At 66.0% G+C, this 54,957-nt stretch overlaps 5 protein-coding genes across 12 annotated transcripts; 2 read left to right on the top strand and 3 right to left on the bottom strand.

Moving 5' to 3' along the window:
* The first annotated feature begins 1,324 nt into the window (after nucleotides 1–1,324).
* ABCA2 (ATP binding cassette subfamily A member 2) lies at nucleotides 1,325–20,848 on the top strand. Of its 3 annotated transcripts, none has more exons than XM_081593398.1 (49): nucleotides 1,340–1,484; nucleotides 4,938–5,031; nucleotides 5,278–5,343; nucleotides 6,002–6,113; nucleotides 6,184–6,347; nucleotides 6,591–6,718; nucleotides 6,914–7,000; nucleotides 7,283–7,501; nucleotides 7,817–8,184; nucleotides 8,392–8,551; nucleotides 9,361–9,489; nucleotides 9,579–9,746; nucleotides 9,814–9,910; nucleotides 10,366–10,539; nucleotides 10,629–10,731; nucleotides 10,811–10,925; nucleotides 11,095–11,285; nucleotides 11,388–11,538; nucleotides 11,614–11,818; nucleotides 11,935–12,099; nucleotides 12,190–12,370; nucleotides 12,445–12,657; nucleotides 12,740–12,936; nucleotides 13,023–13,205; nucleotides 13,359–13,543; nucleotides 13,948–14,068; nucleotides 14,328–14,564; nucleotides 14,643–14,849; nucleotides 15,069–15,171; nucleotides 15,270–15,565; nucleotides 15,637–15,850; nucleotides 15,941–16,046; nucleotides 16,143–16,254; nucleotides 16,337–16,397; nucleotides 16,483–16,657; nucleotides 16,791–16,906; nucleotides 16,992–17,139; nucleotides 17,211–17,334; nucleotides 17,458–17,590; nucleotides 17,698–17,815; nucleotides 17,897–18,075; nucleotides 18,144–18,285; nucleotides 18,361–18,495; nucleotides 18,702–18,805; nucleotides 18,894–18,986; nucleotides 19,132–19,234; nucleotides 19,341–19,478; nucleotides 19,552–19,758; nucleotides 20,124–20,848. In XM_081593398.1, the coding sequence occupies exons 1-49, from the start codon at nucleotides 1,419–1,421 to the stop codon at nucleotides 20,157–20,159; spliced, it is 7,329 nt and encodes a 2,442-aa protein (XP_081449524.1). In that variant the 5' UTR covers nucleotides 1,340–1,418; the 3' UTR covers nucleotides 20,160–20,848. The 3 variants fall into 3 exon arrangements, with proteins under 3 accessions (XP_081449525.1, XP_081449524.1, XP_081449526.1); XM_081593400.1 differs by having other exon boundaries at nucleotides 5,278–5,280; XM_081593399.1 differs by lacking the exon at nucleotides 5,278–5,343 and having other exon boundaries at nucleotides 1,325–1,484.
* A 1,704-nt stretch (nucleotides 20,849–22,552) lies between these two features.
* Nucleotides 22,553–27,723, top strand: CLIC3 (chloride intracellular channel 3). The gene is made up of 7 exons (XM_081593447.1): nucleotides 22,553–22,717; nucleotides 23,087–23,248; nucleotides 23,972–24,081; nucleotides 24,154–24,279; nucleotides 24,385–24,491; nucleotides 24,583–24,758; nucleotides 24,835–27,723. Exons 2-7 carry the CDS (start codon nucleotides 23,213–23,215, stop codon nucleotides 24,991–24,993), a joined length of 714 nt encoding a protein of 237 aa, XP_081449573.1. The 5' UTR covers nucleotides 22,553–22,717; nucleotides 23,087–23,212; the 3' UTR covers nucleotides 24,994–27,723.
* PAXX (PAXX non-homologous end joining factor) lies at nucleotides 25,640–27,287 on the bottom strand. Of its 4 annotated transcripts, none has more exons than XM_081593450.1 (7): nucleotides 27,059–27,287; nucleotides 26,918–26,978; nucleotides 26,643–26,692; nucleotides 26,373–26,563; nucleotides 26,219–26,293; nucleotides 25,961–26,045; nucleotides 25,640–25,858 (listed from the first exon to the last, which is right to left on the bottom strand). In XM_081593450.1, the coding sequence occupies exons 1-7, from the start codon at nucleotides 27,181–27,183 to the stop codon at nucleotides 25,840–25,842; spliced, it is 606 nt and encodes a 201-aa protein (XP_081449576.1). In that variant the 5' UTR covers nucleotides 27,184–27,287; the 3' UTR covers nucleotides 25,640–25,839. The 4 variants fall into 4 exon arrangements, with proteins under 4 accessions (XP_081449576.1, XP_081449574.1, XP_081449578.1 ...); XM_081593448.1 differs by having other exon boundaries at nucleotides 25,640–25,862; XM_081593452.1 differs by lacking the exon at nucleotides 26,643–26,692 and having other exon boundaries at nucleotides 25,640–25,862; nucleotides 26,373–26,523.
* Nucleotides 27,724–37,907: 10,184 nt separating the features above from the next.
* Nucleotides 37,908–40,432, bottom strand: LCNL1 (lipocalin like 1). Its single transcript, XM_081593453.1, has 6 exons — nucleotides 40,020–40,432; nucleotides 39,567–39,706; nucleotides 38,956–39,029; nucleotides 38,757–38,867; nucleotides 38,410–38,511; nucleotides 37,908–38,154 (listed from the first exon to the last, which is right to left on the bottom strand). The coding sequence occupies exons 1-6, from the start codon at nucleotides 40,383–40,385 to the stop codon at nucleotides 38,129–38,131; spliced, it is 819 nt and encodes a 272-aa protein (XP_081449579.1). The 5' UTR covers nucleotides 40,386–40,432; the 3' UTR covers nucleotides 37,908–38,128.
* An 881-nt stretch (nucleotides 40,433–41,313) lies between these two features.
* On the bottom strand, nucleotides 41,314–44,218 carry PTGDS (prostaglandin D2 synthase). Of its 3 annotated transcripts, XM_081593455.1 has the most exons (7): nucleotides 44,057–44,218; nucleotides 43,221–43,360; nucleotides 43,037–43,113; nucleotides 42,577–42,693; nucleotides 42,363–42,464; nucleotides 41,768–41,793; nucleotides 41,314–41,456 (listed from the first exon to the last, which is right to left on the bottom strand). In XM_081593455.1, the coding sequence occupies exons 1-6, from the start codon at nucleotides 44,168–44,170 to the stop codon at nucleotides 41,768–41,770; spliced, it is 576 nt and encodes a 191-aa protein (XP_081449581.1). In that variant the 5' UTR covers nucleotides 44,171–44,218; the 3' UTR covers nucleotides 41,314–41,456. The 3 variants fall into 3 exon arrangements, with proteins under 3 accessions (XP_081449581.1, XP_081449582.1, XP_081449580.1); XM_081593456.1 differs by lacking the exon at nucleotides 41,768–41,793 and having other exon boundaries at nucleotides 41,314–41,475; XM_081593454.1 differs by lacking the exon at nucleotides 41,768–41,793 and having other exon boundaries at nucleotides 42,330–42,464.
* Between the last annotated feature and the right edge of the window lie 10,739 nt (nucleotides 44,219–54,957).

Consider the following 54,957-nt stretch of genomic DNA (forward strand, 5'->3'; position numbering starts at 1 on the left):
CTGTCCTGACCTAGCCCCACGTCCTGATAGAGAAGGAAGTGTCCTCAGGCTGCGGGTGGGGGGGAGGGGGGAAGGGGGGGATGGAGCCCTATCCCTCCTCCCACTGCAGGGAAGGAGCTGGGAGGGTGTGGGGAGTGGCGGGCTCCCCAGGCCTGGCGCTCAGTTTCCAGCGCGCCTTCTCTGTGCAGCGCAGACTCTGGACACCACTTGGTTTGCCCCTCCCATTCCCAAGTTGGGAAACTGAGGTTGGGAGGAGCCCACAGAAGCGCAAGGCAGGACGCTTCTTGCAGCAGGGGCAGGCCTGCCCTCTGCTGGCCTCCCCGGGAATGGGCCTCCCCACCGGGCTCAGACCCGGCGCTGAACCAAGCCTGCGGGGGTACTGGCCCCGGACGCCCCGTGCAGGCGCCACACTCACCCGGGCCCACAGGGAGAGAAAGCGGCCCCTCACAGCGGGCGCAGCCTCAGCCTCCCCGAACGCCCGCCCACCTCGCCTGCACAGGGCGGTTTTCTGGGTCCCTTCTCCCCCTGGCTGAGCCCAGGGAGCTGCAGCCCTCGCTGAGCCCAGCCAGGGCCGCCCGGCCACTTGGTCACCAAGTGGCTCATTCGCAAGGTGCACAGGAAAGTCTTACGGGGAGGCCAGTCCACCTGCCGCCCTTCTCGCCAGCACGCTCCCCGCCTCAAGGTGCAGGGGGGGTTGCCCCCAGTCTGGCAGGAAAGCCAACTCTTTAGGCCTTTAGAGACGTGCCCGCCCCGCAGAGGTGGACCCGCACCCGAGGCTGCACACCCCCTCCCCAAGTGTGCGGGGCTGTCCCCCTCCAGCCCCCAAGTGCCCGGGCTCTTAGGTCCAGATGAAATTCCTGCCATCATCAGCTCGGCGGCGCGGAGGGCAGGCAGAGGTGGGGACCTGGTGGGGGGCGAGCAGCCCCCAGCATCCCCCCAGGGGCCATGGGCCGGGGCCAGAGTCGACCTCGGAGCGCCTCTAAGGGAGGACTATTTCAGGGGGGTGGGGTGCTGCGCCTCGGCTCGGCGCCCCTGGGAGAAAAGCGCCCTGAGACTGAGTCAGGGGTCTCGGTTTACGTCTGGGCTCTTGGGCGCATCATCTCAACGCCTAGCAGGAGGGGGGCAACCAGAGCTCCAGAAGCCGCCCAAACGCCGGTGGGCAGGCGATCAGGGAGGGGCGGCGGGCGGAGGACACCCGGCGGCCCCTTTAAGCGGGGGTGGCGCGGGCAGGGCGCGGGCGGGGGGCGGTGCGGGCCGCTGCCGCCGCGGCCGCCGGGGCGGAGCCAGCGCCGAGCCGGTCCCGGAGGCTCGAGACCCCGCCCCGCGCGGGCGATGCCGAGCGGCCCGGCGGGCGGCGGGCGGCGGGGCGCGCAGAGGAGCGGGCCGCGGCGCGGAGGCGGCCGGAGCGCGGCCCCGCCATGGGCTTCTTGCACCAGCTGCAGTTGCTGCTCTGGAAGAACGTGACGCTGAAGCGCCGGAGCCCGGTGAGCGACCTCCGGCGCCGCGGGCCTGCGGGAGCCGGAGGCTGCGCGCACCGAGGCCGGCGGCGCGCTCCCCGCGCGCACGTGCGGCGGCCCGGCCGGGCGCGCGCGGACCCCAGGCGGACGGGGCGGCGGGTGGTCGCCCCTTCCACGGCTGCCTCCGCCCCTGCCCGCGCTCTGGCCTTCGGAGAGGGGACTCGGCCGTACCCGGCCCGCCGCCCGCGTCCGCTGACATTCGTGGAGCTCGGCTGAGTCACGGGGCGGGCGCCCTCCGCAACGGGCTCTACCGGGCCAGCCTCAGGGTTGGAAGGTGGCCCCGGGCCCCTGGGGGTGCGGGAGGCCCTGCTTCCCCGGGCAGAGGACCGGCTGGGAGTCTGGGTCCAGCTCAGAGGCCCTGCTGTCTCTGGGCCCAGCCCTGGCACCCCTGCAGGGACCCTGTCCCTCCTCCGGGCGCAGCCCTCTGTCCTTGGACAGGCACCTCTCCTCGCGCACATCCACCGGCCCTCCCTTGCTCACGGGCTCACACCGCGTCCTTGCTGTGCCTGCCTCGGCCAGCCCGGGCCCTGCTGCACCCTTTTGTTCTTTGAGGCCATCTTCCTTGAAGTGGTCCACTCTCCGCTCCCCCCTCCCGGCCTCCCCCGGGGACTGGGTCCTGCAACCACCACGCTCCCCAGCTCTCTGCCCTGTGCTCGGGGGTGCAGGGCACAGCAGCTGTCAGGGGCTGAAGCTCTGGTTAGGAGCGGGGCTGGGGTGGTAGGGGTGTCATCACGCTGACCGCCACTGCTCTGGCCTTGGGAAGGGCAGGGGCATCTGCTGGCCTGCCCAGCTGGCACCAGCCACATCACAGCAAGGCCTGGGCAGCTCGGGTTCTTGACAGGACACTGGGGATTTTCCAGGATGGGGCTCAGGGCGGGTTGGGGTCTGGAGATGGAACCTGAGGTGGAGGCATCCTCCTGCCCCTCTGGAGTTTGGGGGCTCCTGTCCCACCTGGCCCTGGGGCCCCTTGAGCTGACCAGCTCCTGCCTGGGACCCTCCTTGAGAGGGGTTTCAAAGTGCACAGCGGGAAACCCAGACCTGCAGATGGGCAGGGTAGCCATCATCACCCTGGCCTGGCAGGATTCCCCTGGGCACCTGGCCCTGGCAGGGAGCCAGGCTTGTGTTCGCTCCGTGCCCGCGGCACCCGGGGCGGCGCTGGGCTCGTGGATCAGACCTTCAGCCTCTGGTGCTGCCCCCTCCGCCGCAGGTTTTGGGTCACAGGGGCCAGCGGCGGGGGGGGAGGCCCTGGGGAGGGATTGAGGCTGGACGTGGGCATACGTCAGTGTCAGCCCCCGAGTTCCTGGCAGGGAGGATGGGAGCTGGGAGCAGAGGCTCTAGTGAGGGCCCCAGCATCTCCTGGGGACCCCAAGGCTCAGGGAAGTGGGCACCTGGCAAGCAGGGGGGAGGTGCCCACTGACCTACACCCAGGAGTAGCCCCCGCATGTCAGGTTGGCCCTCCCCAGAGCCTTCCTTGCCCCGCCCCATGGCGCCCCCACGGATGGCTAGGCTTGTGGAGGTCCTTGGCCTGTGGCCATAGCGCAGCAGGAATTCTTCCTCCAAGGTGGCTGAGGCCTTGCTGGGCTCACGCCGTGGGCTGGGGCAGGCTAGACGTCGGGCACACTCCTCCACTTCTCCGCGAGGGTCTTGGGCTTCACGGTTGGATCCTGGGCTTGGTTCACAGAGGGTCTGCCCTGCTCGCTGTGTGCCTCACTGAGGGGGCGTGTGTACCCTGGGGGAGGCCTGGTCTGGGGGGCAGGAGCCAGGGATCTCTGTGCCCGGCTTGCTCCATCTGTTGATGTGGACATCGGTCTGGATACCGGTCTGTCCTGGGGCTTCTGGCTGCTCCTGGTGGGGGCACCAGGTCCCTGGGGTCGGGGGCAGCGCCTCCGTCCTCAGTCCTCACCTGTTCTCTTCTGGACGCAGCGGGAGGGGCCTGGAGGGGACCCACGGGGCACTGGCCCGTCTCCAGGGACAGGGGTCTGACCACCTTGCAGGCCGCTGGGTGGGGCACCCAGGTGGGGCTGAACCTGCCCTGCCTGCCGTAACCAGATGCCCCTCTGGCCACCCGCCCGCCAAGCAGGCCTCCCTCCTCCCAGCAGCTCCTGTGCGGCCGTTGCTATAGCAATGAGGAGGCAGCAGGCCTGTTGCTGCAGTTACTGGTGGAGGTGCCCGGTGGCTGGGCGGGGGTGGGTGGGGCCGGCTCAGCGGCCGTGACCCCAGGCGCGCTCTGTGTGCACACGGCAGGCGCCTGTCCCGCCTGTCCCGGTGCACGATGCCTCCTGGGCTGGCCCCGGGCTGGCTGCTGGCTCAGGGCGGGGGTGGAGGCTGGCCCGGGCTGGGGCGGGCGTGGGGCACAGACACACAGCAGGGTGTTCCGCACCACAGAGCCCTATTGTCAACCCAGTAAACAGCAGCATCTGGCCCTGCCCGGGGGCACCAGGGCCTGGGCCCGGGCCAGAGAGAGCGCCGCTGGGTCAGCGCTCTGAAGTCAGTTTGGGGTGGGGGGTGAGGCTGAAGGAACCTTGGTGCCTCTGCAGAAGCTCAGTAGGAGTAGGGTCAGGACGTGCCCTCGGGTGGGGAAGGGGCTCTGCAAAGAGCAGCCAGCCCAAGGTCCTCCTCCCCCTCCCCTGCGCCTTCCCTGAGCCAGGAGGGTGCAGGCGGGAACAGAGGGACGTCTGCGCCCCAGGCACTTCTTTCCCAGGGTCCCAGCAGGGCTCACCTGGGTGCTCAGCCTGCAGCCCAGTCGCCCTGGGAACCCTGATCAGAGGCCCCAGGCAGGCCGGGCTGCGCCCACCTGAGCCACCTGGGGGGCAGGGAGGCCAGGGCAGGAGGCACCTGTGTCTCAGGGACGGGGGGCTGTCAGACCCCTGACCAGGTCTTCCCGGAGGCTCAGGGCCCAGGGCTACAGCCAGGCCCTCCCTCCACCCAGGCCTCACCTTCCTAGGCCTTTTTGAGGCAGGGAGGTTGATGGCGCTCCAGCTGCAGGGAGGAGGGCTGACCCCGGGGGAGGGTGGGAGTCGCAGGCCAGTCCAGACATTCCTGGATCCTCTGAGATCTTGCCCAGGCGGCCCTGCAGGTGGGCGAGGAGCTGGGCGACGCGTGGGTCAGTGTGGACCACAAGCTGCCTGACTTGTCCCTGCCGGCCTTCAGAGAGGCACATCTGGACTGGGTGTGGAGACCCGGTTCACTTGAGCCAGAGAACACTGACCCTCTCGCTCCTCAAAGAGGTTCTGTAAGGAAGGGGCTGTGATCTCTGTGGCCTTGGGGGGCCTGGGTGGACCTGTGGCCCCTGGGGGGCATGCAGGGTCCAGCGGGGCGGGGCTGGGCCTGGGAGGGGTGGGTGTCTGTGAGGGAGAGGAGGGTTTGGGTGAGTCCTGTCCAGCCCTGGGCAGGTGGCCTCACTCTGCCCGCCCTTTCCAGTGGGTCTTGGCCTTCGAGATTTTCATCCCGCTCGTCCTGTTTTTCATCCTGCTGGGGCTTCGGCAGAAGAAGCCCACCATCTCTGTGAAGGAAGGTGAGGGGCTTCTGGGGGCCCGGCCGGGAGGGGCGAGCAGGTGGCCCTCAAGGCGTTTCGCACACCCATCCGTGTGCACACGGCTCCTCCCGGCACAGCGGTGCCTGTCCCCCGGCGCGGTCCCACGCCCTGCGCCTGGCTGGGCTGGGGTGACCGCGGCGCTGGGTCTCACTGTCTCCTCTGTTCTGTTCTGCCCCCCCTCCCCGCCCCGCATGGTCTCTGTCCTCCTCCCGGGCCTGCATGCAGTCTGTAAGTGCGCGGCCGCCTCCCGGCTGGCCCCGGGCAGCCTTGGGAGCCCTGCGGGGCCTCCTGGTGAAGCTTGCGCCCTCCCCTACCCCTCGCTTGCACTAACGGCGTCTCCTGGCACTAACGGCGTCTCCTGGCCAGCTGGGTCCTGCAGGGCCCCTGCCTGCTGTCGGGAACTGCTGGCTCAGGGTGGGGTGGGGGTGGGGGTGGGGCGGTGGGAGGTCGAGGCTGGAGCCCCCTGGACCTCAGTGGCTCCCCGGTCAGGCTCCCCCGTGTCACTCAGGGTGGGGTTGCCTGGCCCCGCCGTGCAGGGCTGCAGCACCTGGCCGCTGTCCATGCAGACCTAGTGGGCTCCTGCATTCACTCTACTAACCAGCTGGCCAGAGAGGTCAGAGGTCACTGCCCAGTAAGGGGACCGTGCGCTCCTGAGCCCTGGGGGCAGTGCCGCCTCGCGTTTTTGGGGAAGCAGTCAGAGCGCTGGCCTTGGCTGGCGGAGGGAAGGGGGATGCTCTGGCAGTTGTGGGGAAGGGATGATGAAATGCCCTTTGACCTCTGACCTGCCGGGGTCATCTGCACTAGAAAACTCAGCCGTCTGTTTCCTGTCTGCTGCCTGCAGCTGCTTTCCCTTCTTGACTTTCTCTAAATCTCTCTTCTCGGCCTCTGTCTCTTCCCACCCCCCGACCGCGCCCCTCCCCGGCCCTGGGCCCTCTCGCCTGCCCCCCAGCCTTCTACACGGCGGCGCCCCTCACCTCCGCCGGCATCCTGCCCGTCATGCAGTCCCTGTGCCCTGACGGCCAGCGGGACGAGTTTGGCTTCCTTCAGTACGCCAACTCCACGTGAGTGCCCCGCCCCGGCTGCCCCGCCCCGGGCCTGGCGGCCTGTGGGTGACGGCCAGTGGTGCTGCAGGGTCACACAGCTGCTGGAGCGCCTCAACCGCGTGGTGGAGGAGGGCAACCTGTTTGACCCGGTGAGGCCCAGCCTGGGCTCGGAGCTGGAGGCCCTGCGCCAGCACCTGGAGGCCCTCAGCGCCAGCCCGGACCCCTGGGACGGCCACGCGGCCCAACCGGCAGGTGCGCCCGGGGGCGGGGCGGTGCCCGAGCCCTGGGTCAGCGGTCAGCGGGGTTTGAAGCCAGGCACTTCCTGCCGCGGGCCCCACGCCCACACCCCTGCCTCACGTTCACCAGGCGCCCGTGCTTGGGGCCTGGCCCACTGCCCGTCACTGTGGCCCAGCTGGGAGCTCAGCTCTGAGGCCCTTTGGGGCACCCTGGCCCCAGGCGGGGCCGGCCTTCAGCCCCGTCCTTCTGCCTGTCCAGTGGCCTCCTTCTCTCTGGACTCGGTGGCCAGGGACCCGCGGGAGCTGTGGCGCTTCTTGACGCAGAACCTGTCGCTGCCCGACAGCGCGGCCCGGGCTCTGCTGGCCGCCCAGGTGGACCTGTCCGAGGTGAGGGCCGGGAGCCTCAGTGGGGCGCCTGTGTCTGCTCCTGGGAGCCCCCCCTCCCTGGCCCTCCCCTGGTTCCCGTGGGAGTGCAGGGCTCCTGTATCTGCTCCTGGGGGAGCCCCCACCTTGGCCCCTTGCCGGCTCCCTTGGGGGTGCAGGGCTGGAGCCCCAGCTGAGCCATGACCCCCTTGCGCTCAGGTCTATCGCCTGCTTTTTGGCCCTTCGCCTGGCCTGGACAGGGGGTCAGGGCCCCCCAGGAATCAGCATCCCCTGTTCCGGATGGAGGTGAGGGGCACACGCTGCCTGCTTGGGTGGGTGAGGAGAGAGCTCCCCTTGAGGGTGAGGGGGTCCCCAGGAGTTGGTGCTTGTCGCAGGGAGCCAGGAGGCAGGGTGGGAAATGCATCTCTATGCCTCCCCCCGCCCCCACCTGCTGTTGCAGGACCTGGGTGGTCTTGGAGCCGGCCCGCTGGGTGGGGCAGGGTAAGGCCCTGGGCCGTCTGGGCCAGGCCTTTGGTATCCTCTTGGCTGGGGCTCCTTTTCAGCCATTCCCCTGCACCCTGCCCCCAGGAGCTGCTGCTGGCCCCTGCCCTCCTGGAGCAGCTTACGTGCATGCCAGGCTCCAGGGAGCTGGGCCGGGTCCTCACTGTGCCCCGGGGTCAGCAGACAGCGCTGCAGGGCTACCGGGATGCGATCTGCAGAGGGCAGGCTGCAGCGCGTGCCCACCGCTTCTCGGGGCTGGCTGCTGAGCTCCGGAACCAACTGGATGCGGCCAAGATCGCCCAGCAGGTGAGGCCTGCCCGCCAGCCGGCCCGCAGATCTCCCACCGGGGCAGGGAGACATGACATGGCTCTTCGGCGTGGTCGGGAGTGCCTGGGCCGGGGCTATGCCTGGCTGTCCTCGGGTCCCCTGCCCTGGGCCTGCAGTCCAGCCTGTCTCCCCGTCCCTGGTCGGTGCTCCCTGACCCCCAGTCTGCTCCCCTGCTCGCCTCCTGTGTCTCCTCACCATTCCATGCTGACCTCAGCCACCCCCCTGCAGAGCAGCCCCCAGACCCTGTGCCCTCCCCTGGGCCTGCGTCTGCCCACTCGCCCCGTTTCCCCTCAGCTGGGCCTGGACACCCCCAATGCCTCTGCCGCCCCGCAGCAGCCACCACCCCCACCGCGGCTGCAGGCGCTCCTGGAGGACTTGCTGGACGCCCAGAAGGTCCTGCGGGACGTGGACATCCTCTCGGCCCTCGCCCTGCTGCTGCCTCAGGGCGCCTGCGCAGGCCGGGCTCCTGGGCCCGCAGCCAGTGGCCCTGGCGGAGGGGCCAACAGCACTGGGGCCGGGGCGGGCCCTGGCTCCAACAGCACGGCCGGGGAGGGGGCCCCGTCTGCTGCAGCCCTGGCCCCCTCGGACGCGCTGCAGGGCCAGTGCTCCGCCTTCGTGCAGCTCTGGGCCGGCCTGCAGCCCATCCTGTGTGGCAACAACCGGTAGGTGGGTGGCAGGGGGCGGGGGTGAGGAAGATGGGGGGCACTGGGCCTGCCCCCAGGCCTGGCTCTGATGCCCCCTCCCTGGTCCCGGTCCACGGTCCCCTACTCCATGCCAATCATTTGACACCTGCACCCACTCGGAAGCCCCACGCCCACCCCTCCCTGTCAATGCCCCGTCCCACCTTGAGTCTCACCTGCTTGCCCCAGCACCATCGAGCCCGAGGCGCTGCGAAGGGGCAACATGAGCTCCCTGGGCTTCACGAGCAAGGAGCAGCGGAACCTGGGCCTCCTCGTGCACCTCATGACCAGCAACCCCAAGATCCTGTACGCGCCCGCGGGCTCCGAGGCAGACCGTGTCATCCTCAAGGTGTGTGCCTCTGGCTGCCCGTGTCCTCTGGGGCAGGAACTGAGGGAGCTGGGCAGAGGGCTCTGCAGGCTGGGGACGCTGGTTGGGGGGGCAGCGGTTGGTAGAATTGGCACGAGAGGGGTGCAGCCCTGGCTCTTGAGAACTCCGGGGCTTGGGTGTCTGGGTAAGGGGACCTGTGAGCAAGTTCTAGGTGCAGGGGCACTTTGAAGGCTGCCTTGAGGATGCCCTGGATGGCTGGTGTGGTGCAGAGTCCTGGCTGGCTGAGCATGGCCAGGGCTGGGGAGCACTGGTGAGGATGGAGGAGGGGCCACAGGCAGAAACCGTCCAGAGCATTGTCCACTGGGTGGGATCTGGGCAGGGCAGCTGCGTGGTTTGGGACCAGCACGGTGTCGGGGGCCCTCCCAGGTGGCAGTCTGGAAGAAGTAGAAACCAGGGCTGGAGATGGCACAGGGAGGGGAGGGGCTGTGGGGGGCGTCCCTAGGGTGAGCACGGGGGAAGATGAGGGCCGCTCGAGAGATACGTGGAGGGGTCCCACAAAGGGGCGGGGAAAGACACCACTGGTGGCAGGGGGTGGGGAGGCTGTGCTTCCTGGGAGCCGGGCAGAGGGAGTTTCAGGGGAGGCACTGAGCAGAGGCCTCGGAGGGGAGGGCTTGGCGATTCCAGGGGCCATCTGGCCAGACCTAGATTGGTGGTTGGCGGGTGCTGGCCAGTGGGTGGCCTCCAGCCACAGAGGGAGGTCAGGAGTGAGAACCCCCCTTGCTGGCCGGGGTCCTTCCATGCGCCCCATGCTCTGCCCTCAACCTCTGCAGGCCAATGAGACCTTCGCCCTTGTAGGCAACGTGACTCACTACGCCCAGGTGTGGCTCAACATCTCGGCCGAGATCCGCAGCTACCTGGAGCAGGGAAGGCTGCAGCAACACCTGCGCTGGCTGCAGCAGGTGCTGGGGGACTGGGCTGGGGTGGGTGTGGCAGGGACCCACCTTGGCCAGCCCAGGCCACCCTCTGAACCGGTCTCCCCCTCCCCCAGTATGTGGCCGAGCTGCGGCTGCACCCGGAGGCACTGAGCCTGTCCCCCGAGGAGCTGCCGCCTGCCCTGCGCCAGGACAACTTCTCACTGCCCAACGGCTCCGTCCTCCTGCAGCAGCTGGACACCATCGACAATGCGGCCTGCGGCTGGATCCAGTTCATGTCCAAGGTGGGTGGGTGGGCCCCGCGGGGCCCTGTGGGTGCCCAGGTCGCCTCTCATGACGCTCTGCCCCTAGGTGAGTGTGGACATCTTCAAGGGTTTTCCAGATGAGGAGAGCATTGTCAACTACACCCTTAACCAGGCCTACCAGGACAATGTCACCGTGTTCGCCAGTGAGCCAGCCCCCTGGGCAGGTCCCCGGCCCGGGTCCTCTGCCTCTCCCCTGCCCTAGACCTTCCGGTCCCATACCCCGTTATGGTCCACCGGCCCCGCCCTCCCTCTCCCCTCCTCGGCCCCGCCCACCCTCTCCCCTCCTCGGCCCCGCCCACCCTCTCCCCTCCTCGGCCCCGCCCACCCTCTCCCCTCCTCGGCCCCGCCCACCCTCTCCCCTCCTCGGCCCCGCCCACCCTCTCCCCTCCTCGGCCCCGCCCACCCTCTCCCCTCCTCGGCCCCGCCCACCCTCTCCCCTCCTCGGCCCCGCCCTCCCTCTCCCCTCCTCGGCCCCGCCCACCCTCTCCCCTCCTCGGCCCCGCCCACCCTCTCCCCTCCTCGGCCCCGCCCACCCTCTCCCCTCCTTGGCCCCGCCCTTCATCTCCCCTTCCTCCGCCCGCCCCTCCTCCTGTCCCAGGTGTGATCTTCCAGACCCGCAAAGATGGTTCCTTGCCGCCCCACGTGCACTACAAGATCCGCCAGAATTCAAGCTTCACGGAGAAAACCAACGAGATCCGCCGGGCCTACTGGCGGCCAGGGCCCAACACCGGCGGCCGCTTCTACTTTCTGTATGGTTTCGTCTGGATCCAGGGTGAGGGCCGACCCTGCGGCCGCGGGGGGCCGCTGGGGGCGGGGCGCGGCCTCCGCTGACCACCATCCTCTTGCTCCTCCCACCCACAGACATGATGGAGCGCGCCATCATCGACACCTTCGTGGGCCACGACGTGGTGGAGCCGGGCAACTACGTGCAGATGTTCCCCTACCCCTGCTACACGCGGGACGAGTGAGTGCAGATCGAGCGCTGGGCGAGCGCCGGGCGCCGGGTCCGCCCGCCTCCGCCTCACGCCCCTCCCTCCCCCCAGCTTTCTGTTTGTCATCGAGCACATGATGCCGCTCTGCATGGTGATTTCCTGGGTCTACTCTGTGGCCATGACCATCCAGCACATTGTGGCCGAGAAGGAGCACCGGCTGAAGGAGGTGGGGGACTTGGAGTGGGGGAGATGGAGGAGGATAGAGGAGGGGAGAAGAGGGGAGGGATGGAGGTGGGGGGGATGGAGACAGGTGAGAGGTGAGGAGGAGTGCAGGTGGGGGGCACCTGTGGGCAGCCCTCCCTCCCCAGGCCTAGTTCCCTGCTGCCCTCCCACAGGTGATGAAGACCATGGGCCTGAACAACGCGGTGCACTGGGTGGCCTGGTTCATCACGGGCTTCGTGCAGCTCTCCATCTCGGTGACGGCGCTGACCGCCATCCTCAAGTATGGCCAGGTCCTCGTGCACAGCCACGTGCTCATCATCTGGCTCTTCCTGGCTGTCTACGCCGTGGCCACCATCATGTTCTGGTGAGTGCTGTGTGGCAGCAGCGGGCTGGAGGGTGGGCTTGCTTCGAGTAAGGATCTGGGACTCAGGTGTGGTTGCCGGCCCGTGGCCCTGCCTGCCCCCAGCTTCCTGGTGTCCGTGCTGTACTCCAAGGCCAAGCTGGCCTCAGCCTGCGGCGGCATCATTTACTTCCTGAGCTACGTGCCCTACATGTACGTGGCTATCCGTGAGGAGGTGGCCCACGACAAGATCACCGCCTTCGAGAAGTGCATTGCGGTGAGGGTCATGGGCGTGGCCCGGGCTTGGGGGTGTCTGGCCTCCTTTCCTGCACTGACACTGCTGTCTCCTCAGTCACTGATGTCCACGACAGCCTTTGGCCTGGGTTCCAAGTACTTCGCTCTGTACGAGGTGGCAGGCGTGGGCATCCAGTGGCACACGTTCAGTCAGTCTCCCGTGGAAGGGGATGACTTCAACCTGCTCTTGGCTGTCACCATGCTGATGGTAGATGCGGTCGTCTATGGGGTGCTCACGTGGTACATCGAGGCTGTGCACCCAGGTACCGAGCCCTCTGGAGGGGAGGGGAACAGGAGAAGGGGGCTGTCTCTAGGGGGACGCATCGCCCAGTGGAGACAGTGACCCCAGGCCCTGGGTCAGCCTCCCCTCTCCCCATAGGCATGTATGGGCTGCCCCGGCCCTGGTACTTCCCACTGCAAAAGTCCTACTGGCTGGGCAGCGGGCGGACGGAGGCATGGGAGTGGAACTGGCCATGGGCTCGTGGCCCCCGCCTCAGCGTCATGGAGGAGGATCAAGCCTGTGCCATGGAGAGCCGGCGCTTGGGTGAGTGGACACCAGGGTGGGGACTGGGGGCAGTTGCTGACTTTGGGGGGCTGGGGACAGCCTTGGTGCTGACTCTCGGCCCCGGTGCAGAGGAGACACGGGGCATGGAAGAGGAACCCACCCACCTGCCGCTGGTGGTCTGCGTGGACAAGCTCACCAAGGTCTATAAGAACGACAAGAAGCTGGCTTTGAACAAGCTGAGCCTCAACCTCTATGAGAACCAGGTTGTGTCCTTCCTGGGCCACAACGGGGCTGGCAAGACCACCACCATGTGCGTGCCGGGGGGTGGGTGGCAGGGAGGGCTGCCTGCAGGAGGGGGGGCCGTGACCCTGCCTGTCCACCCAGGTCTATCCTCACCGGCCTGTTCCCACCCACGTCGGGCTCTGCCACCATCTACGGGCACGACATCCGCACCGAGATGGACGAGATCCGCAAGAACCTGGGCATGTGTCCCCAGCACAACGTGCTCTTCGACCGGCTCACGGTGGAGGAGCACCTCTGGTTCTACTCGAGGCTCAAGAGCATGGCCCAGGAGGAGATCTGCAAGGAGATGGACAAGTGGGTGGGGCTTGGGCGGGATGTGAGGCTGTGAGCAGCAGCACCCGCCGCCTCCCGCGGCTCATCTCCCTTCCGCCCTCAGGATGATCGAGGACCTGGAGCTCTCCAACAAACGGCACTCACTGGTGCAGACACTGTCCGGCGGCATGAAGCGCAAGCTCTCGGTGGCCATCGCCTTCGTGGGCGGCTCCCGGGCCATCATCCTGGATGAGCCCACGGCCGGCGTGGACCCCTACGCACGCCGTGCCATCTGGGACCTGATCCTGAAGTACAAGCCAGGTGAGCGGGCGCCGGGGGTGGGGAGAGCAGCCCCCTGCCTGGCCCCACCTGCCCGCCCCTCTGATCACCATCTCCATGCCCCCCAGGCCGCACCATCCTCCTGTCCACCCACCACATGGACGAGGCTGACCTGCTCGGGGACCGCATTGCCATCATCTCCCACGGGAAGCTCAAGTGCTGCGGCTCACCGCTCTTTCTCAAGGGTGCCTACGGGGACGGCTACCGCCTCACGCTGGTCAAGCGGCCTGCCGAGCCCGGGGGCCCCCAAGGTCTGTGTGGGAGCCACCTGCCCCAGGCTCCTCCTCAAGACCAGTAAGGTCGAGGGGCTGGGCTCTCACCGTTGCCCAGTGGGCCCAGGGTGCTGGTTGAGCCTGGCCCACCCTCTCCCCAGCCCCTGAGTGAAGCCCTCCCTACCCTCCCAGAGCCAGGGCTGACAGCCAGCCCCCCGGGTCCGACCCAGCTGAGCAGCTGCTCCGAGTCCCAGGTTTCCCAGTTCATCCGCAAACATGTGGCCTCCTGCCTGCTGGTCTCGGACACCAGCACTGAGCTCTCCTACATCCTGCCCAGCGAGGCCGCCAAGAAGGGGGCCTTTGAGCGCCTTTTTCAGGTGTGTGAGTCCGGACTGGGCTGATGGAGGAGGTCAGGGCAAAGATCGGGGGAGGGGCGGCGCGGGGGGGGGGGGGGTTGCGGCGGAGGAGGTGTGTTCAGCAGAAAAGGCGGGCCTGGGCTTGGGGGCGGGGCCAACGGGGGTGGGACTGGTGGAGGAGGCAGGACTGGGCTTGGGGGCGGGGCCAGCGGAGGGGCGTGACTGGGTGGGGCCAGCGGAGGGGCGGGGCTGGTGGAGGATTCAGGATTGGCTCGGGAGTGGGACGGGGGCGGGACAGGGGTGGGACCAGCGGAGGGGCGGGGCGGGGGCAGGGCCAGTAGAAGAGGCGGAGCTGCCCAAGCGGTGAGCACAACCTGCCCCGTGGCCACCCCCTCTGAGGTGGGCCTCACGCAGCTCTTTCACAGCACCTGGAGCACAGTCTGGATGCCCTGCACCTGAGCAGCTTTGGGCTGATGGACACCACACTGGAGGAAGTGTTCCTTAAGGTGTCGGAGGAGGACCAGTCGCTGGAGAACAGTGAGGCAGGTGAGACTCCAGAGCTGCTGATCAGTTCTGCCCCCATCCCCTGGCTCTGCCAGCTCTGAGTGTGAGCCTGGGGCTGTCACTCTTTCCCTGTCTCTGGGGGCCAAGGGTTTTAGGTGGGAACAGGGAGCCAGGGTCCCCCAGGGTCAGGCTGGGGCTGGGGCCTGGGGTGGGTGGGTGAGTGTGGAGGCTAGAGTTCCCCACAGGTCTGCAGGTGAAGGCCGCTCTGAGCCCCCGCGTGTCTCCCCTGGCCCTTCTGCAGATGTGAAAGAGTCCAGGAAAGATGTGCTGCCGGGGCCCACGGACCCGGTGTCGGGGGAGGGTCCTGCCAGCAACCTGGCGCGGTGCGCGGAGCTGGCCCAGTCACAGGCATCGCTGCAGTCTGCGTCCTCAGTGGGCTCTGCCCGTGGTGACGAGGGGGCCGGCTACACCGATGTCTACGGCGACTACCGCCCACTCTGCGACAACTTGCAGGACCCTGACAATGTCAGCTTGCAAGGTGGGGGCTGTTGGGTATGGCTGGGAGGGTCCCTGGAGGGTGGAGCGGGCCTGTGCTCAGCTCCTGCCTCCTGTGCAGAGGCGGAGGCGGAGACCCTCACGCGGGTTGGCCAGGGTAGCCGCAAGCTGGAGGGCTGGTGGCTGAAGGTGCGCCAGTTCCACGGGCTCCTGGTGAAGCGCTTCCACTGCGCCCGGCGCAACTCCAAGGCCCTGTCCTCTCAGATCCTGCTCCCCGCCTTCTTCGTCTGCGTGGCTATGACCGTGGCGCTCTCCGTTCCAGAGATCGGTACGGCTGCCTGGCCAGGTGCCCGGACATCCACTGGCTCGGGAACCACATGGGGGCCATAGGCGCGGCAGCTGAGGCTTGTGGGCACACTCAGGGGTTCCGTTGGGGTGCAGACCCCAAGCGTGGGCCCCCTGTGGGTACTAGGAAGAGGGGACCTGGGCCAGTGAGGTGCTGGCAGGCTGTAAGAACTTGCTCAGGCTTCCCCATGTATCCCACCAGGCGACCTGCCCCCGCTGGTCCTGTCCCCCTCCCAGTACCACAACTACACGCAGCCCCGTGGCAACTTCATTCCCTACGCCAACGAGGAGCGCCGGGAATACCGGTGAGCCACCAGCGGTGCCGCCTTGGGGGGCGGGGGCTAGTGCGGAGGCTGGGGGGGCTGGCCCGACCCCCACCTGGACTCACTCTGTGCTTTCCCAGCTTGCGACTGTCCCCCGACGCTGGCCCCCAGCAGCTGGTGGGCACCTTCCGGCTGCCGTCGGGTGTGGGTGCCACCTGTGTGCTCAAATCTCCGGCCAACGGCTCGCTGGGGCCCACGCTGAACCTGAGCAGCGGTGAGTCGCGCCTGCTGGCCGCGCGGTTCTTCGACAGCATGTGTCTGGAGTCCTTCACGCAGGGGCTGCCGCTGTCCAACTTCGTGCCGCCCCCACCCTCACCCGCCCCACCTGACTCCCCCGTGACCCTGGACGAGGACCTGCCGCCCACCTCCGGCCCAGGTACTGGCTGGTGGGGCGCCTGGGGCTCGGGGAAGCGGGGGCTGGGCTGACTGCGGGTGCTGTGTCTGCAGAGAACTGGACATCAGCGCCCTCCCTTCCACACCTGGTGCGGGAGCCCGTCCGCTGTACCTGCTCTGGGCAGGGGACCGGCTTCTCGTGCCCCGGTGGTGTGGGCGGGCACCCGCCCCAGATGCGGGTGGTCACGGGCGACATCCTGACTGACATCACCGGCCACAACGTCTCCGAGTACCTGCTCTTCACCTCCGATCACTTCCGGCTCCACCGGTGAGTGGAGGGGAGGGACGCGCCGGCCATGGATGGGAAGCGGACCCCCATTGCCCACCTGGCCTCACAGGTGGTCGGCTTGCCACCCAGGTACGGGGCCATCACCTTTGGCAACGTCCAGAAGTCCATCCCAGCCTCGTTTGGGGCCCAGGCCCCAGCTATGGTGCGGAGGATTGCAGTACGCCGGGCCGCCCAGGTGAGCCCCGCTGGGCCCCGGGCCTGCCGTGTCCCGCCCTCACCCAAGGTCTGCAGGCACGACAGGCTCTCGGGGGTCTCTGTGTGCCCCCTGCAGGTGTTCTACAACAACAAGGGCTACCATAGCATGCCCACCTACCTCAACAGCCTCAACAATGCCATCCTGCGTGCCAACCTGCCCAAGAGCAAGGGCAACCCTGCGGCCTACGGTGGGTGAGCGGGGTGGGGCGGGCGGGGTGGGGCGTCCTGGTGTGCAGGGGAGCAGGTCCTGAGGCTGCCCCTGTGCCGCAGGCATCACCGTCACCAACCACCCGATGAACAAGACGAGCGCCAGCCTCTCTCTGGATTACCTGTAGGTGCAGGCGGGGGCGGGGTGGGGGCGGGGCGCCGCCTCGGGACTTCGTGCTGGGCGGGGCTGAGGGCCTCCTCGCCCCCAGGCTGCAGGGCACCGACGTGGTCATCGCCATCTTCATCATCGTGGCCATGTCCTTCGTGCCGGCCAGCTTCGTGGTCTTTCTGGTGGCCGAGAAGTCCACCAAGGCCAAGCACCTGCAGTTTGTCAGCGGCTGCAACCCCGTCATCTACTGGCTGGCCAACTACGTGTGGGACATGGTGTGCCCCCAGACCCCCAGCCGTCCCATTCCCCCACCCTTTGCTGGGCCCCCTGTCCTGCCCTCGGGACCCTCGCCCCTGCCCCCAGGCCTCTCCGCCTCTGGCCCCTCACCTGCCACCCCTGCTCTGGTAGCTCAACTACCTGGTCCCAGCCACCTGCTGTGTCCTCATCCTGTTTGTGTTTGACCTGCCGGCCTACACGTCCCCCACCAACTTCCCAGCCGTGCTCTCCCTGTTCCTGCTCTATGGGTAAGGGGGCGATGGTGGGGGCTGGGGGGGTCGGGGCGCAGGGTGGGTGGATGGCCCAGTGACGCCGCCTGGCTGCTGCTTGCAGGTGGTCCATCACCCCCATCATGTACCCGGCCTCCTTCTGGTTCGAGGTCCCCAGCTCGGCCTACGTGTTTCTCATCGTCATCAACCTCTTCATCGGCATCACCGCCACTGTGGCCACCTTCCTGCTGCAGCTCTTTGAGCATGACAAGGTGGGCCAGGGTGCCGGGGTGGGGCTGGCAGGGCTGAGGCTGTGCCCTGACACCCCCCTGTGACCCTCCAGGACCTGAAGGTTGTCAACAGTTACCTAAAGAGCTGTTTCCTCATCTTCCCCAACTACAACCTGGGCCACGGGCTCATGGAGATGGCGTACAATGAGTATATCAACGAGTACTACGCCAAGATCGGTGAGGCCGTGGGGCTGACGGCGCGGGCCCTGGGTAGGGGGCTGAGGCGAGTTCCAGGCCTGGGCGCGAGCGGACGCGAGCGGGCGCTCCCGAGGCCCCGGCCCTGAGCCAGCTGCCCTGCAGGCCAGGTTGACAAGATGAAGTCTCCCTTCGAGTGGGACATTGTCACCAGGGGCCTGGTGGCCATGACCGTCGAAGGCTTCGTGGGCTTCCTCCTGACCATCATGTGTCAGTACAACTTCCTGCGGCAGCCGCAGTGAGTGCCATGGGCCTGCGGGTGGGGCGGGGCTGGGCGCTGCCCTCCGGCGTGGACACAGCGCAGGCACCGGGCAGCGTCAGCCACGCGCTGCCCCCGCCCCCCAGGCGCATGCCCGTGTCGACGAAGCCCGTGGAGGACGACGTGGACGTGGCCAGCGAGCGGCAGCGGGTGCTGAGGGGAGACGCCGACAACGACATGGTCAAAATCGAGAACCTGACCAAGGTGGGCCCTGGGCGGCTGGGGGCAGGGCCCAGGTGGGAGCTCGCGGGGCCTGCTGAGCGGCCGCCCCCTCACCTCCGCCAGGTGTACAAGTCGCGGAAGATCGGCCGCATCCTGGCCGTGGACCGCCTGTGCCTGGGTGTGCGTCCTGGCGAGTGCTTTGGCCTCCTGGGCGTCAACGGCGCGGGCAAGACCAGCACCTTCAAGATGCTGACGGGCGACGAGAGCACGACGGGGGGCGAGGCCTTTGTCAACGGGCACAGGTGCGGCGGGTGGGTGCCGGGGCGGGTGGGCCGGCGGCAGCCCAGTGCTGATGGCACTGTGTCTCCAGCGTGCTCAAGGAACTGCTCCAGGTGCAGCAGAGCCTGGGCTACTGCCCGCAGTTCGACGCCCTGTTCGACGAGCTCACGGCCCGGGAGCACCTGCAGCTGTACACGAGGCTCCGGGGCATCCCCTGGAAGGACGAGGCGCGGGTGAGGGTCGCCCGGCGGGGGAGGGGGCGGCGTGGGGAGTTGGAGGGGGGCCCCTGACGTCCCCGTCACTCCCAGGTGGTGAAGTGGGCCCTGGAGAAGCTGGAGCTGACCAAGTATGCCGACAAGCCCGCCGGCACCTACAGCGGAGGGAACAAGCGGAAGCTGTCGACAGCCATCGCCCTCATCGGGTACCCGGCCTTCATCTTCCTGGTGAGCCCAGGGGTGGCACTGGGGGGAGGATGGGGGATGGGGAGGATAGGGGGTCAAGTACCTCGACTTTTATCTTCCTGGTGACCCCAGGGGTGGATGAGGGTCAGTACCCTATCTTTGTGTTCTTGGTGAGCCGGGTGGGAAGCAGCTGGTGGGGCCAGCTGGGGTGGACGGGGTACAGCGGCTGAGCCTGGCACCATCCCCAGGACGAGCCTACCACAGGCATGGACCCCAAGGCCCGCCGCTTCCTCTGGAACCTCATCCTGGACCTCATCAAGACGGGGCGCTCGGTGGTGCTGACTTCACACAGGTCCGCCCACGCCCCGCCCCGCCCCGCCCCGCCCCGCCGCCCCCACAGGCCCCCCGACTCCGTGCTAGCCTGTGGCTCTCGCCCGCAGCATGGAGGAGTGTGAGGCGCTGTGCACGCGGCTGGCTATCATGGTGAACGGGCGCCTGCGCTGTCTGGGCAGCATCCAGCATCTGAAGAACCGGTGAGCTCCGGGGTTGGGGGGCCCCACGGGGGTGGCCAGGGTCACGGGGGCAGGGGGTCCACGGGGACGGGGCCCCGCGCTGGAGCCGCAGGCCGAGACGAGGCCCCTCTGCTGGCTGGGGTGTGGCCACAAGCCGGTCCCGCAGGTTCGGGGACGGCTACATGATCACGGTGAGGACGAAGAGCAGCCAGAGCGTGAAGGATGTGCTGCGGTTCTTCAACAGGAGCTTCCCGGAGGCCGTCCTCAAGGTGGGTGGGGCGGGGAGGCACCGCCCGGAGGCCGTCCTCAAGGTGGGCGGGGCCTGGGGCGGGGGCTGGGCGCCGCCCGAGCGGCCTCTGACCTCTGCGACCCCAGGAGCGGCACCACACGAAGGTCCAGTACCAGCTCAAGTCCGAGCGCATCTCGCTGGCGCAGGTGTTCAGCAAGATGGAGCAGGTGGTGGGCGTGCTAGGCGTCGAGGACTACTCGGTCAGCCAGACCACCCTGGACAACGTGAGCGCCCGGGCTGGGGCTGCCCTCCCCTCTGGGCCGGCTCCCCCGCCCACCCCCTGCCGCCTCCCCCCAGGTGTTCGTGAACTTCGCCAAGAAGCAGAGCGACAACCTGGAGCCGCAGGAGACGGAGCCCCCCTCGGGCCTGCAGTCCCCGCTGGGCCGCCTGCTCAGCCTGTTCCGGCCGCGGCCTCCCCCCACTGAGCTGCGGGCGCTGGTGGCCGACGAGCCAGAGGACCTGGACACGGAGGACGAGGGCCTCATCAGCTTCGAGGAGGAGCGGGTGAGCCGGGGGCTGGGGTCAGGGCCGCGGGCTGGCGGGGGGAGCCGGGCGGGGGCGGGGCCTCGGACCCTCGCTGTTCTGAGCTGGGGGGCAGAGGGACCCATCTGATACTCGGGAGTGGAGTGGACCTGGGAGGCCTGGGCGCAGTCAGGGGAGACAGACCACGCGGACCTCCTAGCACCTTGGAAACGAGGGCGTTTTGGAGCCAGGCAGAGCCGAGGTGGGCGGAGCAGAGCCTGGGAACAGCAGGGACAGACCACCGGGGAGCCCCCCACGGAGAGGGAGCTCAGGGCGGACAGGCGGGAGGGCCGGCCTGGGGCAGGGGCGAGCTCACGCACGCAAGCCAGCCTGTCGCTGTCCACCAGGCCCAGCTCTCCTTCAACACGGACACGCTCTGCTGACCGCTGGAGTTGGGTCGAGGTTACGTGGTGGGAACAGAAGTCAGGCGGTGGCCGAGGTCCCACGTGTGCCCCCCTCCCCGCGCCCACCTGCCAGGCCCTGGTCCAGGACCAAGGGCTTCAGCCCCCTCCAGCCCCACACCGCCCTCCCCTCGTTGTGCCAAAGGCTGGCCCGGCCCCGGGCTGCGTACACCCTCACCCTGCTCTGCCTTAAAGCCTTGGGGTCTGGCCGGCCCCTGGCCTCTGCCCTTGCCCAGCTCTGCCCACCACTCCCAGGGCCAGGGTGCCCCGGGCTGCCAGGACCGCCGGACCTCTCCTGGCAGGACCTGGCCTCCCCATGGGCTGATCTCTTACACCCAGTTTGGATGGTGGCTGCTGCCAGCTTCGGGCTGAGGGGAGGGGTGGGTTCGGCCCCACCCAAGGCGCCTATTTATTTTGCTTTAGGATAAGGCTCCCTCACCCTGGCTTCCCCCAGGGAGGCTGTTGTCACAGCCCGGGGAGTGGGCTGCCAGGGGCAGCGGGCCGGGTAGCAGGAATAGAGAAGCCGGCCAGGCGAGGGGCCTGACCTCCTCCCCACCCCTCCTGCTGCCATTGCCCTCCCCCCAGCTTGGCCCCCTGCCCTCCCACCTGGGAGCCAGGCCTGTACATAGCGCACAGATGTTTGTTTTAAATAAATAAAAAGGTCCATGCAAGCCTGTGTGTGTGGGGTGGGGTGTGGGGTGAAGGGGACCCACTGGATGCCAGGATACAGCGCCTGCCCACAGGCGGGGGGAGGGAGACGAGGTCAACCTGGAGGAGGGGCTGGGCTCCTCCCCCCTCACTGTCCCTTCTAAACAGAGCTGTTAAGGTGCTGCTGGAAAGGGCCCTCAGGCAGGGGCTCAAGAGAGAAGAGTTTCCACCAGAGAGGAGGCCCCGCAGGAGCCCTGAAGGGGAAGGGTGGGCAGCTCCACGGGCCCCTCCGGCGGCTGCTCTGCGGATGTGGCAGGGGTGCTGGGGAGGGTTAGACAATCCAAGTGCCCCGGGGAGGTTGTGGTCCTGTTAAAGTTGGTAAACATGGGTTTGTCCTCACTTTTTTAAAAACACGGTGGGAATTTCAGAGGACATAAGCTGTGTTTCTAGTGTCAGAGGTCATTCTGCAGGATGCACGCATAGGCTCCGAGTCACAAGTACGAACGCATGGTACTTTCAGTTTGCTGGGTTTCTCTCTCGCACTTGGCCTGGTTTGCTAGGGCCGCCCTAACAGAGTATCACGACCAGGCAGCTTAGATACCAGACACCTACTCTCTCACTCTCTGGGGCCAGAAGTTCAAGGTCGAGGTACTGGCAGTTTTGATCCTCCTGAGGTCATGGGGTGGTGAGAGCTCCCTGCTCTCCCAGCCGCTGGGGGTCTTCTGGCCGTCTCCTTGGCTTGTAGGAGCATTGCCTGTCTCTCTGCCTCCAGCTCCACACAGGGTTCTCCATCTGTGTGTGTGAAGGTGTCCATATCTGCCCCTTTTATGGGAACACAGTCATACGGGGCTAACGCCCATTGCCATGACCTGACCTTGATCACCTCCATCTCCAAACACAGTCGCATTCTGAGGATGGGGGCTGGGGGAGGGCTGGAACATGTGAATTCGGAGGGGGCAGCCGTAACACCAGGAAACCTCAGGCTAGTGGGACCCGCCCTCCGGCCGCGGTGGATGCACCAGGCTCCCACCCCCAGGGTACTGCAGACCGTTGATGGGTACTGCAGACCGTTGATTCATGCCTCGTGTACTTACGGGGATGTCCAAAGGCGCTGCCGTTTACCAGGGAGCACCCCCAGGAGTGCGTTTCCCCACATCCTTGCCAAGAATATGGTTGCCACATTTCTGTCCGTTGAACCACAAACCATTATCTATCTTGTTCTGATTTGTTCTTGAAATAAGTGTGCAATGAAACCCTCGTGTGTTCTGCTGGGTGTTTTATTTTCTTTATTCTGAGCCACCTGTTCATTGCACCATTTTCCTAACGGACGTGTGAGGGTGTTTTTACACACAGGCCATCTGGTGAGCAGGTCCAGGTGTGGAGGGCCGGGGCCCTCCTCCGGGATGGGTTGTGTGACAAGGAAGAAGGAAACCAGCTGGGTGACCCCCTACCAGCGGTTGCGGAGCCTCCCATGGTGGTGGCAGATGGGTCGGAGGCCCAGGCCTCGAGGCCACAGTACGTCCAGGTCAGCCCGGCTCGTGGCGGGGCCTGGGCCCTGGGCCCTGATCAGTGCTGGGTCTGAGGAAGGGCTGTCAGACTGGGCCCGGGGCTTGGAGGAAGGCGCGTGCAGACCCCACGGTGGCCACCAGGCGGCGCGGCGCCTTCACAGCCCTCCCGGAGGCCCCGCCCCCAGGCCGCTCCCCGAGGCCCCGCCCCCAGGCCCGGCCGGGACGGGAGGCGCTGCGAGCGGCCCCTACGGGGCGGGTGCGCCCGTACCTAGGGGTGGCCAACCCCCCAGCCTCTTCTGGCCCTTCCTTCCAGTCCGGGGAGAGGGCAGTTCCCGTGGGTCAGCAACTTGTGGCTTCTAACACCAAGAGCTCTTCCTTTCAAAGGTTAAGGGCCGGGAGAAACACCCCGACCGCACAGGGGAGGGGCAGGGGCGTGGGGTGGGCGCGCCCCGGGGACAGCTCACAGGTGGGAAGGGGGCGTCCCTTCCAAGCGGCTTCTCACTCTTGTGGCGCCCTGGTCGGCAGGGGGGGAAACTGAGGCTGTGGCCAGGCTCTTCCCAACTCCCCCGCTCCCTGGCCTGCGGGGCGTCCACTGGAGGGAGGGCGGTGGGGTTCCCGGTGGGGGTGACCCTGACCCAGAGCTGCCCCCGCCCCGTCCACTGCCTCCTCTTTCATCACGCTGCCCTTCCTTCCCTCCCCCGGGACCCCTGGGGGCTTCGGTTCAGTCTGAGCACCTTCGTGCCCGCCCCGCAGGAGCCCTGGCAGCCTGTCCCGGCCTAGGTGCCTCCACAGGGCGGGCCGGGGCCGGGGAGGGCGGGGCGCTCGGAGAACCTTAAAGAGTGCTCCCGGGCCCGCCCAGGAGCTGCTGCGGCTCCTACCATGGCTGAGATCGGCAAGCTCCAGCTGTTCGTCAAGGTGCCAGGCTGCCTGGGCTGGGGGCGGTCCCGGGGAGGGGTTCTCTGTGGGGCTCTACTTTCTGGGGCAGGCTGAGGAGGGGTCTGCGGCAATGCCCCCTGAGGCGGTGGGCTCAGGCTGTGTAACTAGGGGGGGGGGAAGGGCGGGGGGTGCATTAGAAGGGAGAGAGCGCCATCCCCAAAGGGGCTGCGGTGGCCCCATTCTCCTGGAGAAAAAGCCCCTCGGGCTGTTCCCGGCAAACAGCCTGAGGCTGGGGCTCAGGGGCTGTGCCAGGCAGTGCCCAGATCTGTGATCCCTGCAAAGGGGCTGCCAGGTCCTGGCCTCCTCCCACCCTTGGAGCCCGGGGTAGCAAGGTGCCCAGTTCGACAGGATGAATCACTCAGAAAACAGCTCCATCGGCCTGACCCACCCTTGTGACCAGCCTGCAGGGCCTGGTGCCCAGGGGCCTGGCCTCTGCCCAGGCTCTGAAGATAAGGGTCAAGGGGCCAGGCCCCAGAGCCAGGGTCCCACCCTCACACCCCTCATCCTGGTGCCCTGCCCAGGCCCTTGGCAGCTCCGCAGACCCCTCCTCCCAGAGACCAAGTCAAGGGCCCTCACCGGCCACTTGTGGAGGCTGTGCCTGAGAGCTGGAGCCCTGGGCTTGCTCTGGTCTCTGGGCAGCGGGAGCCCGCAGGGGTCCTGGGTGTGCCCCCTGCCCTGGCAGCCCTGTCTCCCCCACCCCAGGCCAGCGAGGACGGCGAGAGCGTGGGCCACTGCCCCTCTTGTCAGAGGCTCTTCATGATCCTGCTTCTCAAGGGCGTGCCCTTCACACTCACCACTGTGGACACCCGCAGGTGAGCCCTGCCCCGAGACCCTGGCCTCGCGCTCCTCTGCCAGCCACCTCCCGCCCTGCCTTGTGCCCACAGGTCCCCGGAGGTGCTGAAGGACTTCGCCCCGGGCTCCCAGCTGCCCATCCTGCTCTGTGACGGCGACGCCAAAACCGACACGCTGCAAATCGAGGAGTTTCTGGAGGAGACGCTGGGCCCCCCCGAGTGAGGGCCAGGCGCAGAGGGGCCACCCCCGGGGCAGAGCCCAGGAAGGGCAGGGCGGGCCCGGAAGGGGCAGCGGGCTCTGACACGAACCCCCTCCCCCTCCAGATTCCCCAGCTTGGCGCCCAGATGCAGGGAGTCTGCCGCGGCAGGCAACGACGTGTTTCACAAGTTCTCCGCCTTCATCAAGAACCCGGTGCCCGCGCAGGACGACGGTGAGGCTCTGGAGGCGCGGCGAGGGTGGGTCCTCCCCCTGGGGTCCTCACCCGCGCCCTGGCCGGTCTTCACCGGGCCCCTTGCCCTCAGCCCTGTACCAGCAGCTGCTGCGCGCCCTCGCCAAGCTGGACAACTACCTGCGCGCGCCCCTGGAGCACGAGCTGGGGCGCGAGCCGCAGCTGCGCGAGTCCCGCCGCCGCTTTCTGGACGGCGATCAGCTCACGCTGGCCGACTGCGGCCTGCTACCCAAGCTGCACGTCGTGAACGTAAGCGCCGGGCCAGGCGGGGCGGGGCGGGGCAGGCAGACCCGCCAGGGACCCTGATGGCACCCCTCGCCCGCAGACGGTGTGCACGCACTTCCGCCAGGCTCCCATCCCCGCTGAGCTGCGCGGCGTCCGCCGCTACCTGGACTGCGCCCTGCAGGAGAAGGAGTTCAAGTACACGTGTCCCCACAGCGCCGAGATCCTGGCGGCGTACCGGCCCGTCGTGCGCCCCCGCTAGCTCCCCCGCCACCTGCCCGCTCGTCTGCAGCCCCATAAAGGAACCTCTGCCCCAGTGAGCGCGAAGGGGCACCGGAAGGACCAGAAACCCCTCAGTCTCTGCCGCTCCCAACGCCCACTGTGGGACGCTCAGCTCCGGACAACAGCCCAGAAGGATCGGCAGCGAAGCCGGTGGGCGGGGTGCGGTCCATCTCCCTACTCCTCGGAATGGCCGGACTGGATTGGGCTCCCAAACCAGTCAGGCCAGGGTGGGGCGGCAGGATGGCTGGGGAGGGTGGGGAGCGAAGCCCCATCTGGGCAGCTCTGGGCCAGAGGGCGGGCCCCACATTCCTCAGCTCTGCCCAGGTGCAGGCAAGACACCCCCATCTCCCTGGCCCTCGTGTGGGGTCTGCATCACTGAGGCGTGTGCCCATTGGGGTGGGAACAAGATTTCTAGCCTCTCAGAGCCCCACCCCACCTTGCACAGCCGTCTGGGCTCCTGGGTGTGCCAGGCAGGGACAGATGGGCAGGGCGAGAGAGGTGGGCAGGGCGAGAGAGGTGGGCAGGGCGAGAGAGCTGGGCAGTCTCACCAGGAAGCACAGAGCCTGACACATCCCCATGCCCGGCCCATGGGCCCGGGAGCCAGCGCCTGGCCATGACCTCGTGACTTTCGCCAGATGAAAATGTTTATTTGACGGGGAAGGAGCTGGAGGAGCAGCCTTGTTCTCGCGTGGCAGCAGGCTGGGCAGGTGCGGGCGGGAGGTCCTGGCTGGAGGTCCTGGAGGTCCCGGAGGCTGCCCCTGCCCTCCCCTCGCAGGCACAGTCCTGACGTCACACTTTTCCCGGAGCCTTCAGGGGTCATCAAAGTCTACGCCACCTGCTGGCTTCTTACTGGGAGAGAAAAGGGGATGACGCTGTGGGGTGTGGAGGGGTGGGCGGGGTCCACACTGGACGCTGGGCACAGGAGGGACAGGGGGTGGGGGGGGCACCTCTTGAAGCCGGGGTTGATGAGAGACTCCCCTGGACACCGCCTCTTGACCCCAGGTCCAGGGCCACCTCTCTGAGGATCTGGGTCTGGGGAAACAGGATGAGGGTGGGGGGCTCCTGAGTCCAGCAAGATCCCAGGCCCACGACCCCCTCTCCACAAGGACAGATCCTCTCTCTGGAGCTTGAAGCTTGTTCTGGGGGAACGGAGTCCCAGCAGAGTCAGTGCGGCCCCAACCCGAGTAACAGGTGACAGGCCTTACCTGGTAAGAAGAGATGAGGCCCTGCCTGCCAGGTGCTCTTCCTGGGGCTGGTGGCCGTCTCCTCCGCTGCAGCAGCTGGGGGTGGAAAGCAGGAATGCAGGCCTGGCCGGGGGACCCTAGTGAGCCCAGGTGGGGGGTGCGCACCCCCAGCTACCTGCCAGCCGCTGCTCCAAGCTGCACACACGCTCTGCCAGGCCCAGCATCAGTGCCTGCAACTTGGAGGCTGCCTCTGGGCCCGGCACCTTGGACAGGTCAAGTTCCAGCGCTGAGGGCCCCCCTGAAAGGGTCAGGGATGCTCTGTCCTCCTGCAGGGTGAGAGTCACAGCTTGCTGCTCGCAGGCTGCCCTGGGGAAGGAGGGGGGCTGAGTACCGTGGCCACATCCACTGCTCCCCACCCACCCTGCTTCTCTGCTCAGAGGCTCACCTGAATCGGAGGGCGATGTCTTCAGCCGCACTGAGGCCAAAACGGGCTTTCTACAGGCACAAGGACTGGTCATCAGGGGCCTGAGACTCTAGGGCCTCTGGGGACACCCTCAGTCAGCCCGACCAGAGTCTCCCGGGACAGCTGCAGGGCCGTGGAAAGGGTGCCCAGGTGCTTCCGGGGAATTCCAGGCCGCCCCCTGAGAGCCCACAGGCGGTCCGCGCGGCAGGTGCGTGGTGCTGTGGGGCTCCTGGCCTCCCAGGAGCCCCGTTACCCACCAGGGCCTCCAGGCAGTCCGGCGTGAAGCAGGTGCTCCAGAGCTCCGCGGCGTCCGTCACACTGAGGGGCAAGGGCAGTCAGGCCGGGCCGCCCGCCGAGCCGCCCGCGCCCCTCGCAGCCCCGCTGGGCTCGCTGCTCACCAGAGGTTGAAGCCGCCGCGTTCCCCGGGCCCGCCGCCCTCCCCCTCGCAGTAGCACACGAAGCGCGGGGGTCCGGGGCCCGGCGGCAGCGTGCAGAGCGGCGGCCACCGCGGCGGCGGCACCATGGTTCCTCGGCGGGCGGAGGGATCTGGCGGGTACGGCTCCGGGCGCGGGGCGCCTGCGGGCCTGGGGCGCCTGCGGGCCTGGGGCGCCTGCGCCGGCAAAGGGCTTCCGGAGCGGGGCGGGCTGGGGCGGGGCTTAGCCTGGGGCGGGGCTTATCCTGGGGCGGAGCTTAGCCTGGGGCGGAGCTTAGTCCGGGGCGGAGCCTGCGCTGTGGGGGCGGGGCTACGTGCACGGCTCGGGCTCCCGGGCTGCGCTCGCCGAACCTGGTCACCGTCCGGGGCTCTGCCTCCCCCACCCCCGCACACACTTGGGGGCCTCTTGGACCTTCCCTTCTGCGCTCCCCCTGTCCCCAGTGAGTCCGGGGTTCCCCCCTTGGCGCAAGCCCTGAGCGGGTGCAGGCCCCGCTGCCCACCACTTTGGCCTCAGATCGCGTTGACTCCCCCCTCGATGGTCCCTGCGGCCTCCCCCTGGCCTCCGCACCCCGCTTCTTGTGTCAACTAGAACAAGTGAAATACAAAAGAGAATAAAGTATGGTAACCCGCGCCGGGCTCCGCCCCTCGTTCATTCGCTCCGCCGTGTAGCCAGCACCGCTTCCTTGCGGTGCTGCCCCGGCCCGGAGCTCACCTTGACCAGCAGACAGGTCTCTGACCTGGAGCTGGCGAGCGCTCACGGGATGGACAGTGACGCATGAAGTCCTCAGGTCGTGCCCGGTGCCCTCTGAGCTGTGACCTGGAAGAAGAGAGGGAGGGAGCACGCCGGGAAAGGGGGCACCAGGCAGAGGGGCGGCCTCCGCAGAAGCCCTCCGGGGGACACAGAGCAGCTCTGCTCAGGGCTTTGCGAGGCCAGGGTGACAGCACAGGGAGGCACACGGAGGGCGGCTGGCAGGTGGGTTTGTAAGCCTCGCTGATGGATTTCACGCCTGCAGCCGAGCCTGCTCCACTGGCTGCTGCATCCTGTTTCACAACCCTCACCCCACCCCCGCCAGGCTCCTGCCTTGGGACCTCTGCATGCACTGTTGTCTCTGCCTGGCACCCCCTCCCCAGACTCACTCATTCCATTCAGGTCTTTACTCAAAGGTCCCTTCCCGGTGAAGCCTTCTCTATTGTTTTATACCCGATTTCAACACCCTGCCCCACATCTCATGTCCTCTCTCCTCTGTATTCACTTGTTTTCCAGCTTGTCACTATACAAAGTACCTTCTGATTTACGTGCGGTGATGGCAGCCTCTAAGATGGCCCCAAACCGAGTGCCTCCTAGGTATGCACCTTTGGGTACCCCCCTCCCGAGCCTGCGCTGGATGGAGTCCCTCGGGGATAATAGAATGTGGCAGAAGTGACGGACTGTCACTTCTTCCTTCCTCTGGAATTGCTCACACGGCATGAGGAGCCCTGTGGCAAAGGACCAAGGCCTGGCTAACAACCAGTGAGGAAGCCCGGACACCGACCCCCTCCCGGTGGAGCCTTCTGATGGGTACACAGCCCCTGCCAGAGGGCACAGAGAACCCAAGGCCAGCTCCTTGACCCTCAGAAACAGGCAGACAATACATGCTGTTTTAAGCCGCTGAGTGCCGGGGGCGCTGTCTCAGCAGCAGGTCACCAGTGCGGTCATTGACTCTCTTTCTTGCCCATTTTCACCGTGAGGTTCACAAAGCCAGGGCTGTGTGTCTGTTTCGCTCACCCCCGTATTCTCAGCGTTTAGACGGTGGCTGGCACATTTTTGTTGTTCAGTTGCTAAGTCATGTCGGACTCTTTGTGACCCCATGGACCGCAGCACGCCTTCACTATCTCCCGGAGCTTACTCAGACTCATGTCCAGTGAGGCGAGGATGCCATCCAACCATCTCATCCTCTGTTGTCCCCTTCTCCTCCTGCCCTCAATCTTTCCCAGCATCAGGGTCTTTTCTAATGGCTGAAACATAGAGATATTTAATAAATACATAAACGAATGAATGCAGAATGGGGAGCTGTTGGCAGGTTTAAGCAGGGGTGGGATGGAGGTGGCACTTCTGATTTTTGGGTATAAAGCCCATGTTGAATGTCAGGAGGCGGGGGGTCAGGGGCTGCAGGGGTGAAGGCGAGGGGGGCAGGGAGAAGAGCAGAGGGCTGCTGAGTTCCTAGGGCAGAGCTGATGCAGGCGGGGGCAGGGGCTCAGCGTGAAGTTGGAGAGAGGTAGCAGGGAGGAGGGGACGGATCACGGATGACCCCTGCATTTAAGGAGGGTAGAAAAGCCCTTCCAAGATGATTGGGGCAGGGCAGGACTGGGGGAGACATGGGGCCTCTCCTTTTTCATGGAGCCCCTGACATGACTGTATGTCTGATGGAGGTGAGCGAAAGCTGCTGTGCTTGCAAGACGCTAGTCTAGACGAGGCCGGGAGGTGTGAGTGTGGCATCGCCAGCCACTTGTTGTCCAGTCGCTAAGTCGTGTCCACCTCTTTGCAACCCCACGGACTGCAGCACATCAGGCCCCTGTGTCCTCTACTATCTCCTGGAGTTTGTTCAGACTCATGTCCATTGAATTGAGTCAGTGATGTTATCTAAGCATTGAATCTTCTGCTGCCCCTTTCTCCTTCTGCCTTCAATTTTTCCTAGCATGAGTGTCTTTTCCAGTGAGTTGGCTCTTCATATCAGGTGGCCAACATACCGAAGCTTCAGCTTCAGTAGACCTTCCAATGAATATTCAGGGTTAATTTCCTTCAGGATTAACTGGTTTGGTCTCCTTGCAGTCCAAGGGACCCTCAACAGTCTTCTCCAACACCACAGTTCAGATACTTCAATTCTTTGGCACTCAGCCTTCTTTACTGTTCAACTCTCACATCCATATATGACTACTGGAAAAACCATAGCTTTGACTAGATGGACCTTTGTTGGCAAAGTCATATCTTTGCTTTTTAATACACTGTCTAGGTTTGTCACAGTGTTTCTTCCAAGGAGCAAGCATGTTTAATTTCATGGCTGCAGTCACTGTCTGTGGTGATTCTGGAGACCAAGGAAAGAAAATCTGTCACTATTTTCCATTTTTTCCCCAACTATTTGCCATGAAGTGATGGGTCCGTGACCAATGCAAAGAAATAGAGGGAAAAAATAGAATGAAAGACTAGAGATCTCTTCAAGAAAATTAGAGATACCAAGGGAACATTTCATGCAAAGACGGATGGGCACAATAAAGAACAGAAATGGTATGGACCTAACAGAAGCAGAAGATATTACGAAGAGGTGGCAAGAATACACAGAAGAACTATACAAAAAAGATCTTCATAGCCCAGATAATTACGATGGTGTGATCACTCACCTAGAGCCAGACATCCTGGAGTGGAAAGTCAAGTGGGCCTTAGGAAGCATCACTACGAACAAAGCTAGTGGAGGTGATGGAATTCCAGTTGAGCTATTTCAAATCCTAAAAGTTGATGCTGTGAAAGTGCTACAATCAATATGCCAGCAAATTTGGAAAGCTGAGCAGTGGCCACAGGGCTGGAAAAGGCCCGTTTTAATTCCAATCCCAAAGAAAGGCAATGCCAAAGAATATTTAAAGTGAAAGTGAAGTGAAGTTGCTCAGTCGTGTGACCCCATGCTCTTTGTGACCCCATGGACTGTAGCCTACCAGTCTCCTCCATTCATGGGATTTTCCAGGCTAGAATACTAGAGTGGGTTGCCATTTCCTTTGATCTTCCCAACCCTGGGACTGCACCCAGGTCTCCCGCATTGTAGGCAGATGCTTTACCATCTGAGCCACCAGGGAAGTCCAAAGAATGTTCAAAGTACCACACAATTGCACTCATCTCACACACTAGCAAAGTAATGCTCAAAATTCTCCAAGCCAGGCTTTAACAGTATGTGAACTGAGAACTTCCAGATGTTCAAGCTGGATTTAGAAAAGGCAGAGGAACCAGAGATCAAATTGCCAACCTCCACTGGATCATAGAAAAAGCAAGAGAATTCCAGAAAACCATCTACTTTTGCTTTATTGATTACGCCAAAACCTTTGAATGTGTAGATCGCAACAAACTGTGGACAATTCTTAAAGAGGTGAGAATACCACACCACCTGACCTGCCTCCTGAGAAATCGGTATGCAGGTCAAGAAACAACAGTTAGAACTGGACATGGAACAGCAGACTGGTTCCAAATTGGGAAAGGAGTACATCAAGGCTGTATATTGTCACCCTGCTTTTTTAACTTATATGCAGAGTACATCATGTGAAATGCCAGGTTGGATGAAGCACAAGCTGGAATCAAGATTGCCGGGAGAAATATCAATAACCTCAGATACGCAGATAACACCAACCTTATGGCAGAAAGCGAAGAAGAACTAAAGAGCCTCTTGATGAAAGTGAAAGAGGAGAGTGAAAAAGTTGGGTTAAAACTCAACATTCAAAAAATGAAGATCATGGCATCTGGTCCCATCAATCCATGGCAAATAGATGGGGAAACAATGGAAACAGTGACCGACTTTATTTTCTTGGGCTCCAAAATCACTGCAGATGGTGACTGGAGCCGTGAAATTAAAAGACGCTTACTCCTTGGAAGAAAAACTATGACCAACCTAGATAGCATATTTAAAAGTAGAGACATGATTTTGCCGACAAATTTCCATCTAGTCAAAGCTATGGTTTTCCAGTAGTCATGTATGGATGTGAGAGTTGGACCAAAGAGAAAGCTGAGAGCCAAAGAATTGATGCTTTTAAACTGTGGTGTTGGAGAAGACTCTTGAGAGTCTATCCTAAAGGAAATCAGTCCTGAATATTCATTGCAAGGACTGATGCTGAAGCTGAAACTCCAATACTTTGGCCACCTGATGCGAAGAACTGACTCATTGGAAAAGACTTTGATGCTGGGCAAGATTGAAGGCAGGAGGAGAAGGGGATGACAGAGGATGAGACGGTTGGATGGCATCACCAACTCAGTGGACATGAGTTTGAGCAAGCTGCAGGAGTTGTTGATGGACAGGGAAGCCTGGCGTGCTGGAGTCCATGGGGTCGCTAAGGGTCAGACATGACTGAGCAACTGAACTAAACTAGTGGGACCAGATGCCATGATTATAGTTTTTTGAATGTTGAGTTTTTAGCCAGCTTTTCCACTCTCCTCTTACACCTTCATCGAGAGGGTCTCTAATTCCTCTTTGCTTTCTACCACTAGGATGATGTCATCTGCATATCTGATGTTATTGATGTTTCTCTAGCAATCTTGATTCCAGCTTGAGTTTCACCTAGCCTGGCATTTCGCATGATGTACTCTTCATATAAGTTAAATAAGACAATATACAGCTTTGATGTACTTCTTTCCCAATTTTGAATCAGTCCATTATTCCACGCCCATTCTAACTGTTGCTTCTTGACCTGCATACTGGTTTCTCAGGAGGCAGGGAAGGTGGTCTGATATTGCCACCTCTTAGAGAATTTACCAGTTTGTTGTGATTCCATAGTCAAAGGCTTTACCGTAGTCAATGAAGCAAAAATAGATGTTTCTCTGGAATTCTCCTGCCTTTTCTATGATCCAAAGGATGTTGGCAATCTGATCTCTGGTTCCTCTGCCTTTTCTAAATCCAGCTTGTACATCTGGAAGTTCTTGGTTCACATACTTTTGAAGTCTAGCTTGAAGGATTTTGAGCATTACCTTGCTAGCATGTGAAATGAGTGCAATTGTGTGGTAGTTTGAGCATTCTTTGGCGTTGCCTTTCTTTGGGATTGGAATGAAAATTGATCTTTTCCAGTCCTGTGGCCACTGCTGAGTTTTCCAAATTTGCTGGCATATTGAGTGCAGCACTTTCACAGCACCATCTTTTAGGATTTGAAATAGCTCAGCTGTAATTCCATCACCTCCCCTAGCTTTGTTCATAGTGATGCTTCCTCAGGCCCACTTGACTTCACATTCCAGGATGTCTGACTCTAGGTGAGTGATCACAGATTGTGGTTATCTGGGTCATTAAGAGCTTTTCCTGTACAGTTCTTCTGTGTATTCTTGCCACTTCTTCTTAATATGGAACCTCCTGACTCCATTTTAAATATGGTTTCTATTGATTAATCTTTACATTTCCTCCTTTGGAGATGTTTCTCTGAAAGCATTGCTGATCAGCTGGCAAGGTTTTCTTTCCAGATACAACAACTTTTTTCCCTTGATGCCAGGGAGGACCTTTCCTGGATATTGTGTCCCTTGGGAAAGGGAACGGGCACATATTGGAGATCTCTTCAGGTCACATTCAAGTAACAGAATGGGTAGGAGGGGGCGCCCGGACATCTCCCGTCTGGAGTCTGTGTCTTAGGACAGTGGATGCAGCAAGAGCGCACTTGACACGGAGAGGATTGAACAGGCGCGTCTGGGGAGACGCGGTCGATGCAAGAATCAGGGCATGGGGGAGTGATTCGGGATTATACATAATTTGACTTAAGCTTTGTGCAAATTAGAGCGGCCTGTTTCATGACCTGTCAAACATTAACTGTGTATCGGCTTTGACTGTTACAAACTGAGGAGCAAGGGGAAAATGCATCACCTGACTGTTTTGAACGTCCACTCTGAATACAGGGATAAGTGCCACCTCCTGCCCCTCCTCCCCAGCAACGATGCTCTGTTCCTGGGAGGATGCGACTCCCTTCCCAGACACCAGGGCCGTGCTGCCCTGCTCTGCACCCACTAATCTGTCTCCAGACCTTGAGGAGATGTATCCCTGTCATGTCCGGTGCTTGTTGTTCTGACAAGATACGAAACTGTGGTTCAGGCATCCACACTGGAGCCGCGTGGCCATTGTGGATGTGGTTTCAGACAGTCCCTGCCTCACTGGGAACTTGAATTTTTTCAACTGTATCAGACTCAAGGTCATCACCAACTGTTCTTTGCTAGTCACCACCACCTGCAAGTTTATGGTCTCAAGGTCTCTCCTTGTAACTATATATTTTGGACCCCAACTGATTCTTGCTTTACAAACACCCTTCCTCCTTGTCAGCTTCAATCCTAATTCCTGACAATTTAGGTATCTGCAGTTTTTGCCTGTATAAGCACCCCCCCCCCATTTTGCAGCCTGGGGAGCACAGTTCAAGTGCTTCTTAAATCTGGGTCTTCTGCTCTACAGTCCTCAGTATAGCTTTAAAACTTTTCTATTCCTATTGTCAATGTAAATCATCAATAACCAATCTGAGCTGATTAACAAGGAGAGCTGGAAAGAAAGAAAAGACACAGTTTAAGGAAAAGAAAAAATAGAGAGTGGGGGAGGTTGGGGGACTCCCCTGGCAGTCCAGTGGTTAGAACTCCGTGCTTCCAATGCAGGGACCGTGGGATGGGTCCCTGGTGGGGGAACATGCCATGTGGCGTGGCCAAAAACAGAGAGGAGGTTTGGGAGGAGCCCCTGTGATTCCTCGGAGCCTGGTGCTGGGGGTTGGGAGGATGTTGGAAAGGCTGGTTAGACGCTGAAACGGAAGGCTCCTGAGTGCTTAGGCGAGGAACAATCTTTTCCCCAATGACCTGGCTGTTTGCAATAATACCGGTGGGGTCAGCGGAGGGGGCCGTTGTTGGCCACCTAAGGTCTGTGGCCTTTACTCTCTGAGAGGGGATCCACCGGGGCGCTTGTGAGCGGAGGAGTGGCGCGCTGACCGTCGCACGTGCAGCCTTGGGACCCAGGTAGGCAGCTGGCTGAAGGCTGCCCCCTTGTGGCCAGAGCAGGGCGTGCAGGACTGGGCCCACAGGCAGGCGCCAGGGGCGTGACCCTTCCTGGGTCCAGAGGGCCGTGAGGGCGGACTGCATCTCCTCCCGCCAGCCCCTTCCCGGGGACCCTGGAGGGGACAGTGAGCGGGGAGGGCAGGGGCGGAGAGCCTGCTGGCGAGGCGACCCCCAGCCCGCCCCACCGTGAATCCCTGCTCTTAGGCGATTTCCACGCCGTCTTCTCTCCGTCTGTGAGGAAGCCGAATGTCAACCAACGAACCAGCCGATCAACCGGGAATTCCCTGGCGCCCAGTGGGTAGGACTTGGCGCTTTCGCCGCCGGAGCCCTGGGTGTGCTCCCTGGCTGGGCAGCTAAGTTCCCCCAAGCTGTGCGTCTCGACCAAGCGAGCTGGCGGGAAGCACGCTGAAGAGAGCTGGTTCATCTCCAGTCTCCCTGCGGACGCCTCTCTTGTGGGCAGCTGGCATCTTGGGTGGGAGGGGCTGGCTCTCTGGGCCTTCCCACCTACTGCCCGCCTCTGCGGGACAGGTGTCAGGCTGGGGGCAGGGGGAGATGGGACAGGCCCCCGCCCCTGCGGTGCCCACAGCAGGCGAGCCTGGCAGGTCGGCCGGGCAGCGGCGGCACTGGTGGGGTTCCAGGTGTGCAGGGGTGAGGGGCTGTCTGGGGCCCCTGGGACATGGGGGCCTTTCCTCCCAGTGACCGTGCTGCCCGGAAGGGCCCCGATGGAGAACGCTAGTCTGGTAGGACAGGGCGGTGTTTCTACTGAAAAACATCTAACCAGCTGAAGAGCAGAAATAGTAGCATAGCAAGCTGTCACCAGGGGGACCATGGTCAACTTTTGACATGTTTACATCTTGCACGATGGTTTTCTGAGCAAGTTACAGTACAGATGTCACGCTATTTTACCCTGAGATGATTCAGGGCCAGCCGTGAAAGGACAGCACTATTTCCTTCATAAACACGATGGCAGGACAGAGTTCTGTGGGCTGCGGTCAGCGAGAAGTGGTGCTGGAGGGCAGGCTGGGATGGATGCGGTGCAGGCACCCCCAGGGGCCGTGGTGTGGGAGACCCTCCGGGCCGTGGTGTGGGAGACCCCGGGGCTGTGGTGTGGGGGGCCCCCCAGGGGCTGTGGTGTGAGGGACCCTCCAGGCCGTGGTGTGGGGGGCCCCCAGGCTGTGGTGTGAGGGACCCCCGGGCCGTGGTATGAGGGACCCTCCGGCCCGTGGTGTGGGAGACCCCCGGGCTGTGGTGTGAGGGACCCCTGGGCTGTGGTGTGAGGGACCCCCTGGGTTGTGGTGTGGGGGACCCTTCAGGCTGTGGTGTGAGGGACCCCGGGGCTGTGGTGTGAGGGACCCTCCAGGCTGTGGTGCGGGGGACCCCCCGGGCTGTGGTGCGAGGGACCCCCCAGGCTGTGGTGTGGGAGACCCCGGGGCTGTGGTGTGGGGGACCCCCGGGCTGTGGTGTGAGGGACCCTCCAGGCTGTGGTGTGGGGGACCCCCCGGGCTGTGGTGCGGAGGACCCCCCGGGCTGTGGTGTGGGAGACCCCGAGGCTATGGTGTGGGGGACCCCCGGGCTGTGGTGTGAGGGACCCCCCGGGTTGTGGTGTGGGGGACCCCCGGGCTGTGGTGTGAGGGACCCCGGGCTGTGGTGTGAGGGACCCCCTGGGTTGTGGTGTGAGGGACCCCGGGGCTGTGGTGTGAGGGACCCCGGGGCTGTGGTGCGGGGGACCCCCCGGGCTGTGGTGCGAGGGACCCCCCGGGCTGTGGTGTGGGAGACCCCGGGGCTGTGGTGTGGGGGACCCCCGGGCTGTGGTGCGAGGGACCCTCCAGGCTGTGGTGCGGGGGACCCCCCGGGCTGTGGTGCGGAGGACCCCCCGGGCTGTGGTGTGGGAGACCCCGAGGCTATGGTGTGGGGGACCCCCGGGCTGTGGTGTGAGGGACCCCCCGGGTTGTGGTGTGGGGGACCCTTCAGGCTGTGGTGTGAGGGACCCCGGGGCTGTGGTGTGAGGGACCCCGGGGCTGTGGTGCGAGGGACCCTCCAGGCTGTGGTGCGGGGGACCCCCCGGGCTGTGGTGCGAGGGACCCCCCGGGCTGTGGTGTGGGAGACCCCGGGGCTGTGGTGTGGGGGACCCCCGGGCTGTGGTGCGAGGGACCCTCCAGGCTGTGGTGCGGGGGACCCCCCGGGCTGTGGTGCGGAGGACCCCCCGGGCTGTGGTGTGGGAGACCCCGAGGCTATGGTGTGGGGGACCCCCGGGCTGTGGTGTGAGGGACCCCCCGGGTTGTGGTGTGGGGGACCCTTCAGGCTGTGGTGTGAGGGACCCCGGGGCTGTGGTGTGGGGGACCCCCCAGGCTGTGGTGTGGGAGACCCCGGGGCTGTGGTGCGGGGGACCCCCGGGTTGTGGTGCGGGGGACCCTCCAGGCTGTGGTGCGGGGGACCCCCCGGGCTGTGGTGCGGGGGACCCCCCGGGCTGTGGTGCGGGGGACCCCCGGGCTGTGGTGCGGGGGACCCCGGGGCTGTGGTGCGGGGGACCCCCGGGCTGTGGTGCGGGGGACCCCCCGGGCTGTGGTGCGGGTGACCCCCGGGCTGTGGTGTGGGAGACCCCGGGGCTGTGGTGTGGGGGACGCCCGGGCTGTTGTGCGGGGGACCCCCCGGGGTGTGGTGTGGGAGACCCTGGGGCTGTGGTGTGGGGGACCCCCGGGCTGTGGTGAGGGGGACCCCGGGGCTGTGGTGGGGGGGACTTGGTGGGGGGACCAGGGGCCCGAGGAGCCCAGGTGCCCACCGGGCGTGGTTCAGGGGTCGCGCCTGGGGTCCAAGGGGGACTCAAGGAAGCCACTGAGAGGCCTTGTCCAGCCACCAGAGGAGCCGCCTCCCTCGGGCCTAACGTCTGCCCAGGCGACGGGCAGGACTGCCGGGCAAGTGTCCTGCCCTGTCCCTCCAGGGCCCCGGAACCAGCTGCGGAGCGCTCCCCGGTGGGGATGGAGCCCGAGCCGCACACTGTTCCTCTCAGGCGGCCCCTCTGGCGGGGCGCCCCGCCGCGGCCCACCGGCCCCTCTGCCCCTACGTCCGAGAAAGGCGCGGCGCCGGCTTGTGGAGACTCTTTATTGTGCTGGGGGTGGGGTGGAGAGGCAGCCGCTCCTCGAGGAGGGCTGGGCCGCGGCCCCGCCATCACCGCCCGGCTCCAGCTCCCGCGCCGGGTCCCCGCCGGGCTGGGGCTCGCGCCCCTCCCGCCCCGCCCGGCCCTGGTGGGCGGGGCCTCCCGGGTCCGCGGGGCGCCGGCCGCTGTGGTCCAGACCGGCCCGCGCTCCCCTAGGCCAGGACCTCGGAGCACTGGTCTGTGGAAGAGAGCGGGTCCTGAGGAAACGCCCGGCGCCCCCTCCCCACCTCCCCGGGGCAGAGGTGCCGGACCCTCCCCCGAGGGGCCAAGCCCCTCCCCTGCCTGTGACCCCCTCCTCCCTCCCCTGGCCCTCCTGTTGTGCGTCCGGCGCCAGAGGAGTGAGCCTTGGGGCCTCCCGCACCCCCCAAACCCCAGTCTGGGTCGGGGGTCCTTCCGCCCCCGCGGCGCTGGGCCGCCTGGACATGGTGCTCACCTGACTTGGGCAGCAGGACCCCCTGGCTGGGGTTCAGGCCCACTTGGGGTACCAGCTGCTGCATCCTCTGGGCGCCTTCAGGAAACAGCTCCGGGGCCCGGGCTGAGGGCAGGGGCGCCATGAGCAGAGGGGCAGGGTTGCAGGAGGGGTGGGAGCTGGGGCCGGGCTGGGGAGGGGCCCAAGGAGACACTGGGAGATGCTGGCTTCACCGGCCTCCCAGTCAGGGCTCACTGCGGAGGCACATGGGGACACCCCAGAGCAGACCTCCCACCTGACCCCGGAGGAAGGCCGTGACGGCGTGAGCGCGGCCCTTCAGGCCGGCGGGCCTCCCGCCGCCCGTCACCCACCGTAGAGCTGCAGCCAGACGTTCTTTATGCCCCCCTTCTGAGTCTCGAAGTACATCACGGCAAAGTGCTCGTAGTCGGTGAAAGCCACCCTGATGTCAGTCTGGGCCATAGCTGCAGGGGCGGGAGCCTGCTGAGCTGGGCGGGGCCTGGACGCCCCGCCCCCACCCGCCCGGCTCCTCCCCCCACGCGCCGGCCTCACCCGCGTTGCTGAACTGCCCGTCCACGGCTCCCTTGGTGAAGGTGCTGTCCATCTCCTGGCACCCGCCATCGGGCCTGGGAAGGGGACCCCAGCAGCCTGAGCTGCAACCCCTGCCCACTGCCCAGCCCCGCTGGGTGTCCTGAAGACGCTGCCCGACCGCGACAAAAACGGCTGCCACTTAGCTGCTGCCGACTGCGCCACGTAGGGGGAGATACCCAGCCTGCCCCAGTGCCACCTGTCTCCCATCAGATCAATGCTTGATCACACAGGTGCTTTATGATTCACTTACAGGAGAGGAGACACCCTGGGGCAGAGGAACACAGCCAGGGGACGCGGGGCCTGTGGGGTCTCCCCGTCTCCCCTCCAGACACCGGCATGTGTCCACGTGCACGCACACACGAGGACACGGCTCCCCCACGCCCTCAGGTGGGACCCCTCTGAGGGGCAGGGGAACAGGGCTGCTGTTTCGATGGCCCTGCAGCCTAGCACGGGCACGGCCTGGCTCTGACCCCGATGGGTTGGGCGCACCCCTGCTTCCTCCTGGCTCCCACCTGACCACACGCTGGCAGGGCCTAAGGCCAGTCCGAGGTGGGACTCCTGGGATCACTTACGTGGGGAACCCAAACTTGATGTGCAGGTCGCCGTTGGCCAAGGAGGTCACCAAGACCACGGGCATCTTCATGTTGTCCTTGGTGTCCAGGAAGCCCGGGTCATCCGACACCGCCCCAACCACGTACCAGGGGCCCTGGAACTGCAGGGGGACAGGGAGAGCTGGGGGCAGCCCCGGCCGCCACGTCAAACCTGACCTGAACCTGGGGGGCAGCTGTGACTCATCTGGTTGGCGGCCCGGCAAGTGGTGGGGACACAAGTCAGGCTTGGGGCCGAGGGGGCTACTGTCCTCTTCAGCATCCCCACAAGTCAGCCGGGCAGACGGATGCGGGCTCAGTCCCCTTCAGCTGAGCTTGAGCCAGAGTGGGGGCTGGGCTGGGTTCCCCCAGCCCTCTGGCCTATCTGGTAGAACGCAGTCAGACAGAGGCTGCCGGCCCGGGCATGTCCATGCGCACCTGGCTGGGACTGAAGTCGTCCTGGATGGGGACCTGAGCCTGGCCTGGGGCTGCAGCGAGCAGGGCGAGGGTCCCGCTGATCAGCAGCGTCTGCAGCATCCTGGAAGGTGGCTCTCCTCGACGGCACGGGGCTCGGGAGCAGGACAGGAGGGTTGGGGTGGCCTCTCCCACTGTGCCTTTATGCCCCTGAGATGCCCTGGGGTGCTGGCCTGCCCGCCTGGGCCAGACCCCAGTGTGATAGGCCATGATCGGGTTGCTCCCTGGGGCGCTGGCCTGCCCACCTTGGACAGGCCCCCTGTGATAGGCTCCGATCAGGTTGCTCCCTGGAGCACCCTGGCCCAGCGGCCCCCACCAGACCCCGCCCATCCTTCCTGGGGTGGGGGCTGGATGCCCCGGAGCAAGGGGAGGCGAAGGCCTGGCAGGGCCTGTGGGACGTGGCCTCCAGCCCTGGGCTCAGGCAGAGCCTCAGGAAGCCATTCCAAAAGCTCACCCTCACCTCTGACCCTCACAACCCGGGTGCCAGGACAGGGCCTGGTGGGCAGGTTGCTGTGGGCGCTACACCTTGTGAGCTAGGAGGGCCCAGGACAGGGGCCCGAGAACGGCCACGCTGGCAGAGGATCTAGTGGACAGCAGGAGGTGAAGGGCTGGGCTGGGAGGGAGACCACGCTCGAGGCTCTGGGTTAGCTCAGGTGCCAGGGGCCCACGAGTGGGCAGGGCTGTGCCCTTGAGGCCCAGGCCAGAGGCCAGGGGACTGGGACTCTCAGGCAGCCCCAGGAGATGTGGGGGGGTGGCCATCTCCAGCCCACTTGGTCAGTCTGTCCTGCCTGGGGTGTACGGACACTCCAGCCTCCTTCCTCTCTGCGCCCTCAAACCCTTCTCTCTGCCCCGTCTGAGGGCACTAATCCCATTCCTTCAGAACTGCTCTGGGCCTCGGCCTCTCCTGGCCAGGGTGGGGGCAGGCTGTGGGCACCTGCCCAGAACCAGCCGGCTGTAGCTGCGCCTGGAGGGGGTGGCTGGAGGGGCTGCTGTGGGTGAGATCCGGCCTCATGGAGTGGGTGGGGACACAGCTTCCCTGGGCCGTCCCGGTTTCTGGCCAGCCACCTCTCCCACGCCATCAGGGGCCGAGCCAGTGCGCCCCCACCCGCCCCCTCGGAGAGATCACGCAGAGCCAGCCGCCAAGATTTCACAGAGGGTGAAGGGACACCCAGGCCCAAAGCAAAGGGGGGCGGTCAGGTCCCCGGAGAGCTGGCCAGAGCCAGGCCAAACTGCAGGACAGACGGTCGGAGCCAGGCGCTGACTTGCTTCCGGAGTTTATTCTCAGAGCAGGGATAAAGGCTGAGGGGGGCGGGGATGGTGAGGGGCCGGGGCTGGGGTCTCGGGTGTTCCAGGAAACGGCTGAGCAGGGCAGGAGGGCCAGGTCCTGAGAGCCGGGCTCACCTGGGCAAGAGAGTGAGACCTGTGGGTGGGGCACCCCTCCGGTTCCAGGTCACGAGGGCCCGTCCACTGGGGCCTCTCAGCCAAGGGCACCGGCCTCCCCTGCCGACCCCTGGTCTCCCCACCCCAGCCCCATCCCGGCCGCCCGCTCGCCTGCTCCCAGCGATCTTGCTGAGCCCCAGCGGAGCCCCCTCCGTGAAGCAGCCCTTGTCGGCCGGGGACCAGCCCTCGTGGCAGATGGGAGGCTGTTGCTCAGTGCATGCTGGATGAGCGAGTGAGGGGGGCTGCCGGGCGGGCCCCAGCCCCCCACTCACCTATGCGTGCCCCTCCATGCACTTGTCTGCCAAGAAAGAAGCCCAGGACTGCGGTCAGAGCCCCAGGCATGGAGAGCATCTCGTGGACCCCTAAACGGCTGACTGTCACACCCCCTCATCCCGCCCCTCCCCCAGGCTCTGTCTCCCCTCCACAGTGAAGATCCCGTCCCCCCGGGCCCAGAGCAGGCTGCCTTCGCAGGGAGGCCGTGGGCGCTTCGGGAGCCTGTGCTGAGCCCCGTGCGCTTGTCCCTGCGTCCCGACGTGGACGCGTGTCCACAGGCTCCATTTCTACGACCTGCCCTGCCCCCCCCCGACCTTTGCATCCTGGGGGCCAACCCGGGGCCTGGCACACGGTGGGCGCGTGGTGAATCCGGGGAGGGGGTGTTTCCTGAGGAGCATCTTCCTGGGCCCGGCTCGGGGGCCGCAGGCCAAGGTCACGGTGTGAGGACAGACCGCCCCCGCTCCGGAGGCCAGGGACCCGTCAGTGGGCAGTCTGGCCGGACGAACTCCACCCCTCGGCCTCCCCCGGATCAGGAGACTGTCTGTCTGCCTCTAATCTGACCTTAATCCCCTCCTGTCAGATTGGCGCGCTCACCAGTCTTGGGCAGGAACACAATGCCTTCCTCTGTGAAGCCCAGGCTCTTGGCGAAGGTGGTGAACTTTTCCTTGACCTCGGCTCTGGGGGTCTGGGTGCGGCCTGGGGCAGGGAGGAGAAGCCTTCAGCCTCCGTTTGTCTGGAGGATCCCCGCTCTGCCCCTGCTCCTGAGCCCGGGGCACCCCCAGACGCCCCCACGGGTGGGGACGCATACTGTAGAGCGTGGCCATGCGGAAGTCCTGCCCCGGGCCACGGACACTCTCGGTGGAGAGCAGGGCGTAGGTCTCGTAGTCCGTCTCCGCCACCGATACCTCATGCGTGCTGCTCCAGTCTGGAACCCGGGAGGCAGCCCCTCAGGGCCCAGTGTCCCCAGACCGGAAGGGCTCAGAAAACCAGGGGCGCATGGGGCAGCCACAGACCCTGCAGCCACACCCCTCGGGGGAGGAGGAGAGACGGCCACGGGGAGGGCATGCCCAGGCAGGGGCGAGGAGGACAGGAGTCCTGGGGGGCAGGGCTGCCGGAGGAGCGAGGGGGAGCGTGGGGGCACAGACAGCTGGAGAGAGCCCTTCATGGGGGGGTGCCAGGCAGACCCAGGCCAACCCTGTTGGGGCAGCCACCCCCCGCCCCCCTGTACTGCCCAGCAGGGTGGCGTCCAGAGTCCTGGCCCCACTCACGAGGGCTGGTGTAGCTGTAGCAGCCTGGGGGGCCGGCAGGGCGCAGCAGTAAGGTCCGGGTCTCACACTGGTCTTTCCTGTGGGCAGGTCATCCTGGGGTCAGGGGTCATGCATTGGGGGTGTCCCTAGACTGTGACGCTGGGCCAGGAGCTCCGGGCCCCAGATGCCCGGCCCTGCCGCGCACCTGAGGAAGGTAGAGGTGAGGTTGAGGCCACCGTCCGCCGCAGGGGCCACCGCAGACTTGCACATGGACAGCACCTTCTTCTTCTCCAGGAACCAGCTCGAGTTGGAGGCAAGGCCGGAGGTGAACCAGAGCCCCAGGAACTGTGGCGACAGGACCCCACCCCAGTCAGCTGGGGCCCTCCGGACCCGCCGGGGGTGGGCGGCCCGCCTGGCTGCACCCCGCCCCTGCCCACCCTGCACCCCCTGCTCCAGCCCGGCCCCGCCCGCTGGCCCCGGCCCCCCCGTGGGGGTCCCGCTCCCGCCAGCCGGGGGACGGGCGGCAGAGGACGCCCGGCCGTCCCTAGCCGGGTTGGATGCGGGCGCGGGGCGCGGGGCTGGAAGACCCGCTCCGACGTGATCCAGCAGAACCCCCAAAGGCCTCTGTATACGCGTTCACACGAGGGAGGGGCGCGCCGGGCGCACCCGGTTCCGTCGCCGTTCCTGGCGCCACCCTGAGCTCCTCCGTCATCTGCGCGCATGGAGGTGTGCCCCGGCCCAGGTGTGGAAAGTGTGCCTGTGTTCCCTGGGCGTTCCCTTGTGGGGCTGACCGTGGAGGGTTAGGGGCGGCGGGCGCGCAGGTGACCCGCGGGTCTGTCGAGCGCGCGCTCCCGCTCACAGGTGCGTCCCTGCCTGTTGGGCTACCGGTGTCTCTGTCGGTGAATCGCCTGGGGAGGCCTCTCCCTGTCAGCCTCCTCCGGCCGGTCCACCTTCCTTCTCTTCCACTCCCCCCTTCCCAGGGAGAGCACCCCACTCCCCATGGGCAGCGTCCTGTCTCTGCACCAGGCAGGGAGCCCTCACCTTGTCCTCTTGGAAGTTGGGCTGCAGGGTGGCCTGGGCGGGGGCTGGGGTCTGTAGGACCCCCAGGGCCCCCAGCAGGAGCAGCCCCATCCACAGCCTGTTCGGAGTGGCCATTCTCCCAGGACTGGGCCGGCGGCACAGGCAGAGAGGAGGGCGGGAGGCAGGGAGGCCACCCGGAGACCCCTATTTATGGGCCTGGCTTGGCCTCCACCCAGGCCCAAGGACAGCCCACTGGAGGCTCGTGACTCGGGGGAGAGGACAGGGCAGCGGAGCCCAGCGGCGGCCTCGCCCCCCACGGGGCTGCTTATGTAAGAGGCACTGACTGGAACGGCCTGGGCCTGCCCCCCGGGCCGAGCTCGGCGGAGGGGGCCCTGCATGGCGGGTCCCTTCTCCACCCTCGGAAGGTCCACTCCCGCAGCCTGGTTGGGGACAGGGGGCAAGTGCCTTGGTGCTGCCCTGCCTCTGGGGCCTCTGGTCACTTGACTCCCCTCACAAGCCCTCCCATTGTTCTGTGTCTAAGCCTGGTAACCCTGGGAGGCAACACAAGGCCCTGTTTGCACTGCCTGAGTTTCGTCCCGGAAGGCCCAGCAGGCCAGGGGGTGGTGGGAAACTTGGGCCAAAGGAAAGAAGCCAAAGCTTCCCCCAGAGTGGAGCCAAGGGCCCGGTGTGCGACACAGCGTCCCCGGAGCCAGCTGGCGGGGTCTGGCTGGGGGGCCCCGGGGCGTCCTTCCCAGCCTGGGGCCCTCTGGCCTTGGGCAGAGGGCCATTCCTCGCACCTGCGCATCTGCAGTGGTCCCACCTGGCCTGTCCTATTACCTGGGGTACCAAGCTGGTGCCTCCCCCAGGGTCAGAGGACGTGAGGTTCCCCCACCCTGCAGGGAGGGCCGCCTCCCCCAGAGGCCTCCCTGGGTTGACGGGCTGTCTCTGAGGTCCTGGGCCCTGTTCAAATCTGGCAAGTGTCCCCTATCCCTCTGGTCTTGACTAAGGCCACCCCAGACTAGCCAGGGCCTCAGCACAGGGCCAAGTGGGGTCAGCAGCTCTGAGCAGCAGTGAGTGGGTGGGTGCGTGTGCCTGGGGTCGGGGCTGGGGAGGTGACGTGGGGAAAGGAGGTCCCGTGTGTGGTGCAGACACAGTGGGGATACGGCTATGGCTGGGGGGCACAAGAGCTGGCCCTCCCCCCGGGCCCAGCCCACCATGGGGTGCAGCCCCTGTCCAGTGCTTGGCACCTTCTGCCCGGAAGCTGGATACTTGGCAGCCCGGCCTCTGGCTTTGGACCGGCCCCAGGGCTGTCCGGAAACCACGCGGAAGGGGAGGTGTGGACCGGGTCAGCTCCCTGAATGGAGCCGGCGTGGGGCCTGCCATCCACCCCACAGGGGCAGGACAGCGGGCCCCAGGCCCACAGGGGTCCTAGTGAGGGCAAGGTGCCTGCACTTCAGTCCCCCCCGCTTCCTGGGCCCGGCCAGACTCCTGCTGTGGGGGGCCCCCGCCACCAGCAGATGGCCCAGGGTCCCAGAGCAGAGTCAGGTTTTTTGGGCAGTGCCATGAAGAGGGTCTCCTGCCTTCTCACTGGTGCCAGGGCTGGTGGGGGCCGTTACCGGAAGAGGCCAGTGTTGGGGGGCCGGCACAGGAGGCTGGAGGCCCCGGGGCGGGGGCAAAGGGAGGTGGGGTGAGGTGGGGAGGGCTGCGGTGCAGGGGCGGGCCCAGGCAGGCCCGAGACCCCCACCCCTCTGCCCTGGCCTCCCATGAACCCTGCTCCTCCAGTGTGGTTCACGCTCGAGGCCATGGGAGGACAGCAGGCAGGAGTTGGGGGGCTGGTCCCTGGCCCTGCACCACCCTGGGGCTGCCCCAGGCTGCAGCCTGGCCCAGGGGCAGGTCGTGGGGCTCCTTTCAGGATGGCAGAGGGGCAGGAAGAGGCACGTGGGAGGCAGGCCCGGGACTTCCGTGTGGGCCCCGGGCCTCATGCTGTGCACCACTGAGCTGGGCGGCTCTTTGGCTGTGGGGAGGCTCATGGCTCCGCAGGGCTGAGCTGCGTGCCTGCGGAGCCCCGGTCACACCAAGACCAGGGTGCCTCCACTGGCGGTGAAGCGGTGAACGTGTCGCAGAGCAAGGCAGGGGGCTGACGCAGGTGGAGGGCGGAGAGCGTGCCGGAGGAGGCGGCCTAGGACGGGAGGACCGCAGGCCTGCGCTTGCACGTCTCTCGTGGGCAGGCCTTGTCCCCCACAGGAGGGGCCCCTCGGGCTGGGTCCCTAGGGTCCCCCTCTAAGGACCAGAGAGGCTCCAGGGACCTGGGGCGCCCACCCCCAGGCCCAGGGTTAGGGAGTACCTCCCCCTCCTCCTTCTGCCCACGGACACCACGTCCCCTTCTCCCCTGCCCCAGACTGGCCCCTGCCGCTGACCGAGGCTGTGGATGAGGCTTGGGGGTCTGGAGGAGCAGGAACTGCCCCTCCAAGTCCAGCATCTGCCCCTGGGCCTCCCTGTGGCCCAGACGGAGGTGGGCGGCTGGGCTGGTTCGTCCACACTGTGGAGTGAGGAACTGGGCCTCAGACCCCTTCTGCGAGGAGGACGAGGAGGACGGTGTTCAGCAAGACGCCTGGGTCTCCAGGGGGCGGGGTGAGGACTCCTGAGGGCTCCTAGAGGGGGTCTCTGAGTGCTGCCTGTGGAGCACCTCGGAAAGGCAGTTGCTGGTGGCCACGGTGCCCACTGCACGCCGCCCTCCAGGGTCTTGCGGGGCGGGCTCAGCCCTGCCTGCCCGGGGGGCCGGGCTCCCCATCTGCCTGTGCAGGCTTCTCCCTGAGAGAAGGGAGGAAGGACACTCTCCCAGCCTCGCTCAGCACCCACGCGCTGCCCAGGCTGATCCGGGCAGTGGAGGCCTTGAGACAAAGTTCTCACCCTGAGGGATCGAGACAAGAGTGGTGGTGGTGGGGGAGCCCACCCCGGCAAGATGGGTGCAGGGCTGCAGCTGGAGGGGCCCCCGCCCAGCCCCCGACACAGGAGGCCCCCCTCCGCTCGGATGGGCCTGGTCTTCCCTCGGGGTCTGGCCGGCCACTGCCCTGGGCGCTGGATCCTGCTCAGACCTCCTCCTCGGGCTGCTCCCCGGGGCGGTGGGGGGCTTCCCTACCCCCGCCCCCCATCCACTGCTGTCCTGTCGCGCCCGCTCCTGAGTGGCTGACCCTCTGAGCCCCAGTCTGCTCCGTGCTCCTGACCCCTCCCCAAGCCCGACCAGCCCCACCTCCACTGGTCTCCCAGTCTGCGCCCCACCCTCCCGCCCTCACCAGCCCTGCGGACCCCGCCAGTGTGGCCTCCCCTGTCCAGGCCGCAGTCACTGATGCCGATGGCTGGAGGAGCCGCTCTTTCTGACTAAGAGCCTCTGTCTGTCTTCCCAATGCGTTTCCCACCAGACAGAGGGGCTGGGGGCCGGGGCAGGCACGGCTGGTGGCTGGTCTCTCTGCAGCTCCCGGGGGGAATGGTGTGCTCTGCCCGTGGGGCCTCGTGAGAATCAGAGCGTGGACCTGGGCAGCTCTGTTCCGGGAGCCTCTTTGTAGCACTGGGGGCTTCTGCGGGCAGGGCTGGGCTGAGGCCTGGGGGCCCCGACATCTCCCTCCCTCCCTGGGCTCTCCCTCAGGGGCCCCCAAGCCCTTCCCCAGTCCTCCCAGAAGTCAGGCTGCTGGGACCCTGAGCACAGTGCAGTTGGGTGGGGGCCTGGGCCTGGCCCTGCTCCGGAGGACGCAGGGCGCAATTTCAGGGCCCAGGAAGCGGGTGCCTGGGCAGCTGCTGACCCCGCAGGTGGAGGAGGTGGCCCCCTGAGGGCGCTGTTGATGGGGGGCACATGGCACCAGCCCCCTCAGGGCAACGACTCAGTTCTGCCAGGTCCAGGTGAGGTGCGGCCATCGCCAGCGACTCCCGCTGAGTCGTCTCTCCCCTCCCGTCCCTCCAGCGGGCCGCGCAGGGCGGAGGCCAGGGAGGGCCGGGCGGGGCGTCTCGCGGGCACCAGGTCTTGCTCCTGTGGCTCTGCTCTGAGCTTGTCCTGCCTGTGATCAGCCCGCAGGCCGGGCGTCTCTGTCCTCCAGGTGGGGGGTACGCGCAGACGTAAGGAGGCAGGGCCCCTCCGGACACCTGGAGAGTCGAGCCGCCGGTGCTGGGAGCCCAGGTGCTCTCGCTGCTTCTCAGAGGACAGGCAGGTGGGGCAGCTGGAGGGGCACGGCCCTGACCCGGGAAGGCAGGGTGGCCGCTCTGAGCCCAGGAGGCCGGAGCCGGCCTCTCAGGAGCCCACACCCAGCCCTGGCACAGGAAGAGACCCCCCAGAGGCTGACCCGGGCCCATCGCTGTGCCCGGTAGCTCTGGACGTGACTGGACCCTGGCTGTCTGTGAGCCCCGCAGGCACATGAGCCACAGGTCAGCAATAAGCAGAGCTGAGGCTGCGGTTTCCGTGGAGCCCGGGATCTGGGCATGAGGGGGGACGGGTGTCTGCCCGGGAGGGTAAGCGCTGGCCACAGGCATGCCAGGGGTTGGCCTGGACCTTGGGAGGTCACGGACACCATCCCCCTCCTTCTGGCTCGGCGGGTCAGAGACGAGCCCAGGCTTGATCTCCCGGGGGCAGGGACAGGTCCCAGTCTCTGCGCAGTGTCCCCTAGAGATGGCTGGCCCTTCAGAGCCCAAGCTCTCCCCACACCCGGTGGCCCCTCGCTGACCACCTCACGGGGACTCACAGGGCCCTGGTGGACCACACCTGCTTGCTGCTCGGCCATCAGCAGCACCCCCCCACCCCACCCAGCCTGCGGGAAGGGGCTCCGAGGGAGCTGGAGGGCAGGGAGCATCCCCCCAGACCCTACTTCACCCCTCAGGCCAGCCTCCCACCCTCCAGGTGGCTCACAGCCCTCGGGGCTCCCCGCTTCCAAGATGCTCCTCCCATGAGGGGTCCCCAGCATGGAGATTTTAAGTGGAAGAGTGGCAGAGCCCTGGGTCACCCAGAGGCTGCCAGAAAGAACATTCCAGAAAATGCCCGACGGCCTCCTCCCCTTTCCCTGAGCCCTCCCCCGGCTCCCGGATGGGTCCCATGTCCAGGGCTGCCCTGGGAGAGACCTGGGGCAGCCAGGTGGACAGAGGCGCGGCGTGGCCACATTCAAGGACGGAGCAGGGCCCTGGGTCTACAGCCGGGCACCACCAGGCTGGCGGGCAAAGGGGCTCAGGAGTCCGCCATGCCCTGCCCAGGCAGAGGACAGCTGCTGTGCGACCTAAGGAGGCGAGTTCAGACCCAGGATGCCCCTAGGCGGGGCCATCTCTGAGTTTCTGCCCAGACCGCATGGACCCAATCTCCCCTGGGCGGGCCCCGTCTGTGTCTCTGTCCACTCCGTGCCCTGGGCTGGCCTTCACTGACCCTGGTGATGAGCACATCTCCACTCCACAACCTCTTTCCCAGCCCGGGAGGTCGGGCTGGTCCAGGGGCCCGAGGATACTCCCAGCCAGCAGGGCCCAGCGCCGCTCTGCCACCCCCAGAGAGGCCGAGGCACTGCAGCGCTCTGCCCCAGAGAGGGGTGGGCAGGGCTCCAGGAGAGCAGCCTGCCCCTCACTCCCCTGGCTGTCTCGGCCTCCCTCTGGCGTGACACTCAGTGTTCGAGCTTCCAGAAGCATCCAGCCTGGTGGAGGGTGGTCGGAGCTAAACTTGTCTCCTCCCTTGCAGAAGGCTGTGTGGGTGGTCCTTGGGTAGGAGGGGCCTGCGGGCACCGCATCTCCTGGGGCACGTACTGTGGCCAGGCTGGGCACCCCTTGAAAGGGCCCCGAAGCCGAGACTGCTCGTGGGTCTTGAGCCTCCAGGGCCTCAGGGGAGTCTCTCGATTCCAGCATTTTCTCTCCTCTGTAACTTGACCATGTCAGGCTGGCCTGAAGGTGCACAGGGTTCCCTGGTGCCAGCAGGGCCACGAGGCCGCCATTGGGGTCTGGGCCCAGGGCCCTGGGCTGGGCACGCTCCTGCGGTGGGCGCTCCTGCCGCTCGGGGCCCCGGGGGTGGGAGCCCCACTCTGAGCAGGGCCTGCAGCAGGGGAGCCCCTGGGGGGGCGCTGGGTCTGTCTGGGTCACCCCCGGCTCCCCGCCCCGCAGGCCCCTGCTGGGTGCTGGCAACGGTGGCCATGTGTGAGGGTGGGCCCAGCTCTGCTGGTCCCGAGAGCCCAGGACAGCCGGGAGCGTGCCCAGCTGCGGGGGGTCAGAGGATGAAGCCTGGACAGCAGCAGAGAGAATGCTCAGGCTCCGGGTGCCCCCGCAGTTTGCCCCGCGGCCCAGGCCACCCCGTCATCGGCCATCGGGGGTCCTGCCCTCTCTTCCCAGCACCAAGCGCTCACTCCTGGTGAGGGTGGGTGTGGGCAACAATGGCTTCTAAGGACAAGGTGCGGGCAAGCCCTCGACCAGCAGTGAGGGCGGGGCAGCCCGGGGCCGGGCCAGCTCAGAGGTGGGGTCCAGCGTCTAATGAGAGGGGCGGGCCTGGGCCATCTGGGAGCGGACGCCCCGCAGAAACAGGGTGGATGCCGGAGAGAGGTAGGGGTGGGGAGACAGACCCTGGAGGGAAGAGGAGGCCTGGGGGGCTGGGGGGGCCCAGGCCGCCTTCTCCTCGCAGGAGGTCCTTGGAAGCCCCCGCGCCCCTGTCTTCCTCACCCACCGCCCCTCGGGCCTTGGGCCACGCTCCTCTGAGGACTGAGCGCTGGTCAGAGGCGCAGGGCCCGGCTGCACGAGCCCTGACCCCAGCCCGGCCTCAGGAAGCGCCCGCAGACCCTCGGGTCCAGGCCCAGTGGGCGTGCGGTGGGCGTGCACATGCTTGGGGGCGAGTGTGTACCCGAAAGCATCCTCCCCGTGCACACGTGTGTGTGCGTGGGTGTGTGAATGGTACATGCTGGAGTGTGAGCTCTGCGTGTCCGTGCGTGTTTGTGGCCATCACGGGTAAGAGCAGGAAACGGGACAGTGAGGGGGCCTGAGTGGGAGGGGGTAGCCCAGGGGAGGGGGCCTCTGGGGGGCAGGGGGCCTGGAGGAGGGGGACCTGGGGCAGGGGGCCTGGGGGAGGGGGGCCTGGGGCAGGGGGCCTGGGGGAGGGGGACCTGGGGCAGGGGGTCTGGGGCAGGGGGCCTGGGGGAGGGGGGCCTGGGGCAGGGGGCCTGGGGCAAGGGGCCTGGGGGAGGGGAGCCTGGGTGGGATGGGGTTCTGCGGGGTCTTGTCTGGGGCGGGGACCTGGATGTTTGGGCAAAGACACAGGCGCCAGGTCTGGGGGCAGAGTGGGGCAGGCGTCCTGAGGCTCCTCGCCCTGCCCCACGTTCCTGATGTGCTTAGTGAGGCTGGTCAGGCCCTGTCTCACTTGCTGGGGTTGTTCTGAGGCCCTGAAACTAATTTTGCGTTTGCAGCTTTAACCTTTCATCTTGAGAGTGTCCCCTGACCAGTGCCCCAGCACAAGTGCCCTGGGCCTGTGCCCTCCCTCCTCTGGGCACACTGGTGGGCCCCACGAGTCCTCTCTGCCCTCAAGGTGGCCCTCCCCTGCCCTGGCCTCCTCCACCGGAAGCACTGCTCCTCCCCCAGTCCCCAGGGGCCCCAGTCCTGCCCTGGACCCTGTTCCAGAGCCGCCACACGCAGTCTAGCTGCCTGGGTCCTGATGGCCTCCTTGCCAGGGCCCTGGGCCAGGACACGGGGGCCTGGGGTCCATTGTCGGGTCCCGCTGGACAAAGTGCCCTGTCCCCACAGGACCCCCCCCACCTGAGTGCCTCGGCCCCTTGGGGCTCCTGGGCCCCACCCCGCCCACCTTGGCCTCCCGGGGCAGGGTTTGGGCAGGAAGGCAACCTGGTCACAGGTGACGCCCAGGCTCTGGACAAACCAGATGAATTTCCCCCTCAGGTTTGTTCAGCTCTTCCCTAGCCGGTGAGCAGGAGTGGTGAGCCCTGGGAGGACCCTCCCTGCAGACCCCGCCTTCTGCCCTCGGGGCTGGATGAGCTGGAACCTGCCCGACCTCCACGCCCAGAGCCGGGGCCAATGCTGGGGCCAATGCCAACAGCATCTCCTGTCTCCATCCTTCTGCTGGTGAGGCTGCTCACCATGGCCCATCTTGGGGTGCCCCCAGGCACCCCCCCCCCGGCTGCCCTGTGACCTGGGGAACAGCTCTGGGTCCTTCCTGGTTGGGGGACCCACCTTCCCGGCCCCCAGGCACAGGGTGTGGACTCCATGCTTGCAGGGTGGGGCCCGGTGGGGAGAGGTGGGTGGAGGGGGGAGGCTCCTGGCTGGAGGGGCTTTGGGGATGGCGTGAAGGTGGGTGAGCGGGGTGGGGAGACTTGGGTGCCTCAGGAAGGATCCTGCGCCCACACATTTCCCAAGGGGCCACACCCCTCAGGGGGCTTGGTGGGTTCTGAATTCGGGGTGTCCTGGGTGAAGTCGAGGTGCCCTGGGTGAAGTCAGGGTGTCCTGGATGAAGTCATGGTGGGAAGCCTGGTGGGTGCTGAATTTGGGGTTCCCTGGGTGAAGTCAGGGTGTCCTGGGTGAAATCGGGGTGGGAAGCCTGGTGGGTGGTGCAGTTGGGGTGTCCTGGGTGAATTCGGGGTGCCCTGGGTGAAGTCGGGGTGTCCTGGATGAAGTCAGGGTGGGAAGCCTGGTGGGTGCTATATTTGGGGTGTCCTGGGTGAATCTGGGGTGTCCTGGGTGAAGTTGGGGTGTCCTGGTGAAGTCCCCATGTCACTGGTCCCACCCCTCTGCCACCAGCTGGGTCCTGGACACCTCCTCCATCCGGCCGAGCTCCGGCTGCACCTGGCTGGCACCTCCCCACAGCGGGCTGTTGGCCCTCCCACCTGTCTGTCCAGGGGTCACCTCAGGCTGCCCTGCCTCCTGGCAGAGGCCCTTGGCGTCCAGCCTCCCCCGAGTGGAGAGCGGTGATGGGAAAGCGATGGTCATCCTTGAGCCTGAAGATGGTTGAGGTCATCCTGAATCAGGCCCGGTCCTCCCTGAAGGAGCTGCCCGAGGGCCAAGGGGGGACCGTCGCCTCTGAAACCGCGGGGGCCAGGGCTGGGCAGGGTCCTGGGAGCCCCGTCCACCCACCGTGGGCGTCCCGGAGCCAGGGACCCTCTCATGGCAGAGCCCGTGCTGGCACTGCCCTGAGGCGCCGGCCGGGGCCAGAGGCTCCCTGGGGTTGGCAGGACAGGCCACCCCTGGCCTCCCCGAGCTGCAGTCTCTCCCCCTGTGCGGAGATGTTACCGCCTCCCAGGGGCTCGACAGGCCCCACTCGCCTGCCCTCACCCTCTTCCCTCCGTCCCGGCGGCTCCAGGACCCTCAGCCCGGGTGCCCTCTCGTCCTGGGGCCCCGGGGTGACGGTAGCCCTGGAGCTGGTTGGCGGGGCCCAGGGCCTGGCTCGGCGCGTTCTCAGCAGGATGATGCCACCCAGTGGGGCCCTGGGCTCCTTTCTGGGGCGAGGAGGCAGGAGGCCTGGGCGGCGGCTGCCCTGGTGGGGGTGCAGTGGGTTCTTCCGCCTAGCCTGCCCTGTTCTGGGTTCTGGTCCCAGATGGGGTGGGGTGGGGGTGGGGCGGGGCCCCTGCTGAGACCACCGGCTCATGGTCCCCAGCCTGGCCTCTTGACACTCTGGTGCCCCTGCCCCCGTACCCATGATCTGAGCAGTCAGCACTTCGTCCTGGACATCCGGGTCTCGTGAGCCAGGACACCATCTGGGAGCTCCCAGCCGGGCCTGGGGGGGTGGTCACCACCAGCCCCGGAGCTGAGGACACCCTGTGCCCAGCTGGACGGCCACCCTAGAACACGCCCCTGCCCGTCCTGGTCTGGCGGGCACAGCCGTGGCCCAGCCACCCCCGCTGGGAGACGGCCAAGCCTTGCTCTGGTCCTGGGGGGTGGGTGGGTGGTGGAGACGGACTGTGCCGGACCGGCTGGGCACCGACCCACTCTGCACCGAGGGCGGGTCTCAGCCAGGGCCGCCTGTGGCCACCACCGTGTTCTCCAGCTCCGCCCCCAGACCCAGCGGAGCAGCAAGGGCCACAGCCCCACCCCACCCCTGCCCCGTGGTGGCTGCCGGTGGCCATGGAGGCCCTCTTCCCCTCCCCTAGTCCTGAAACGGGCGCCCCTGGTGAGGCAGACCCAGCTGGCGGCCGCTGAGAGACCCTGGCCTGGCCGCTGTCTTGGCAGAACACTGCTGGGGGCTGGGAGGAACGTGGGAGTTTTGGGTTCAGGACTCGGTGCCTGGACTCCAGGGGGACACCCTCACCCGTAGAGCTTGTCCCTGCCCCCCCAGGCGCAGCACCAGCTCTCAGCCGGGCTGAGCCGTCCCACGTGTCCCCAACCCCCGCCTGGTCTCTGCTCACACACCCGAGGCCCTGCCCTCCGCCGCCCACTCCCAGGCCTGCTCCAGAAACCTGGGGTCCCCTCAGGAGCGGGGCCCTGGGCAGCCTGGCCTGTGAGGGGAGCTGCAGCCCCTCGGCTGGGGGCTGGGGGCTTGGCCGTGCCCCAGGCTGGCCAGTTGCCTGAGCTAAGGGCACCCAGAGAGCCGGAAGAACCCTGTTCCTGGTGTGTCTGGGGGCGTTTGGGAGAGAGCAGCCCCAGGCCCCAAATAGAGCAGGAGGTGGGGGGTCACTCGGCCGGCCTCAGCCGTGTCCCCTCACCCTGCCCACAGACACCAGCGCCCCGGTTCTCAGGCTTTTGGACTCGGACACTGCGCGCCCCCAGGTTCCCAGGCCTTCAGACTCGGGCTGAGTCACACCCCCACCCGGGCCCAGTGAGCAGGCTGGGGGGCTCGTCCCTAGAATAGATCTCCCTGCAGGCATCTAGACCACATCCTACGGGTCCTGCTTCTCTGCAGAACACACAGGGGATTGTAGACGACCCGGGTCGGGGGTGGAGGCTGACTTCTGACCCTGGGGCTCTGGAACCGGCTCCAGGACCCTCAG

This window comes from Giraffa tippelskirchi, chromosome 4 (assembly GCF_054371585.1).
Source record: "Giraffa tippelskirchi isolate mGirTip1 chromosome 4, T2T-mGirTip1v1.2.pri, whole genome shotgun sequence".
NCBI classification, from domain to species: Eukaryota; Metazoa; Chordata; class Mammalia; order Artiodactyla; family Giraffidae; genus Giraffa; species Giraffa tippelskirchi.

Bases quoted from the DNA above. Each gene is read 5' to 3' on its own strand.
- PAXX (XM_081593448.1), bottom strand. From the start codon at position 27,183: ATGGTGCCGCCGCCGCGGTGGCCGCCGCTCTGCACGCTGCCGCCGGGC. The intron at 26,979-27,058 runs GTGAGCAGCGAG...CTTGCCCCTCAG, and splicing joins CGCGGCGGCTTCAACCTCTG to TGTGACGGACGCCGCGGAGC. The intron at 26,564-26,642 runs GTGAGCCTCTGA...CTCCTTCCCCAG, and splicing joins GACATCGCCCTCCGATTCAG to GGCAGCCTGCGAGCAGCAAG.
- ABCA2 (XM_081593398.1), top strand. From the start codon at position 1,419: ATGGGCTTCTTGCACCAGCTGCAGTTGCTGCTCTGGAAGAACGTGACG. The intron at 5,344-6,001 runs GTGAAGCTTGCG...CCTGCCCCCCAG, and splicing joins GAGCCCTGCGGGGCCTCCTG to CCTTCTACACGGCGGCGCCC. The intron at 12,937-13,022 runs GTGAGCGGGCGC...CATGCCCCCCAG, and splicing joins GATCCTGAAGTACAAGCCAG to GCCGCACCATCCTCCTGTCC.
- LCNL1 (XM_081593453.1), bottom strand. From the start codon at position 40,385: ATGGGCGGGGTCTGGTGGGGGCCGCTGGGCCAGGGTGCTCCAGGGAGC. The intron at 39,030-39,566 runs GTAAGTGATCCC...TCCCCTTCCCAG, and splicing joins ATCAAGTTTGGGTTCCCCAC to GCCCGATGGCGGGTGCCAGG. The intron at 38,868-38,955 runs GTGAGGCCGGCG...CCGCCCCTGCAG, and splicing joins CGGGCAGTTCAGCAACGCGG to CTATGGCCCAGACTGACATC.
- PTGDS (XM_081593454.1), bottom strand. From the start codon at position 44,170: ATGGCCACTCCGAACAGGCTGTGGATGGGGCTGCTCCTGCTGGGGGCC. The intron at 43,361-44,056 runs GTGAGGGCTCCC...CTGTCGCCACAG, and splicing joins CCAACTTCCAAGAGGACAAG to TTCCTGGGGCTCTGGTTCAC. The intron at 43,114-43,220 runs GTGCGCGGCAGG...ACCTGCCCACAG, and splicing joins CTCACCTCTACCTTCCTCAG to GAAAGACCAGTGTGAGACCC.
- CLIC3 (XM_081593447.1), top strand. From the start codon at position 23,213: ATGGCTGAGATCGGCAAGCTCCAGCTGTTCGTCAAG. The intron at 24,280-24,384 runs GTGAGGGCCAGG...CTCCCCCTCCAG, and splicing joins GAGACGCTGGGCCCCCCCGA to ATTCCCCAGCTTGGCGCCCA. The intron at 24,492-24,582 runs GTGAGGCTCTGG...CCTTGCCCTCAG, and splicing joins GGTGCCCGCGCAGGACGACG to CCCTGTACCAGCAGCTGCTG.